Below are 70,237 nucleotides of genomic sequence, written 5' to 3' on the forward strand. Positions count from 1 at the left end.
TTTGATTCGTTCTTGAATTGTCTGGGATTTGTTGCGCATTCTTTCGCGCTGTAACAATGTTTGCAAAATGTTTTCCTATACTAACTTCTTTGCCTGCCAATTTCTCTGCGCTGTTGAGTTGAGTTCTCTTGTGCGAATTTGTTGCACTCTTCAATACTTTTCCTGCGTTATAGATAACATATATTTCTCCCACATAATCACTAGGTGCGTATTTCTTCGCTCCTAGTTCATATTTCCTGAATATTTGACCGCATCATTCTTTTATCTTGGCAGAATCTGGATCCGTTTACTTTCGCACTGGAATTGTTGTGATGATTTCTTCTCGTTGTTCTCTTCTTTTCCCTGAATTTTCCTGCCTTACACGATAATTTCGCTCTTAACAACAGATCGATTTCAGTTAGCAATACACAATAAGGAGATGGAAAATAGCTGGCAATTCATAAACTTCGCTCTTTGGAAAAATCCCCATATCGATTGAGAATTTTGACATTTTCGTACTTCTGAAATCTGATGATTGAGTTTGTAAAACAAGTTTTGTTGTTTGTAAATCTGTAGATAAACTGGTTTTAGATCCAAATCTTTGTTAGGCAGGATCAATTTTAATTAAGAAAAGGTTATGGGTTTTGAAAAGTTGTTTTTCTAAAGTTTTGTATAAATCATCAGATTAAAAGATTTCACAGGTAAGATTGAAAGAATTAGAAGATGATTTTTCCTTTGAGTATCGATATAGACTCCTTTAATTTTTGCTTCTGCGTCGTTCTTCAAAACCTGCCGTTGGTGCTACCTTAACATCATTGTGTGTGCCCTATTTTTGTTTCCTTGAATTGTAGGTGCTCTTTGGTATCTAAAGAGAGAAAATAACCGTCTAAATTATATATTGACCTTGAAGCTTGTACATCCAGTGACTCCAACTCTAACAATAGCTAATTTCTTTGAATCTTCTTCAATCTAGCAAGTAGCAAGTAGTGTTTCTAGCGCTGAAATGTAGTTGCAGGAATTCTCATAAGTAACACCCCTTCATATTTTCCATAAATCTAAACATATTTATCATAAAAAAAAAGGTAAAATGGCTAAAATTGTAAAGATGGACACAAGGATTTTTTACATGGTTCGATCATTGTGATCTACATCCATTATTCTTCACTATGATTATTGGAATTACATCAATATTATATTTAGAATCTCCATTAATAGGGTTTTGATAGAGCTCTAGATCTAGTTTTTGGGGAAGAAGATGATAAAAAAAATAAAGTCTCCTCTTGTAAAATGTGTCTCTCCTTTCTCTCTCATACCTTTCTTTTTATATAGGTGTTTACATAGTGGATGACAGCTAACATGTAGTGGAGTACAGCTAATGAAGCCCCTATTTTCGGATCTGTCATATTGGATCTTCTCGCACGTGCTCATGATACATCTTCTCACGCTCGTGCTACGTCTTCTTGGTGGGCCCGACAATGTGTGAAAATTAAGCGTAATAAAAGCGGGCCTACAGTAATACCGCAAGTGCACGGTCGTCAGTTGTAGCTCGTGCAAGTACGGGTCGATCCATAGAGACTAGGTGTGTTTTGTAGTGTTTAGCTATTTTGGGCTCTAAAATGCTATTGGGCCTTGAAATGGACTATGGTCTTAAGGTTGAGAACATGAAAATATGGTTTATTGGTCTCAAAACCTTATGTTGGGCTTATGAACTCTTAGCCTAACCCAAGAAGTAAATGTGGACTGGGTCCTTAACCTACTAAACTTTTAAACAATAAACTGGGCTTGGGCCTCAGTTAATAGAACTCTAGCTGGACCTCAGACTTGGAGTTGGGCTTGACTAGGCTTGGACTGAACTGGGCCTCAGAGGCTTTTGGGAGCTAGGCCTCAGTTATGTACACAGCAGACTGCGCTTAACTTCACCCAATGATGAAATGGGCTTCAACTTTTGGTTCTAACCTGGGCTTGGTATTGAACTGAGCCTCAGAGGCTTTTGGGAGCTAAGCTAACTGTTTGGAGCAGCAGCAGTAGCAAGAAAAAAGAAAGCAGCAGCAGCAGCAAGAGGAAGGAAAGCAGCAGCAGCAGCAGTACTGCACAGCAGGGGAAAGAAAGCAGTGCACAGCAGCAGCACAAGCAATGCACAGCAGCAGCAGAACAAGGAGTAGTTGAAGTAGCATGAGCAAAGACAATGCAATAAATAAAATGTAAAGAAGCAAAGACAATGAAGTAAAGAAGACTAACAAAATAGCAAAGAAAACAAAAAAAAGAACATCAATGACAGTGGAGGAAAACAAAAGTAACAAGGAAACAATGGAGGAAATGGAACAAACCAAGGCTGTTTTAGCCAAGGGCAGGGGAGATGGTGAAGGTGAGATGGTGAGGGTGAGCCTAGGCATACTACTAGAGTGGGAAGAGAACTAGTTTGCTCACAGGCACTAGTGAGCACTAGTTTCTCCCCACTGCTCAATCAATCCAATGCTTCAAGGCTTCTAGCCTAACATTCCATCAATTCACAAAACATGTATCACATGACAGGTACATTAACATTACATGGAACACAAACATCAACAGGAACATGCACTAGGAAAATTGAAGAAACTAAACATCACAGTGAACAACAAGATAGACGGCAACAGAACAATACATGAACATTTAAACATTAACAACACACATTAACAGGAACAACACATAACAACATCACAGTGACATAAAATGGAGAAAATCAAAACATTAAAATGGATAAACAGTGAACAGCAAAATGAACATTTAACAGAACTAAGTTCTGGACACTGGCTATTCCAGCATAAGTTTTGCAACACACAACACCCAGCTCTATTTATAGCTTACAGACAATCCCCAAATTCCCCAAAAATTAGGGTTTTCCAAAATCACAGAAATTCCCAAATTAAACAGTAATTGGGTTTAATTAGCTACCCTATTTCACCCACTCTCTCTTCTCTATACTCTTCTCAACAATAATCAGGGTTTTTATGATTTTCCCCAAATTGACTGTGAACTAGGTTTTAGGATTTTTACCTCACCAACTGTGATGAGACAATTCCATCTTCGACCCATACTTCTTCTGCTTCCCTTGCGTAATTCCCATGCTTCAATTTCATCTCTAGGTCACCTACTTCATCAACCTCTCACGCTTAGGGTTTCAGGGAAGAAACGTGAGAGATTGAGGGAATAGGGGGCTAGATAGTTAGGGGGTGATGATGGGTTGGTAGTTTAGGGATGATGTGAGACGGGTATAGGTGGTGATGGAGTCAGAGCAGGTGGAGAAGGTGGTGGTGGTTCTGCAGAGGGATGGAGAAGAAGGAGGAGGTCGATAGAATGGGAAGAAGGGGCTGTTTGGCGATGGGGTATAGGTATTGGGTACTCGGGTGTTGAGCGGATTCATCAAATTTTGATGTTCTGTGACTCTGAGCTGCGGGATGCGAAGATGGTTGGTAGATCTAACGGTGAGATGAGAGATGAATCGATGCAACCGTTGGATTTTGAAACACAACGAAGTCAACGGTGTTAGATGATGTTAGGTACTGTAGTGTAGATCGGGAGTATCTAGTTTTGATGCACAGGCCTAGAAGCGATCATTGGATTCAACTACAATCTAATCTGAAGGCTTGGAATTTAGGCGCTGTGGTGTTTGGCAGAGACTTCAGATTTTGATGCTCTATGAATGAGCGACCGTAGGATGATGAGTTGGATCCAATCTGACGGCTGAGAATGGAGGCGGATATGGATATAGAAAATGGGTTTGGGTAAGGGTTTTGGGCCTTGTGTATGACAAGCCCATATCTTCTTTAAGAACAATTCTTCCTTCTTGAGCCCATTCCTAGCTTTTTTGAACGTGCGCTCCATTCTTTTCGGCTTCCTTGCGTAATTCCTCCCGGCTTTTCACTACTTTTCTGCTCCGCAAATCATCCAGACTTTATTTGGTACCTAAAAATGCAAAATTAATTAAAAAAAAATATTTATTCTTGAAAACAAGGAAAATACAGAATATGGGATAAAATGTAGAATTAATGCACAAAAGATGAGTTAAAATGCCAACAAAAAGGGATAAATATATACAATATTTGGCATTCATCAAATACCCCCAAACCTGAATTTTACTCGTCTTCAAGTAAAACAAAACTAAGGAAATCCTAACTATACCACTGTCGCTGGTCTCTCGAATGCATTTAGCGTATGCACTAAGCCTTTTAAACCACTAAGTGTCCCTAGTGGACGAGTTGAAGTCTCGTGAAGGTTTTCTTAGAACGTACCTACAAAGTTCTAGGTCAAAATATAAGCTCAGATTCCATCAAATGTGACATGTGCAAGTCAGTTAAGCTCACAGCAAAATGGAGATGTCAATCTAGCTATCGAAGGCACAATCCTAGCACTGATAACAAAAAAAGACATGTGATAAGAGTGTAAAGTGTATCTACACATGTGTAAAGAAAGATCTGAAGTTATGACTACTAATCACCAAGAGATAGTTTCTCAGGCTAAGAACCAAGGTCGAAATCTAGCTAGCTGTCCGGACTTTACGAGAATTGTGAATGAGTTGGAGGTATTTCACAATTACTCGCGTTGTACATCAATGGCATACACCCTCCTTGCTTATTACAATGAAACAACAAAATGACTATTTACATGACTCTTATTTACATTGACTATTCTCTTTTTATTTTTGGAACAAGAGATGATGGAATTGATAAGTACTTGATTTTTTTGTATTTTTCTGATATATATATATATATTTTTTTTTTTTTTTGAAAAAGGAAACACTTTTGATATATATACAAAAGGAAACAAAAATTACATGACACTTTGCAAGAGGTAGCCCTTTTTGATGCACCCAGTTAAATTCGATGGTTGTTTTTCTTAATGTAACCTCCACCTTCTATCCCAACCAACCAAAGAACAAGCTAGTCAAGTTTCGTTCAGTATTCTAAAGTGATTGGCAATCGTAACTTCCTATCAAACACCTTGAAGATCGAGGCCATACATGTATTGGTAGATCGTGCGCGTGCAAACTTCTTATCACTATGTGAATTGTGCTAGAATCAGGGTGCCTAAATATCTAGACTAAGACTCCTAATAATTACATATTTGCACAAGAGTCAACATTTCAAGGTAAATGAGCTCCATTTTTATGATTTTTTAATTTTTTACTTTTTTTATTTTGATTTTTCAATTTTTTTTTGGAATTTTTCAATTTTTTCAAAAAGAAGAAGGAGTTCGTTTTCAATTATGGCAAATTATCATGGTATCTACTCTATACCCCCAAACCTAAACTAAACATTGTCCTCAATGTTTCAAATATGGAAAGAATTAAAATGCAACATATGGAAAGGGACATGCTGAGTAGAGTAAAAGGAGAGAGAATACCCGATTTCGGCGAAAGCAGAATTAAAACTCCGTTATTCAAGGCAAAAAATCCAACATATTTCAGCCGAGATCATATTGGATTAGCAAAATATATACAAAAGGAACAAAAGGGTTTTTAAGAAATTTTATCTACTGGATTATATACAAAAAATTCACCATACACCAAAAGTCTAAAGAGTTGAGGATCAACCCAAAAGAAAAAGTGTAGAGACATAGAAAGTTTCAAAATACTAAAATTGGACTTAAATGGGAGTGAGAGTGAAAAACCGAATGAATCACCCCTAAACCAAAATTTTTCAACAGGTTCACTTTTAAGCACAAAATCTAACAATTTTAGGGGTGCAGGATTCACAAGGTCTAACTGAAAATGGACTTTGTTCGGGATGGGCAAAGAAATGCATTCCAATTGTGGCTCTTTAAAAGTGTTATATTTTGAAACAAAATAGTCCAAGAGGACTTGGGATGCACACAGTTCCAATCCTAGATTAGGAATTTTCAGAAAAATCGGTTTGACAATATGGGTACAAACCAAATCTAGGTTGGGTGGAAGGCCATCAGATTGTGACTTAGGTAGAAGAATAGGCATATCATTATCAATCAAATCAAAATCTCCTAACTCATCTACACATGTCACATCATGCTCACAATCATCAATCAAATTGGCAAGATCACAATCAGAATCCTCAACATCATCAACAGATTGATTCTCGTGTATCGGCACATCAGGGGGAAACATCACATGGAATACTAGAAGAAATATCATGCATTAAGGTCGGGGCAGAGAAGCCTAATGTATTTGAACCCAAAGGTTCCATAACATTTTCAGTATAGACATGTTCTTCTAACATAACATCATAATCATCATCATCATCATGATAGGGATTTTGCAATCTAGGATAATTTTCAATCCTAAGGTCGGAGCTATTACAAGAATAAAACTCTAATTCATGGGGGTGACTCATATCATGTGGTGTTGTTCCTGTTTCCCTAACGGATTCCCATTGATGGGTTTTCTCTGCAATCTCGGCTAAAAAATTCCATGCATCATCCAAGATTTATCAATAAACTCACCATTACACATAGACTCAACCATGGTTCGAGATTTAAAGTCTAGTCCCTCATAGAGGATGACGACAAGTCTCCACTTCTCAAATCCATGGTGCGGACATTCGCTCAACAAATCATTAAAACGTTCAAAATAGTGAAAAACAGTTTCCTCATCCAATTGGAAAAACAATTGATACTTTGATGAATAGCGATGGTCCTATGATGTGGAAAGAATTTTTTGAAAAATAGATCTGTGAGTTGGTCCCAAGTGTTGATTGATTGTGGTCTCAAACCGTAAAACCATGTTTGGCCCTTTCCTTTAGAGAAAATGTAAACAAACGCAATTTCAGGAGTCTTCGGACATATGATCAGGTTGCATAGTCCGACAAATTTGTTCAAACTCTCTTACATGAGTATAGGGGTTCTCAGAATCGAACCCTCGAAATATAGGAAGTATTTGTATCATGCTTGCATTTATTTTAAAAGGGTTATTGGTTTGAGGTAATACAATACATGATAATGGAATTTTTATTGACGGATACATGTATTCATGGAGAGCACGAGGTCGGCCCATTTTGAAAAGACACAAAGCCCACTATTTGGTTTTAATGGGTTTTCAAAAAATTGGTTTTTTATGGGAAAATTTTGGTTTTGATGGGATATATTTGAAAAAGAAAATTTGGTTTAAAAATGGGAGCAAAGTAGAAATTTGGTTTTAAAATTGGGAGCAAAAGAAAATTTTGGTTTTTTTGGTTTAAAATTGGGCTTTGGAAATTTTTTTTGAACTAAACCTAGCATAAATTAGCACAACTCATAAAAGAAAATAAAAACAATAATAATAATTAAGACAAGCCCATAAAAGAAAAAGAAAAAAAATAAAAGAAAAATAAAAAAAACAAAAAAAATAATTACAGTCCCAAATATAAAAAAAAAGAAAAAGAAAATAAATAAAAATTATTACAATCCCAAATAAATAATTAAATTAATTATTACAAGCCCGAATTTGAATTTAAATGAGGCCCAAGTGGGTTAACTCATGGGTTAGGCTTACTTGTTTTTTGGAGGGAAGCCCAAAAATAGGCTTTTAGTCCCCTTTTAGTTGCACAGCCCAGTTGGGCTTTAGGATCATCCTAAGCAGCTCACGCTCAAGCCCAGAAGCAATTGAAGTGACTCAGCAACACAGGCCCAGCAAAATCTGCAGCGAAGCCCAGCAGAAAAGGCAAGCCCAGGAGCAGAAGTTGCAAGCCCAGCGAAATTGAGGTTACTAAGCCCAGCTTAGTTGGTTCAAGCCCAGCACCAGCACCTTTGGCAGGAGCAGCAACACAGCACAGCTTGGCAGAGAAGGCACCAGCAGAAGCAGCACAGCCAAGGTGGTACCTGCAATGATCACAGAGTGCAAAGATAGTCAGGCCAACCCTGCAATGATTACAGTGCAATCATTGCAGTGCAATGATTGCAGGCAAGTATGCAATGATCTGCTGCAATGATTGCAAGCAGAGGGTTGCAATGATAGTGAAGCAGGCCTGCAATGATTGCAAGGCAGAGATGCTAATGGAACTCAGCAGTGGCAACACCACTCCCCGGCAGCGGCGCCAAAAACTTGGTGGGCCCGGCAATGTGTGAAAATTAAGCGTAATAAAAACGGGCCTACAGTAATACCGCAAGTGCACGGTCGTCAGTTGTAGCTCGTGCAAGTACGGGTCGATCCACAGAGACTGGGTGTGTTTTGTAGTGTTTAGCTATTTTGGGCTCTAAAATGCTATTGGGCCTTGAAATGGACTATGGTCTTAAGGTTGAGAACATGAAAATATGATCTATTGGTCTCAAAACCTTATGTTGGGCTTATGAACTCTTAGCCTAACCCAAGAAGTAAATGTGGACTGGGCCCTTAACCTACTAAACTTTTAAACAATAAACTGGGCTTGGGCCTCAGTTAATAGAACTCTAGCTGGACCTCAGACTTGGAGTTGGGCTTGACTAGGCTTGGACTGAACTGGGCCTCAGAGGCTTTTGGGAGCTAGGCCTCAGTTATGTACACAGTAGACTGCGCTTAACTTCACCCAATGATGAAATGGGCTTCAACTTTTGGTTCTAACCTGGGCTTGGTATTGAACTGAGCCTCAGAGGCTTTTGGGAGCTAAGCTAACTGATTGGAGAAGCAGCAGTAGCAAGAGAAAAGAAAGCAGCAGCAGCAGCAAGAGGAAGGAAAGCAGCAGCAGCAGCAGTACTGCACAACAGGGGAAAGAAAGCAGTGCACAGCAGCAGCACAAGCAATGCACAGCAGCAGCAGAACAAGGAGTAGTTGAAGTAGCAGGAGCAAAGACAATGCAATAAATAAAATGTAAAGAAGCAAAGACAATGAAGTAAAGAAGATTAACAAAATATCAAAGAAAACAAAACAAAGAACATCAATGACAGTGGAGGAAAACAAAAGTAACAAGGAAACAATGGAGGAAATGGAACAAACCAAGGCTGTTTTAGCCAAGGGCAGGGGAGATGGTGAAGGTGAGATGGTGAGGGTGAGCCTAGGCATACTACTAGAGTGGGAAGAGAACTAGTTTGCTCACAGTCACTAGTGAGCACTAGTTTCTCCCCACTGCTCAATCAATCCAATGCTTCAAGGCTTCTAGCCTAACATTCCATCACTTCACAAAACATGTATCACATGACAGGTACATTAACATTACATGGAACACAAACATCAACAGGAACATGCACTAGGAAAATTGAAGAAACTAAACATCACAGTGAACAACAAGATAGACGGCAATAGAACAATACATGAACATTTAAACATTAACATCACACATTAACAGGAACAACACATAACAACATCACAGTGACATAAAATGGAGAAAATCAAAACATTAAAATGGATAAACAGTGAACAGCAAAATGAACATTTAACAGAACTAAGTTCTGGACACTGGCTATTCCAGCATAAGTTTTGCAACACACAACACCCAGCTCTATTTATAGCTTACAGACAATCCCCAAATTCCCCAAAAATTAGGGTTTTCCAAAATCACAGAAATTCCCAAATTAAACAGTAATTGGGTTTAATTAGCTACCCTATTTCACCCACTCTCTCTTCTCTATACTCTTCTCAACAATAATCAGGGTTTTTATGATTTTCCCCAAATTGACTGTGAACTAGGTTTTAGGATTTTTACCTCACCAACTGTGATGAGACAATTCCATCTTCGACCCATACTTCTTCTGCTTCCCTTGCGTAATTCCCATGCTTCAATTTCATCTCTAGGTCACCTACTTCATCAACCTCTCACGCTTAGGGTTTCAGGGAAGAAACGTGAGAGATTGAGGGAATAGGGGGCTAGATAGTTAGGGGGTGATGATGGGTTGGTAGTTTAGGGATGATGTGAGACGGGTAGAGGTGGTGATGGAGTCAGAGCAGGTGGAGAAGGTGGTGGTGGTTCTGCAGAGGGATGGAGAAGAAGGAGGAGGTCGATAGAATGGGAAGAAGGGGCTGTTTGGCGATGGGGTATATGTATTGGGTACTCGGGTGTTGAGCGGCTTCATCAAATTTTGATGTTCTGTGACTCTGAGCTGCGGGATGCGAAGATGGTGGGTAGATCTAACGGTGAGATGAGAGATGAATCGATGCAACCGTTGGATTTTGAAACACAACGAAGTCAACGGTGTTAGATGATGTTAGGTACTGTAGTGTAGATCGGGAGTATCTAGTTTTGATGCACAGGCCTAGAAGCGATCGTTGGATTCAACTACAATCTAATCTGAAGGCTTGGAATTTAGGCGCTGTGGTGTTTGGCAGAGACTTCAGATTTTGATGCTCTATGAATGAGCGACCGTAGGATGATGAGTTGGATCCAATCTGACGGCTGAGAATGGAGGCGGGTATGGATATAGAAAATGGGTTTGGGTAAGGGTTTTGGGCCTTGGGTATGCCAAGCCCATATCTTCTTTAAGAACAATTCTTCCTTTTTGAGCCCATTCCTAGCTTTTTTGAACGTGCGCTCCATTCTTTTCGGCTTCCTTGCGTAATTCCTCCCGGCTTTTCACTACTTTTCTGCTCCGCAAATCATCCAGACTTTATTTGGTACCTAAAAATGCAAAATTAATTAAAAAAAAATATTTATTCTTGAAAACAAAGAAAATACAGAATATGGGATAAAATGTAGAATTAATGCACAAAAGATGAGTTAAAATGCCAACAAAAAGGGATAAATATATACAATATTTGGCACTCATCACTTCTCACACTCGTGCTACGTTCTCTCGCGCTCTTAATTTTGCTGTGCTCTTTTATGGATTGTGCGATATTTTGCCCCTACACTACAAATCGACTCGATCGTGCATGAACTAATGATTTGTACTGTTGAGTTAAAAGAAATTGTTTTGACCCAGCAGATACGAGGTAAAATAGTCTTCCCTCAGGGGTACGTATGTCATACTTAGATTGTTTCTAGGAATTACATGATCCGGGCATTCTCTGTAGCTAGCAACTACTCAAGCATAGAGTTCATTTCTGCAAGATCTCCTATAACAGTCTTTTTGATCACGTTTCTGTTCATCTGTTTTAACTTGCTAAGAACCATCATTACTACAGGTATTCAGATTAAGATTTGATCTACGGAGCTTTTATAACCGTCGAAGAAATCCTACTACTACCAGTTTTTAGGCTGATCCCTGTAGATATTCACTCATGAAATGTTAGAAGAAGTGATGGCTCGAGTAAGGAAAGCAAAAAACTACGGAAAACAAATCATTTCCACGTTTGTGGATCACTTGTTTTCTACCCTTAATTTGCATTCAAGTCTTGTTATCCAGTTTCCACCCTTCAATTCCTTGGAGATGGTTTTGCTAGAAAAATGAAATGGCGTATACCAAAATACGCCTATAACGGTTCTACTAGAAACCCTAAATAGTTGTAGCTCTCGGTCATCTTCCATTCTTCAGTTTACTCCTTGTTTTCTTATTGGTTAAAGCTGATTAAACAAAGGCTTCCTAATTAAGGTTCTGCAGCTTCTACCTCTTGGAGTCTAAGTTCGACTACTAAAATACACGTGGATATATAATTATTATCAGGCGGTGGTGCACCGCCGTACATAGGTGGTGGATTATACTTGAACGGATTTCCCTTTCTTAAGGCTCAAGTTTAATTTATAAAGCTTATTCCTACTATAGCACCTACTTGAATTCTTATAAATAAACATACAAGCTCTCCAATTCTGTGATACAAAGATATATAGAGAGCGAGAGAGATAGAACTTGAGAAATCAAAGTTAAATTGTGGATCGTTCGAGAGAAAAAATAGAGGCGAAGATGGTGTTAAATAAAGGAGTATTACCTCCAGGTTATAAGTTTATGCCAAGCGACAAACAAATAATTAAAGATTATCTGGTTAGAAAGGTCCAAAACACTCTCCCGGATGTTAGTTGGTTTATCTTGGAGAAAGACATCTACAAGTATTCAAATCCGTTCCTCCTGTTTCAAGAGATCCAGAGAAACCAAGGATACTTTTTCACTCCCATAACCAAAGTGAGTTCATGTGGTAAGAATGTGAATCGAAAAACCGGAGATGGAACATGGAGTGGACAAAAACCAACAACCCTAAAAGATGATGATAAAAAACCAATTGGAACGAAAAGAATGTACAACTTCGAATGGAATGTTCCCAAGGAAAAGAAACGTGAAGTTGAACGTGAGAAGGGTCACTGGATCATGCATGAATATTCGTTGCTCCCCGATTATTACACAAACAACAATATAAAGGTATGTATATATGTTTTAACACCTCTAGATCATAATCTAGCTAACGATATTAATACGTATCTTGGATTCTATATATATATAATTAATTAATATTTATCTTGTAAAAACAGGCGGATCCCGAGTATGTTTTGTGTGAGATTAGATGCAAAATACCGATATTCGACGTCCATGGAGTACGACAAAAACAACCACAATCTCAACCTGTAGCAAAGAGGCAACGAACATCTCCCTCAACGGATGCAGTGCCTGCTGTAGAGCCACCAGCTAACAATAGATCTTCAATATCATGGGTTCCATCACCACTGCCAGCAGAAACATCTACATCAAAATTTGTGGATTTAGAAGCAGCACCAGTTTTCAATAACGTAGAATCATCATCAGATTGGGTTGCATCATCACCACCAGTTTTCAATAACGTAGAATCCCATTTAAACAACGGAAAATTATCAGAAGCATCTGCACCAGTTTTCAGTAACGCAGAATTATCAGAATGGGTTCCATCACAACCACCGGCAATGAAGACAACGGATCCTTATGTGCCTGTGCCAGTACCACCTGCACCAACAAGTATGCTTTCAGCCTCGATGCCTGACTTTGATGAATTTCTCAATGATGATGGATGGGAGGAGTTCTTTTCCTTCGATAATAATGGTTTACCAGCTGTTAAAGATAGCCTTAACACTACTACTCCAGATAATAATGAGTGGGAAAATCTGGATGATCTGTTACCAACTTCTGAAGATAAACTTAATAGTAGTACTCCGCGGGATAACAGCTATACCTACTACGACTCGAGAAAGGTATTAAAAGCAAGTGATTCTGAAGCAGTGAAGATTTCCAAGCTTGGATGGGATCCTGTTGCTTATAAAGCATATTTCCCCAATTTTGAACCCATGTACTAAACGATCGATAAAGATGTTATAATTCTACTGGTCAAACTATCAAACAGTTGTAATAGAATAGAACTACGTTGGGCTTGATCCCATAATGGGTACGTAGGCAGCCGTGCACGGTGCAGTTCCATAAATATATAAAAAACTATTTTCTCCAATTTTATAAATGTAGTATATTGTTCAGTTATTTCAATTCTTCTTAGCTTTACATTTTATTATATATTTTGCGAGGCTGCACTTTGCACTAGTTCTGTAATTTGAAAGGTATTCTTCTCGAGGACTGCACTTCGTATTTGAGTTTCAGGTTGCGGAGTTTGCAAAGCTTATGCTTGGCAATACTAGCTTGGAGTGGTTCAGAAGCCATACATACCCCTTGTTTAGTCTGTATGTCTTCTTAATGTGATGTGTCCACAAACATGTTTAGCTAATGGTTATCCACAAATATAACTCTGTGGAATCCGTAGTCTTTTCAAAATTAACCCATTAGCTTCTTATCAGAGTTGGAAACTGATTCCGAGGAATGGAAATTTCTAAATGAATATATTCTCTTTCGTGTTGAAAATTAAGAACTCCGAGGCCCCAATCGTTCACTATAAGTTCATGGGAATTAAAAGAACAGTTACAATAAATTGAGTATCAATTATTTTCTCCTTAACTCACTGTCCGTCCACTGTTTTCTCCTTGGTTTAGTAGACTGCCTAAGCTACATAGGGATCACTTGTGGACCGAAAAGAATCCCCAAACAAAAAGAAAGAATCAAACGTCGGGTGCAAGGACACTGAAATTAATTAATCGATAACTACTCATTCAAACTATGGTGAAGTTTCTCACATAGTCATTTGCTCCGGCTGCCATATTTATGAAAGATGTATCACTTATCCTGATCCAGAAAGTATTTAAACTTAGATCAATTGCTCAAATTCAAGGATGTATACAAACTTCCATTTTGAGGATTTACAAACTTACTATACAAAGACTAGTGTTGCTCGTAATGCACTAGTGCTGCTCTTTTACTCCACAACAAATGCCTATTCATCTGGTGCATTGAGATAAACACAATAGATATTCCTAACATAAACTTTATCGTGAGTCTATGCTCAATTAATGCAGCAGATGCAAATCCTGTAAAAAACGTCGAAACATAAGAGAATTATTTCTTTAGAATTGAGTCTGTGAAAATCAATGTAAGCCCTTGTTAAGAGTGAATGTAAACAGCATAACACTGGGATTAACAGTTACACGGGGTATAAAGTTCATCACAGGCCTTCATTTTTTCCTATTGGTTCAAAAAGAGTTATTAAAATGTAAAAATTTAAAATATGGTTAAAAAAATGACGTGGAGGTCATTGCGAAGGTCTAAATAAGCTTCAAGACCTTCATATTTATTTTGGCACCCTTCCTATTTAATAGGACCCACTGTTAGAGATGGATTTAATGTAAATAAGGGCCTAAAATCCGATGTGTCAAAAAAAAATAAGACCTTCACCCTCTATTGGAGAAGCTCTAAGCATTTGCACATGCACCATAATAAATTGTTGTATTTAGTGCCTTAGATACAAGTGTTAGTCTGGTATGGGCCTGATCCCTTTAAAGCCCATGTAATAAACTTTTGTTGCACCAAAATTTGGGCATCATGAGAATAACAAGAAAACCTATTTTCTTTTGTTGGCAAGAAAAACTCATGTAATAGAGAGAGAAAGGGACGTACCAAAAGGGGGATAGAGTTCTTGAGAGGGGATTAAGAGAAATACCTTATAACCTTATTTAATTGTAGTGGAATCATTTCGTTGTCTTCGCAAGTGGATGTAGATCATCTTGATCGACCACTATAAATCCATGTGTTATGTGTGCTTGATTTTACTCTGATTTCATTTCCATTTTCAATTCTTGATTGATTGTGCTAGATTGTGCCATTTGTTATAACAAATTGGTATCAGAGCTCCAGGTGGGAGCGGTCTAGGACGACGACAGAGTATGAGATTGAGAAATTTGATAGAAAGCATGATTTCAATTTATGGAGGCTAAAGATGAGGGATGTTTTGGTACAACAAGTTTGGTGAAAACTTTGAGGGAAAAACGGGTCTAGGAAAAACATTGAAGGATGAGGAAAATGATATATGAACTCATGGAGAACGCACATGGATTCATTTTATTGTATTTGAGCAATGAGGTCTTGAGAGAAGTGGCGACAAAAATGACTCCGGATGGGCTATGGAACAAATTGGATAAAAGGTGTATGACTAAACCCGTAACTAATCGTTTATATCTTAAGAAGAAATTACATACTCTTAGAATGCATGAAGAAATGTCTAGTATAGATCATATTGATGAGTATAATAAAATTCTCTTAGATTTGGCAAATATTGATGTCAAAATTGAATATGAAGAACAAGCATTTGGTTTGATTTGTTCCTAACCACCATCTTATGATAATTATATTGATATCCCGTAATTTATGGAAAAACCACAATTTCCATGGAAGACGTTAAAGAGGCTTTGAACTCTAAAGAGTTAAAGAAGACGGGTATTGATGGTAAATATAATTCGGGAGATGAGTTTCTTCTAATAGGAAGAGGAAACTAAAAGTGTGGATTCGATAGGCGTAGATCAAAGTCAGGGTCTAAATCTAAATCCGGTAAATTCTATTGCTTTCATTGTAAGGAACAAGGTAACTTCAAGAAGGATTGTCCAAAAAGGAAGAATGTTGAGAAGAATACTAATCTAGGCACCACAACAAATATTGAAGTAGAAAGTGATGATGGAACGCTTCTCACGATTAATACCGAAAGCTCAAAAAATGGGTGGATTCTTGATTTGGGGTGTACTTTTCATATGTGTCCTCAAAGAGAGTGGTTTACGACTTATCAAGCTATAAAAGGTGGTAAAGTTCTTATGGGAAACAATGTCACTTGTAAAGTGGTGGGTGTAGGCAAAATTCAAATTAAGATATAGGACGGTATGGTGAACACTTTAACTAAGGTTAGGCATGTTCCGGACGTGAGAACAAATCTGATTTCTTTGGTACACTTGTGCTACTCAGGGAGTTACTTCTAACTCCATCTTTGTTAATTTATTCTTAGGTTGTTTACAATCAGCTGATGTGTTGAGGTAGATTAAACGTTTTGAGGTAGCTCATGCGTGCAAGAACCAAGGAACGAATCAGCTGATTTGAGAATATGAAATGAAGACTCCATTTCTATACCATTAGCCTCCACTAAGTGTTAGACTATCTAGAAGGAGAAGTGCTTTTGAACATAAAGAGTCCTCTCCATCCTAGTTAGCTCTGGCTATCATGAGACACTATACTTATCGGCATCCTCTCCAACTCACATCTAATCCAATTCTTAAAGTGGATATCTTGCAACAAAAAAACAAAAAAACATAGAACTTAAACTGAAAACCAATTTCGATTCACGGATTATAAGTTTATTTATGAAAAATTTACCGAAATACCCCTCATCTCGGCTGACTCGTATCGGCTTGATCTCGGCCGATTCAAGTGATATTTCCGTCACCTTTCCGACTCGAAGAAATTAGCTGTTTCGTTATATCATGGGATGAAAACAGAATTTTCGACGAAATCTCGATCATCTTGGCTAGAATGACTACATTGATCCGGACCCGATCCTTGATATGTTGGATTTCAAAATTCGCATCCACGTCCAACTTATTAGAAAACTTTCCAGGCACTTACCCGCAAAAAATACGGAGGATCCCGAATAAATCCGCAGAGTCCGTGCCAGATACTCACCCCTAAGTTATAGGATCAAGAATTTTTGCCCCAAAATTATTGGCCCATTTACTTTGTTTGCAAAATCTAAACAAGAAGCATGTTTTGGAGCCCACTACGAGCGTATGAAAAAGCAATTTCATTCTAGACTTCCAGTATTTCACCTTTACTCTTTTGGTAGCGGAAAAAAAACCCAATTTCATCTCTGTTTGTTAAGGATCGAGCAAGAGAGAGGAGAGCATAAACGCGGAAGCATAAACGCGGAAGCATAAAAGACTACATTGATAATAATTCGGTGTATCTTTCTTATTAATTCTCTAGCTATTTATACAATCACAAGACTTGACTCTCAAGATAATTCCCAATATAACTCTCACAATCTAAATACATATCTCCTAAATATAGACTCTCATATATTATTTCCTAATAATTGCTCACAGGACTGTGTTAAGAGGATCAAAGATGACGAAAGTGGCCAAAACAATACTTCATTACTGACAAATACTAGTCAAAGAGAGCTTGCTTCTGAGGCATCATCTTTCTGTTCATGGTCATGTTGATTCAAAATGTTTGGTAGTCCGAAATCCATCAAGGTTACCAAGTCTGGGTCTAGTTGGATCAATATTATCTTATACAATTATGATGAATCTCAATATTGGTGAGAATTGATTTTAATGAATTTTGTAGAATGGTTTCATAGTAACTTCACAATAAAAAGTGGGTTCTTCTCTTTGTACATTTTCCAGCTATAGGTCTATTTTTTTCCAGGCTACCCCAAATTAAAAGGTGCTAAAAACTACTTTCATATTAGACATGGCAGGAAATTCAGTTTCCTTATTCTGAATTAGATCTTACTTCTTCCTGGTAGATTAATGCTCGATGACTTCTTGCTGGGGGATACAGGTACTAAAACCTTTTAGTAGTTTAGATTTTAGATGGTTTATACTTTAGCCGCCTAAGGTAATTTGTCCCAAATCGTGCAGATAAGATATTGAAGTTCCATATGTAATCTCCAAAACTGGAACCAGTGCCACAAAATATGATTGAACTTTGGGCCATATATATAGGTACGTAGGCAGCCCTACAAAACGGAGGGTGCAGTCCCAAAAAAGATTTGTCTTATATTATATGGGTACGTTGGCAGCCGAACACACGTAAGGTGCAGTCCCAATTTTTTAATTTTTTTCTTCAATGCATGCGATGACTCGCACTTTGGGCTAGAGTTTCAGGTTGCGCAGTTTGTAAAGTTTAAACTTAACCCTGTTGGTCTTAATTTGTACGTCCTAGTTGGATTTCCAGTGCAGCATCTTTCAAAGAAAGATGGGAAATTATCTCCCCCGTAGTGAATATATTTTCTGCCACTGGTAAGTTTCGCCATTGATAATGGAGAAAAAGCCGCACGATTGATAAAACATAAGGAACGTTCTTAGGAACATGATGTTTTTAGTTGAACCAATTGACGCATGTTTGTGATAAGCGTCACGTCAGTCAATCGAAGGTGTAACAAAGATTTTTAGTAGTGAGGAGCAATATAAGCCGGAGGTTGTGGTGATGCCTAAACATATTTAGGGGTATATTCAATGTAGTCAGTATCGGCCGATATATCTGGGATATTTCGGATATCGGCCCAGAACGATACGAAAAGAAGGATATCGGGGATACGATATTCGCCCGATAATATCGGCCGTATCGGTCGAATATCGGCCGTTTCGGTCAAATATCGTCCGTATCGGTCGATACGAAGTTTTCCTACATTTCCAGATATGAGACGGTATTGGTCGTTTTCTATAAAGTTTAAGGGTAATTTTGGCGAAGAAAGTCTTCCGGGTGGTAGTAGAGGTGCATGTAGCTCTCGAAGCAAGTCTACTAAAGTTACTCTTGTTTTTTTGATAAAATTGATGTTATCTATTATATCTTATCCGAAAATGTGTGGACAAATGTTTAATATAAAATTATAGTCTCTAAATCTAAAACCGATATTTCAACGATAATATCCCCGATATAAAATCGTACCAGTGTATCGGTCCCGGCCGAGATGAACCGATATCCGATATTAACTACATTGGGTATATTGATGTGATGATTATTTAGAGATAAATGACATATACGACGGCTACATCAATCCTCCTAAACAGATGTTTCTTCATTGTGTTAGGAAATAGAAATTCCAAGCGTGTAAACGCTATGTGTGACTGATCAGTGTGTGAAATGTGTGTGTGTAACTGTCAGGTGTCAGTTTGTAGTTGGTGTGTGATAGGCTGTGTTGGATTGGTTACATGCTTAACCAGTCATTCATTTCAGGGGTTTCTATTGTGTGAATTCCTAGAAAGTCTGTAAGAGAAAATCAATTGAATAGAAATCAAAATTATCTTGAACCTGTAGAGATTGTCTAACGACATTTACTCTCTCAACATGGTATCAGATACTGAATCACAACTCTAATTTCATTCTTCCTTTTTCAAATTTGTTCTCAATGACAATATCTGATAAACACATCCTCTCACCATCAAACCCCCATCCAAATTATCTGCAACCAACTATACTTTATAAAAATCTCAACTGCCACTAGTGGAAAAGAGGCTATTTGAGTCATAATGTAACGACATAAAAACCTAATGTCTCAAAACCACCATACTCCGAACGCGTCGTTGTCTAAAGTCAAGTCGTCGTTATAGTTTGACTTTAGTTGACTTCTAGAACGACACAAATGATTTTGTTGCTGAATAAAGTCAAGTCATCATAGTGATTTGACTTTAGTTGACTTTTACAACGACTGTTGGTTTTGTTTCACTGCTAGATACATTTTTGGCGCGAAGATTTCCGCCATTTTGTGCGGTTAAATATAATTTTTTTGTTGGAACGGCTAAGATGAAACAAGTGTCCCTCGTTATTACCGAGTCCTGCTAATGGGAGAGAAAGAATGGATTTGAGGAGGGAAGGATTTTGGGAAGGAAATCCTTACTTTTAGGGGAGGGATTGGCTTTCTAAAACATGGGTGAAATGTCTAAAATATCCTAGTTTAATTTCACTAACCAAACAGGTACCTAACTATTTAATCAAAAACACACTAGAGCAGTTCGTGGATGAGTATCGCAACCACATGTTCGTGCGAGAATTACCATCACAGAACGCGAAAAAATATGAACACGAAAGGCATAAACCAACAAACACTAAACATCCTAACCCACCATTTGAAATAAGATGATCCAAAACTTATAGTTAAAGTTCTATCTTAATTGATCTCATAAATTTGTGATACATACAGTAATAGAAGATCAAAAATAAGCAACAGTTAACAAACGGACTAATAAAACCTTTATTCTTTTTTGAAGTTCCAAAACTTTGTTGTTGTTGATCATAAGTTTTTTGATGGGACGATTTTTTCTCTGTGTACTTGGTGTTGGAGTAGTTGAGATAATATTGAACTTGCGTGAGAATCATGTTGTTTGAGATTGAGGATTGGTTGTTGATATTTTAAAGACTTGGAGCTTTGATGGGCTTGGTACATTGGAGATTTTTTTTGAGCTTGAGTGTCTTTGGTCTTGTAAAGATGATGCTTCGTGGATTGTTGACGTTGGAGATGTAATGAACTATCGTGTGTGGTTTCTAAAAGATAACTTCCATTTCGCGTACTCCATTGTTGTTGAGGATTCTTGTTATTCATGGGTGAGCGTCTTTTTTGAAAATGATTTTGACCTAGAAGATAAAGAACATGAAATATTTTTTTGATAATCCATAGTTGTCTCTGTTCTTTACTAGTGTGGTTGAATCCTTGAGAAAGCATTGGATGTTCGAGTTGTTTCTTCAAGTCTTTCTTCTTTGTTAGCTTTGATAGTAACCGTTGGTGCTGATTATTTTCTTTCAAGTTCCATGTTCTTCGTTTGTGTATGAGGTTGATTCCAATTCATGCGATATGATGGCTCTGCCTCTGTCCTTCATTCTTATGTTGCCTCTGCCTCATCTTTTCTTCTCATGCGGTGGTATAATTGCTCCAAGTTGTGGATGCAAAATAATTAAGCAAAATAGTCGCATACTCCTTTGGTTATGTCATCCTATTTATCCTGCCTCGGCTTCCTGCATAGTATTGATTCTTTCGTGTTTTACCATGTGATACTATTCTATACTTACAAAAATTCGGAAAATGCTTGGGAAATTATAACGTTTATGTGATGGTTATGACATGAAATGTGTATGCGATGCTTATGCCATGAAATTCTTTATGCAATGCTTTCATGATGAGAGTGTGATGCTTATATGATGAGAATACTTATCTATTATTTATGGATTGTGTAGATAATGTTTGTGTTACTTAGCTTATTTTGCCGCGCTAATGTAGATGTTACTTCAAATTTCTTCCATTCTTCATTTCTTTGGCTATGTCTTTAGTATATGTGTTCCTCTTCGCGCACTCATTGTTCCTCGCATGCTCATTGGATTGTGCTTCATATTCCGCACCTTTGTTATTTTTCCATCTTTAGTTCATTGTATCGTATTGTATTAGTTCCTCTCTTCCTTATTCCTTCACTATTAGTATCGCATAATAATATTATAATCACAATATGTAGGTCTTTCTGTTTCTTGTGTGGTCTTATTTCGCCTCCCTATATAGAGGTCTTATTTTTCCTCTATTTGGTTTGGCGGAAAAATCGCAGGAGGTCTTTACATTTTCATGTAATGACCCATTGATATTGCCTTATCATCTTCTTGTATCATTTCCTCTGCAGGTTTTATTGATGTGCAAATACGACAAGCCTTGATACTCCCGTGAGTAAAAAACCTCGTGATATTTACGTCTTTGACACAATTCATCTCCCTAATGGAGGGTTCCGTCCTTTATATTCCCCCTAACTGTCCCTTCAAGTAAGCTTACCCCTACCGGGTTAAGGTGGGCTCCTTCCATCCAGGGATGCAACAATCAGTTGTTTTCGCGGCCTTTTATCCCTCCAACGATATGGTTTATGGTTACAAGACCACACCCTTAGTGGGGTTTCTTTGGACTGAGTGCATCATAGTAAAGACTTGTCAAGAGCGTCCAGATTCCCCAAAAATCTTGACTCAGGATTCAGGTCTGTGTAGCTCTCACCTGAGTCATGCTAATAGGTTTCCCCAAAAATATGATACAACATTTTTCTTTCTTTTGGGATATCACCTACTTCATCTTCTCAGCATCGGGAAATTCACTTTTACCTTCATCTTCGCATTAATTTGGTGTTATTCTTCTCCTTTGGTGCGGTTTTCCTAGTGAGTTTATAATGAAATCCATTATTGATTCCTTATGGTTGCTTTTATGCGATGTACTTTTCTTTGAAACTTCCATTGATGTTGCTTTATCACCGCTCTCCTTTTTTCTGTTCTTCTTTGAACGACTATTTGTATATAAATTGACTGCTCCATTGTAGTTTCCTTTATACCCTTACATTTTTGCTATTGTCTCTTTTTTCTTTGTTGGACTGCTCATTCTCCATGACTTATTTTGGTTTTGCCGAGTGTTCTGTTATCTCTTTATCCATTTTTATCTTTTACCAATGATTCGATCTCCTTTTTCTCTAAATCCTCTTCATGCTGGGTGGTTGCATCTCGATATGGACTTTATTGGTTGATGCTTGGTTCTGTCTGTAGCTGCCTCAGGTATGCTGGTTCGTTCTCGACCATGTGCATCTTTATTTATTTTGGGACATCATCTCCTTCTTCTATCCTTCGTGACAGTTGCTTACAATGAAAGCTAAGATAGCTTAGTAACAAAGAATTCAATATTCACCGTTAGATGAAATCCTGATTTAAGATTCAAGCTATGTCTGCTTAGTAATAAAGCAATCAATCTCCACCGTAGATGGTCTTAGCTTGTTACACACGAATAAAATATACCTTCATTTAGATATGGGTAACCGTACCTAAACGTGTATATTGAGTTGTTTCAATAACAGTTAACCGAAGTTCGCTATCCTAACACTTTTGTCTTATCCATATTCGTCTAACAGTTCCAGATCAAATATGATGATCAATCAATCATGAAAGATAATCAAATGAATCTAATTGTGTTTCAATAGAGTTGTTCAATTTTTCACAATCTCATAAAATATATATGAACAAACTAAAACAAAATCGGATGATTCTTAATTGTACAAAGTACTTATACAAGAATCAATTCAATGAACATTAAGCCACGGTTTGCAAAGATTGCATTCCTTAATTCATAAATGTTTTAGTTCATGAGTATGAAAATCGTACTTAACCGATTTTAGAACTTAACCACTGTATTCACAAACCAGGTATGTAAACAACAGCTCTAGACCTTCGTCTTGTCCATCCATTCGCAAACCAGGTATGCAAACAGTGGTCCGGACCTAACCAGGTGAAACCGTTCACATACTATGTATGGAAACAAGGTTCCCAGACCTTTACATATAAAACCGTTCGCATACTATGTACGCAAATAAGGTTCCCGGACCTGAATTATAACAATACAGTTCGCATACTAGGTTATGATATCTCTTGACTGGCACTTTGGTTTAAATCAGGTGAGTTGCCTTCATTTTGCTATTTACAGTCCCCTGAATTCTATCACGTCCATGAATATTCTTCTTCATTTGTTTTCTTCCTTCTCGTCCGATAGTCTTTCCATCACTTTGGTCCTTATATGTACTTATGCTGTGCTAGCTGCAAACAACAGATCAACAGCAATGATTATATAGACCCCTATAATGGAGCCTTTCATATTCCTTCCTTTCTGGTTTCTGTCGAGTACTTTCTGCTGCTTTTTACAGGCTCTTTTTACACTTTTCTTGTGAATTTCATCTTGTATTCATCTTTGCTAGTAGCATCATTTCTTTAGCTATTAGGTATTGAACTCCATGCCTCTTTGCATTCGTTGCTTTGCTGGAGGTCCAGTTTTGTGGCTTCGACGTCACCTCATGTCTATAAGTTAACGTCGCGTTTCATTGATATATTCCCTTACACACTGCATCACATTGGTACATCGCCCTACAGTTTGTCTTTGTGCTGTTGGTTTTCGACATCTAAGGTTGTTTAAGCTTCGTGCGTTATTTCGTCTTTGGCTTTCTTTCTTCTTTGCATATTTTTCTTCGCGTTGGAGCTTTTGATTCGTTCTTGAATTGTCTGGGATTTGTTGCGGATTCTTTCGCGCTGTAACAATATTTTTTCTTTCACCCGCAAAATGTTTTCTTATACTAACTTCTTTGCCTGCCAATTTCTCCGCGCTGTTGAGTTGAGTTCTCTTGTGCGAATTTGTTGCACTCTTCAATACTTTTCCTGCGTTATAGATAACATATATTTCTCCCACATAATCACTAGGTGCGTATTTCTTCGCTCCTAGTTCATATTTCCTGAATATTTGACCGCATCATTCTTTTATCTTGGCAGAATCTGGAGCCGTTTACTTTCGCACTGGAATTGTTGTGATGATTTCTTCTCGTTGTTCTCTTCTTTTCCCTGAATTTTCCTGCCTTACACGATAATTTCGCTCTTAACAACAGATCGATTTCAGTTAGCAATACACAATAAGGAGATGGAATATAGCTGGCAGTTCATAAACTTCGCTCTTTGGAAAAACCCCAAATCGATTGAGAATTTTGACATTTTCAATACTTTTGAAATCTGATGATTGAGTTTGTAAAACAAGTTTTGTTGTTTGTAAATCTGTAGATAAACTGGTTTTAGATCCAAATCTTTGTAAGGCAGGATCAATTTTAATTAAGAAAAGGTTATGGGTTTTGAAAAGTTCTTTTTCTAAGGTTTTGTATAAATCATCAGATTAAAAGATTTCACAGGTAAGATTAAAAGAATTAGAAGATGATTTTTCCTTTGAGTATCGATATAGACTCCTTTAATTTTTGCTTCTGCGTCGTTCTTCAAAACCTGCCGTTGGTGCTACCTTAACATCATTGTGTGTGCCCTATTTTTGTTTCCTTGAATTGTAGGTGCTGTTTGGTATCTGAAGAGAGAAAATAACCGTCTAAATTATATATTGACCTTGAAGCTTGTACATCCAGTGACTCCAACTCTAACAATAGCTAATTTCTTTGAATCTTCTTCAATCTAGCAAGTAGCAAGTAGTGTTTCTAGCGCTGAAATGTAGTTGCAGGAATTCTCATAAGTAACACCCCTTCATATTTTCCATAATCTAAACATATTTATCATAAAAAAAAGGTAAAATGGCTAAAATTGTAAAGATGGACACAAGGATTTTTTACATGGTTCGATCATTGTGATCTACATCCATTATTCTTTGACCCAGCAGATACGAGGTAAAATAGTCTTCCCTCAGGGGTACGTATGTCATACTTAGATAGATTGTTTCTAGGAATTACATGATCCGGGCATTCTCTGTAGCTAGCAACTACTCAAGCATAGAGTTCATTTCTGCAAGATCTCCTATAACAGTCTTTTTGATCACGTTTCTGTTCATCTGTTTTAACTTGCTAAGAACCATCATTACTACAGGTATTCAGATTAAGATTTGATCTACGGAGCTTTTATAACCGTCGAAGAAATCCTACTACTACCAGTTTTTAGGCTGATCCCTGTAGATATTCACTCATGAAATGTTAGAAGAAGTGATGGCTCGAGTAAGGAAAGCAAAAAACTACGGAAAACAAATCATTTCCACGTTTGTGGATCACTTGTTTTCTACCCTTAATTTGCATTCAAGTCTTGTTATCCAGTTTCCACCCTTCAATTCCTTGGAGATGGTTTTGCTAGAAAAATGAAATGGCGTATACCAAAATACGCCTATAACGGTTCTACTAGAAACCCTAAATAGTTGTAGCTCTCGGTCATCTTCCATTCTTCAGTTTACTCCTTGTTTTCTTATTGGTTAAAGCTGATTAAACAAAGGCTTCCTAATTAAGGTTCTGCAGCTTCTACCTCTTGGAGTCTAAGTTGGATTACTAAAATACACGTGGATATATAATTATTATCAGGCGGTGGTGCACCGCCGTACATAGGTGGTGGATTATACTTGAACGGATTTCCCTTTCTTAAGGCTCAAGTTTAATTTATAAAGCTTATTCCTACTATAGCACCTACTTGAATTCTTATAAATAAACATACAAGCTCTCCAATTCTGTGATACAAAGATATATAGAGAGCGAGAGAGATAGAACTTGAGAAATCAAAGTTAAATTGTGGATCGTTCGAGAGAAAAAATAGAGGCGAAGATGGTGTTAAATAAAGGAGTATTACCTCCAGGTTATAAGTTTATGCCAAGCGACAAACAAATAATTAAAGATTATCTGGTTAGAAAGGTCCAAAACACTCTCCCGGATGTTAGTTGGTTTATCTTGGAGAAAGACATCTACAGGTATTCAAATCCGTTCCTCCTGTTTCAAGAGATCCAGAGAAACCAAGGATACTTTTTCACTCCCATAACCAAAGTGAGTTCATGTGGTAAGAATGTGAATCGAAAAACCGGAGATGGAACATGGAGTGGACAAAAACCAACAACCCTAAAAGATGATGATAAAAAACCAATTGGAACGAAAAGAATGTACAACTTCGAATGGAATGTTCCCAAGGAAAAGAAACGTGAAGTTGAACGTGAGAAGGGTCACTGGATCATGCATGAATATTCGTTGCTCCCCGATTATTACACAAACAACAATATAAAGGTATGTATATATGTTTTAACACCTCTAGATCATAATCTAGCTAACGATATTAATACGTATCTTGGATTCTATATATATATAATTAATTAATATTTATCTTGTAAAAACAGGCGGATCCCGAGTATGTTTTGTGTGAGATTAGATGCAAAATACCGATATTCGACGTCCATGGAGTACGACAAAAACAACCACAATCTCAACCTGTAGCAAAGAGGCAACGAACATCTCCCTCAACGGATGCAGTGCCTGCTGTAGAGCCACCAGCTAACAATAGATCTTCAATATCATGGGTTCCATCACCACTGCCAGCAGAAACATCTACATCAAAATTTGTGGATTTAGAGGCAGCACCAGTTTTCAATAACGTAGAATCATCATCAGATTGGGTTGCATCATCACCACCAGTTTTCAATAACGTAGAATCCCATTTAAACAACGGAAAATTATCAGAAGCATCTGCACCAGTTTTCAGTAACGCAGAATTATCAGAATGGGTTCCATCACAACCACCGGCAATGAAGACAACGGATCCTTATGTGCCTGTGCCAGTACCACCTGCACCAACAAGTATGCTTTCAGCCTCGATGCCTGACTTTGATGAATTTCTCAATGATGATGGATGGGAGGAGTTCTTTTCCTTCGATAATAATGGTTTACCAGCTGTTAAAGATAGCCTTAACACTACTACTCCAGATAATAATGAGTGGGAAAATCTGGATGATCTGTTACCAACTTCTGAAGATAAACTTAATAGTAGTACTCCGCGGGATAACAGCTATACCTACTACGACTCGAGAAAGGTATTAAAAGCAAGTGATTCTGAAGCAGTGAAGATTTCCAAGCTTGGATGGGATCCTGTTGCTTATAAAGCATATTTCCCCAATTTTGAACCCATGTACTAAACGATCGATAAAGATGTTATAATTCTACTGGTCAAACTATCAAACAGTTGTAATAGAATAGAACTACGTTGGGCTTGATCCCATAATGGGTACGTAGGCAGCCGTGCACGGTGCAGTTCCATAAATATATAAAAAACTATTTTCTCCAATTTTATAAATGTAGTATATTGTTCAGTTATTTCAATTCTTCTTAGCTTTACATTTTATTATATATTTTGCGAGGCTGCACTTTGCACTAGTTCTGTAATTTGAAAGGTATTCTTCTCGAGGACTGCACTTCGTATTTGAGTTTCAGGTTGCGGAGTTTGCAAAGCTTATGCTTGGCAATACTAGCTTGGAGTGGTTCAGAAGCCATACATACCCCTTGTTTAGTCTGTATGTCTTCTTAATGTGATGTGTCCACAAACATGTTTAGCTAATGGTTATCCACAAATATAACTCTGTGGAATCCGTAGTCTTTTCAAAATTAACCCATTAGCTTCTTATCAGAGTTGGAAACTGATTCCGAGGAATGGAAATTTCTAAATGAATATATTCTCTTTCGTGTTGAAAATTAAGAACTCCGAGGCCCCAATCGTTCACTATAAGTTCATGGGAATTAAAAGAACAGTTACAATAAATTGAGTATCAATTATTTTCTCCTTAACTCACTGTCCGTCCACTGTTTTCTCCTTGGTTTAGTAGACTGCCTAAGCTACATAGGGATCACTTGTGGACCGAAAAGAATCCCCAAACAAAAAGAAAGAATCAAACGTCGGGTGCAAGGACACTGAAATTAATTAATCGATAACTACTCATTCAAACTATGGTGAAGTTTCTCACATAGTCATTTGCTCCGGCTGCCATATTTATGAAAGATGTATCACTTATCCTGATCCAGAAAGTATTTAAACTTAGATCAATTGCTCAAATTCAAGGATGTATACAAACTTCCATTTTGAGGATTTACAAACTTACTATACAAAGACTAGTGTTGCTCGTAATGCACTAGTGCTGCTCTTTTACTCCACAACAAATGCCTATTCATCTGGTGCATTGAGATAAACACAATAGATATTCCTAACATAAACTTTATCGTGAGTCTATGCTCAATTAATGCAGCAGATGCAAATCCTGTAAAAAACGTCGAAACATAAGAGAATTATTTCTTTAGAATTGAGTCTGTGAAAATCAATGTAAGCCCTTGTTAAGAGTGAATGTAAACAGCATAACACTGGGATTAACAGTTACACGGGGTATAAAGTTCATCACAGGCCTTCATTTTTTCCTATTGGTTCAAAAAGAGTTATTAAAATGTAAAAATTTAAAATATGGTTAAAAAAATGACGTGGAGGTCATTGCGAAGGTCTAAATAAGCTTCAAGACCTTCATATTTATTTTGGCACCCTTCCTATTTAATAGGACCCACTGTTAGAGATGGATTTAATGTAAATAAGGGCCTAAAATCCGATGTGTCATAAAAAAAAATAAGACCTTCACCCTCTATTGGAGAAGCTCTAAGCATTTGCACATGCACCATAATAAATTGTTGTATTTAGTGCCTTAGATACAAGTGTTAGTCTGGTATGGGCCTGATCCCTTTAAAGCCCATGTAATAAACTTTTGTTGCACCAAAATTTGGGCATCATGAGAATAACAAGAAAACCTATTTTCTTTTGTTGGCAAGAAAAACTCATGTAATAGAGAGAGAAAGGGACGTACCAAAAGGGGGATAGAGTTCTTGAGAGGGGATTAAGAGAAATACCTTATAACCTTATTTAATTGTAGTGGAATCATTTCGTTGTCTTCGCAAGTGGATGTAGATCATCTTGATCGAGCCACTATAAATCCATGTGTTATGTGTGCTTGATTTTACTCTGATTTCATTTCCATTTTCAATTCTTGATTGATTGTGCTAGATTGTGCCATTTGTTATAACAAATTGGTATCAGAGCTCCAGGTGGGAGCGGTCTAGGACGACGACAGAGTATGAGATTGAGAAATTTGATAGAAAGCATGATTTCAATTTATGGAGGCTAAAGATGAGGGATGTTTTGGTACAACAAGTTTGGTGAAAACTTTGAGGGAAAAACGGGTCTAGGAAAAACATTGAAGGATGAGGAAAATGATATATGAACTCATGGAGAACGCACATGGATTCATTTTATTGTATTTGAGCAATGAGGTCTTGAGAGAAGTGGCGACAAAAATGACTCCGGATGGGCTATGGAACAAATTGGATAAAAGGTGTATGACTAAACCCGTAACTAATCGTTTATATCTTAAGAAGAAATTACATACTCTTAGAATGCATGAAGAAATGTCTAGTATAGATCATATTGATGATTATAATAAAATTCTCTTAGATTTGGCAAATATTGATGTCAAAATTGAATATGAAGAACAAGCATTTGGTTTGATTTGTTCCTAACCACCATCTTATGATAATTATATTGATATCCCGTAATTTATGGAAAAACCACAGTTTCCATGGAAGACGTTAAAGAGGCTTTGAACTCTAAAGAGTTAAAGAAGACGGGTATTGATGGTAAATATAATTCGGGAGATGAGTTGCTTCTAATAGGAAGAGGAAACTAAAAGTGTGGATTCGATAGGCGTAGATCAAAGTCAGGGTCTAAATCTAAATCCGGTAAATTCTATTGCTTTCATTGTAAGGAACAAGGTAACTTCAAGAAGGATTGTCCAAAAAGGAAGAATGTTGAGAAGAATACTAATCTAGGAACCACAACAAATATTGAAGTAGAAAGTGATGATGGAACGCTTCTCACGATTAATACCGAAAGCTCAAAAAATGGGTGGATTCTTGATTTGGGGTGTACTTTTCATATGTGTCCTCAAAGAGAGTGGTTTCCGACTTATCAAGCTATAAAAGGTGGTAAAGTTCTTATGGGAAACAATGTCACTTGTAAAGTGGTGGGTGTAGGCAAAATTCAAATTAAGATATAGGACGGTATGGTGAACACTTTAACTAAGGTTAGGCATGTTCCGGACGTGAGAACAAATCTGATTTCTTTGGTACACTTGTGCTACTCAGGGAGTTACTTCTAACTCCATCTTTGTTAATTTATTCTTAGGTTGTTTACAATCAGCTGATGTGTTGAGGTAGATTAAACGTTTTGAGGTAGCTCATGCGTGCAAGAACCAAGGAACGAATCAGCTGATTTGAGAATATGAAATGAAGACTCCATTTCTATACCATTAGCCTCCACTAAGTGTTAGACTATCTAGAAGGAGAAGTGCTTTTGAACATAAAGAGTCCTCTCCATCCTAGTTAGCTCTGGCTATCATGAGACACTATACTTATCGGCATCCTCGCCAACTCACATCTAATCCAATTCTTAAAATAGATATCTTGCAACAAAAAAAAAAAAACATCGAACTTAAACTGAAAACCAATTTCGATTCACGGATTATAAGTTTATTTATGAAAAATTTACCGAAATACCCCTCATCTCGGCTGACTCGTATCGGCTTGATCTCGGCCGATTCAAGTGATATTTCCGTCACCTTTCCGACTCGGAGAAATTAGCTGTTTCGTTATATCATGGGATGAAAACAGAATTTTCGACGAAATCTCGATCATCTTGGCTAGAATGACTACACTGATCCAGACCCGATCCTTGATATGTTGGATTTCAAAATTCGCATCCACGTCCAACTTATTAGAAAACTTTCCAGGCACTTACCCGCAAAAAATACGGAGGATCCCGAATAAATCTGCAGAGTCCGTGCCAGATACTCACCCCTAAGTTATGGGATCAAGAATTTTTGCCCCAAAATTATTGGCCCATTTACTTTGTTTGCAAAATCTAAACAAGAAGCATGTTTTGGAGCCCACTACGAGCGTATGAAAAAGCAATTTCATTCTAGACTTCCAGTATTTCACCTTTACTCTTTTGGTAGCGGAAAAAAAACCCAATTTCATCTCTGTTTGTTAAGGATCGAGCAAGAGAGAGGAGAGCATAAACGCGGAAGCATAAAAGACTACATTGATAATAATTCGGTGTATCTTTCTTATTAATTCTCTAGCTATTTATACAATCACAAGACTTGACTCTCAAGATAATTCCCAATATAACTCTCACAATCTAAATACATATCTCCTAAATATAGACTCTCATATATTATTTCCTAATAATTGCTCACAGGAATGTGTTAAGAGGATCAAAGATGACGAAAGTGGCCAAAACAGTACTTCATTACTGACAAATACTAGTCAAAGAGAGCTTGCTTCTGAGGCATCATCTTTCTGTTCATGGTCATGTTGATTCAAAATGTTTGGTAGTCCGAAATCCATCAAGGTTACCAAGTCTGGGTCTAGTTGGATCAATATTATCTTATACAATTATGATGAATCTTAATATTGGTGAGAATTGATTTTAATGAATTTTGTAGAATGGTTTCATAGTAACTTCACAATAAAAAGTGGGTTCTTCTCTTTGTACATTTTCCAGCTATAGGTCTATTTTTTTCCAGGCTACCCCAAATTAAAAGGTGCTAAAAACTACTTTCATATTAGACATGGCAGGAAATTCAGTTTCCTTATTCTGAATTAGATCTTACTTCTTCCTGGTAGATTAATGCTCGATGACTTCTTGCTGGGGGATACAGGTACTAAAACCTTTTAGTAGTTTAGATTTTAGATGGTTTATACTTTAGCCGCCTAAGGTAATTTGTCCCAAATCGTGCAGATAAGATATTGAAGTTCCATATGTAATCTCCAAAACTGGAACCAGTGCCACAAAATATGATTGAACTTTGGGCCATATATATAGGTACGTAGGCAGCCCTACAAAACGGAGGGTGCAGTCCCAAAAAAGATTTGTCTTATATTATATGGGTACGTTGGCAGCCGAACACACGTAAGGTGCAGTCCCAATTTTTTAATTTTTTTCTTCAATGCATGCGATGACTCGCACTTTGGGCTAGAGTTTCAGGTTGCGCAGTTTGTAAAGTTTAAACTTAACCCTGTTGGTCTTAATTTGTACGTCCTAGTTGGATTTCCAGTGCAGCATCTTTCAAAGAAAGATGGGAAATTATCTCCCCCGTAGTGAATATATTTTCTGCCACTGGTAAGTTTCGCCATTGATAATGGAGAAAAAGCCGCACGATTGATAAAACATAAGGAACGTTCTTAGGAACATGATGTTTTTAGTTGAACCAATTGACGCATGTTTGTGATAAGCGTCACGTCAGTCAATCGAAGGTGTAACAAAGATTTTTAGTAGTGAGGAGCAATATAAGCCGGAGGTTGTGGTGATGCCTAAACATATTTAGGGGTATATTCAATGTAGTCAGTATCGGCCGATATATCTGGGATATTTCGGATATCGGCCCAGAACGATACGAAAAGAAGGATATCGGGGATACGATATTCGCCCGATAATATCGGCCGTATCGGTCGAATATCGGCCGTTTCGGTCAAATATCGTCCGTATCGGTCGATACGAAGTTTTCCTACATTTCCAGATATGAGACGGTATTGGTCGTTTTCTATAAAGTTTAAGGGTAATTTTGGCGAAGAAAGTCTTCCGGATGGTAGTAGAGGTGCATGTAGCTCTCGAAGCAAGTCTACTAAAGTTACTCTTGTTTTTTTGATAAAATTGATGTTATCTATTATATCTTATCCGAAAATGTGTGGACAAATGTTTAATATAAAATTATAGTCTCTAAATCTAAAACCGATATTTCAACGATAATATCCCCGATATAAAATCGTACCAGTGTATCGGTCCCGGCCGAGATGAACCGATAACCGATATTAACTACATTGGGTATATTGATGTGATGATTATTTAGAGATAAATGACATATACGACGGCTACATCAATCCTCCTAAACAGATGTTTCTTCATTGTGTTAGGAAATAGAAATTCCAAGCGTGTAAACGCTATGTGTGACTGATCAGTGTGTGAAATGTGTGTGTGTAACTGTCAGGTGTCAGTTTGTAGTTGGTGTGTGATAGGCTGTGTTGGATTGGTTACATGCTTAACCAATCATTCATTTCAGGGGTTTCTATTGTGTGAATTCCTAGAAAGTCTGTAAGAGAAAATCAATTGAATAGAAATCAAAATTATCTTGAACCTGTAGAGATTGTCTAACGACATTTACTCTCTCAACATGGTATCAGATACTGAATCACAACTCTAATTTCATTCTTTTTTTTTCAAATTTGTTCTCAATGACAATATCTGATAAACACATCCTCTCACCATCAAACCCCCATCCAAATTATCTGCAACCAACTATACTTTATAAAAATCTCAGCTGCCACTAGTGGAAAAGAGGCTATTTGAGTCATAATGTAACGACATAAAAACCTAATGTCTCAAAACCACCATACTCCGAACGCGTCGTTGTCTAAAGTCAAGTCGTCGTTATAGTTTGACTTTAGTTGACTTCTAGAACGACACAAATGATTTTGTTGCTGAATAAAGTCAAGTCATCATAGTGATTTGACTTTAGTTGACTTTTACAACGACTGTTGGTTTTGTTTCACTGCTAGATACATTTTTGGCGCGAAGATTTCCGTCATTTTGTGCGGTTAAATATAATTTTTTTGTTGGAACGGCTAAGATGAAACAAGTGTCCCTCGTTATTACCGAGTCCTGCTAATGGGAGAGAAAGAATGGATTTGAGGAGGGAAGGATTTTGGGAAGGAAATCCTTACTTTTAGGGGAGGGATTGACTTTCTAAAACATGGGTGAAATGTCTAAAATATCCTAGTTAATTTCACTAACCAAACAGGTACCTAACTATTTAATCAAAAACACACTAGAGCAGTTCGTGGATGAGTATCGCAACCACATGTTCGTGTGAGAATTACCATCACAGAACGCGAAAAAATATGAACACGAAAGGCATAAACCAACAAACACTAAACATCCTAACCCACCATTGAAATAAGATGATCCAAAACTTATAGTTAAAGTTCTCTCTTAATTGATCTCATAAATTTGTGATACATACAGTAATAGAAGATCAAAAATAAGCAACAATTAACAAACGGACTAATAAAACCTTTATTCTTTTTTGAAGTTCCGAAACTTTTTTGTTGTTGATCATAAGTTTTTTGATGGGACGATTTTTTCTCTGTGTACTTGGTGTTGGAGTAGTTGAGATGATATTGAACTTGCGTGAGAATCATGTTGTTTGAGATTGAGGATTGGTTGTTGATATTTGAAAGACTTGGAGCTTTGATGGGCTTGGTACATTGGAGATTTTTTTTGAGCTTGAGTGTCTTTCGTCTTGTAAAGATGATGCTTCGTGGATTGTTGACGTTGGAGATGTAATGAACTATCGTGTGTGGTTTCTAAAAGATAACTTCCATTTCGCGTACTCCATTGTTGTTGAGGATTCTTGTTATTCATGAGTGAGCGTCTTTTTTAAAAATGATTTTGACCTAGAAGATAAAGAACATGAAATATTTTTTTGGTAATCCATAGTTGTCTCTGTTCTTTACTAGTGTGGTTGAATCCTTGAGAAAGCATTGGATGTTCGAGTTGTTTCTTCAAGTCTTTCTTCTTTGTTAGCTTTGATAGTAACCGTTGGTGCTGATTATTTTCTTCCAAGTTCCATGTTCTTCGTTTGTGTATGAGGTTGATTCCAATTCATGCGATATGATGGCTTTGCCTCTGTCCTTCATTCTTATGTTGCCTCTGCCTCATCTTTTCTTCTCATGCGGTGGTATAATTGCTCCAAGTTGTGGATGCAAAATAATTAAGCGAAATAATCGCATACTCCTTTGGTTATGTCATCCTATTTATCCTGCCTCGGCTTCCTGCATAGTATTGATTCTTTCGTGTTTTACCATGTGATACTATTCTATACTTACAAAAATTCGGAAAATGCTTGGGAAATTATAACGTTTATGTGATGGTTATGCCATGAAATGTGTATGCGATGCTTATGCCATGAAATTCTTTATGCAATGCTTTCATGATGAGAGTGTGATGCTTATATGATGAGAATACTTATCTATTATTTATGGATTGTGTAGATAATGTTTGTGTTACTTAGCTTATTTTGCCGCGCTAATGTAGATGTTACTTCAAATTTCTTCCATTCTTCATTTCTTTGGCTATGTCTTTAGTATATGTGTTCCTCTTCGCGCACTTATTGTTCCTCGCATGCTCATTGGATTGTTCTTCATATTCCGCACCTTTGTTATTTTTCCATCTTTAGTTCATTGTATCGTATTGTATTAGTGCCTCTCTTCCTTATTCTTGCACTATTAGTATCGCATAATAATATTATAATCACAATATGTAGGTCTTTCTGTTTCTTGTGTGGTCTTATTTCGCCTCCCTATATAGAGGTCTTATTTTTCCTCTATTTGGTTTGGCGGAAAAATCGCAGGAGGTCTTTACATTTTCATGTAATGACCCATTGATATTGCCTTATCATCTTCTTGTATCATTTCCTCTGCAGGTTTTATTGATGTGCAAATACGACAAGCCTGGTACTCCCGTGAGTAAAAAACCTCGTGATATTTACGTCTTTGACACAATTCATCTCCCTAATGGAGGGTTCCGTCCTTTATATTCCCCCTAACTGTCCCTTCAAGTAAGCTTACCCCTACCGGGTTAAGGTGGGCTCCTTCCATCCAGGGATGCAACAATCAGTTGTTTTCGCGGCCTTTTATCCCTCCAACGATATGGTTTATGGTTACAAGACCACACCCTTAGTGGGGTTTCTTTGGACTGAGTGCATCATAGTAAAGACTTGTCAAGAGCGTCCAGATTCCCCAGGAAATCTTGACTCAGGATTCAGGGTCTGTGTAGCTTTCACCTGAGTCATGCTAATAGGTTTTCCCCAAAAATATGATACAACATTTTTCTTTCTTTTGGGATATCACCTACTTCATCTTCTCAGCATCGGGCAATTCACTTTTACCTTCATCTTCGCATTAATTTGGTGTTATTCTTCTCCTTTGGTGCGGTTTTCCTAGTGAGTTTATAATGAAATCCATTATTGATTCCTTATGGTTGCTTTTATGCGATGTACTTTTCTTTGAAACTTCCATTGATGTTGCTTTATCACCGCTCTCCTTTTTCTGTTCTTCTTTGAACGACTATTTGTATATAAATTGACTGCTCCATTGTAGTTTCCTTTATACCCTTCCATTTTTGCTATTGTCTCTTTTTTCTTTGTTGGACTGCTCATTCTCCATGACTTATTTTGGTTTTGCCGAGTGTTCTGTTATCTCTTTATCCATTTTTATCTTTTACCAATGATTCGATCTCCTTTTTCTCTAAATCCTCTTCATGCTGGGTGGTTGCATCTCAATATGGACTTTATTGGTTGATGCTTGGTTCTGTCTGTAGCTGCCTCAAGTATGCTGGTTCGTTCTCGACCATGTGCATCTTTATTTCTTTTGGGACATCATCTCCTTCTATCCTTCGTGACAATTGCTTACAATGAAAGCTAAGATAGCTTAGTAACAAAGAATTCAATATTCACCGTTAGATGAAATCCTGATTTAAGATTCAAGCTATGTCTGCTTAGTAATAAAGCAATCAATCTCCACCGTAGATGGTCTTAGCTTGTTACACACGAATAAAATATACCTTCATTTAGATATGGGTAACCGTACCTAAACGTGTATATTGAGTTGTTTCAATAACAGTTAACCGAAGTTCGCTATCCTAACACTTTTGTCTTATCCATATTCATCTAACAGTTCCAGATCAAATATGATGATCAATCAATCATGAAAGATAATCAAATGAATCTAATTGTGTTTCAAATAGAGTTGTTCAATTTTTCACAATCTCATTAAAATATATATGAACAAACTAAAACAAAATCGGATTGATTCTTAATTGTACAAAGTACTTATACAAGAATCAATTCAATGAACATTAAGCCACGGTTTGCAAAGATTGCATTCCTTAATTCATAAATGTTTTAGTTCATGAGTATGAAAATCGTACTTAACCGATTTTAGAACTTAACCACTGTATTCGCAAACCAGGTATGTAAACAACAGCTCTGGACCTTCGTCTTGTCCATCCATTCGCAAACCAGGTATGCAAACAGTGGTCCGGACCTAACCAGGTGAAACCGTTCACATACTATGTATGGAAACAAGGTTCCCAGACCTTTACATATAAAACCGTTCGCATACTATGTACGCAAATAAGGTTCCCGGACCTGAATTATAACAATACAGTTCGCATACTAGATTATGATATCTCTTGACTGTCACTTTGGTTTAAATCAGGTGAGTTGCCTTCATTTTCCTATTTACAGTCCCCTGAATTCTATCACGTCCATGAATATTCTTCTTCATTTGTTTTCTTCCTTCTCGTCCGATAGTCTTTCCCATCACTTTGGTCCTTATATGTACTTATGCTGTGCTAGCTGCAAACAACAGATCAACAAGCAATGATTATATAGACCCCTATAATGGAGCCTTTCATAATCCTTCCTTTCTGGTTTCTGTCGAGTACTTTCTGCTGCTTTTTACAGGCTTTTCTTTTGAATTTCATCTTGTATTCATCTTTGCTAGTAGCATCATTTCTTTAGCTATTAGGTATTGAACTCCATGCCTCTTTGCATTCGTTGCTTTGCTGGAGGTCCAGTTTTGTGGCTTCGACGTCACCTCATGTCTATAAGTTAACGTCGCGTTTCATTGATATATTCCCTTACACACTGCATCACATTGGTACATCGCCCTACAGTTTGTCTTTGTGCTGTTGGTTTTCGACATCTAAGGTTGTTTAAGCTTCGTGCGTTATTTCGTCTTTGGCTTTCTTTCTTCTTTGCATATTTTTCTTCGCGTTGGAGCTTTTGATTCGTTCTTGAATTGTCTGGGATTTGTTGCGGATTCTTTCGCGCTGTAACAATATTTTTTCTTTCACCCGCAAAATGTTTTCCTATACTAACTTCTTTGCCTGCCAATTTCTCCGCGCTGTTGAGTTGAGTTCTCTTGTGCGAATTTGTTGCACTCTTCAATACTTTTCCTGCGTTATAGATAACATATATTTCTCCCACATAATCACTAGGTGCGTATTTCTTCGCTCCTAGTTCATATTTCCTGAATATTTGACCGCATCATTCTTTTATCTTGGCAGAATCTGGAGCCGTTTACTTTCGCACTGGAATTGTTGTGATGATTTCTTCTCGTTGTTCTCTTCTTTTCCCTGAATTTTCCTGCCTTACACGATAATTTCGCTCTTAACAACAGATCGATTTCAGTTAGCAATACACAATAAGGAGATGGAATATAGCTGGCAGTTCATAAACTTCGCTCTTTGGAAAAATCCCCAAATCGATTGAGAATTTTGACATTTTCAATACTTTTGAAATCTGATGATTGAGTTTGTAAAACAAGTTTTGTTGTTTGTAAATCTGTAGATAAACTGGTTTTAGATCCAAATCTTTGTTAGGAAGGATCAATTTTAATTAAGAAAAGGTTATGGGTTTTGAAAAGTTCTTTTTCTAAAGTTTTGTATAAATCATCAGATTAAAAGATTTCACAGGTAAGATTGAAAGAATTAGAAGATGATTTTTCCTTTGAGTATCGATATAGACTCCTTTAATTTTTGCTTCTGCGTCGTTCTTCAAAACCTGCCGTTGGTGCTACCTTAACATCATTGTGTGTGCCCTATTTTTGTTTCCTTGAATTGTAGGTGCTGTTTGGTATCTGAAGAGAGAAAATAACCGTCTAAATTATATATTGACCTTGAAGCTTGTACATCCAGTGACTCCAACTCTAACAATAGCTAATTTCTTTGAATCTTCTTCAATCTAGCAAGTAGCAAGTAGTGTTTCTAGCGCTGAAATGTAGTTGCAGGAATTCTCATAAGTAACACCCCTTCATATTTTCCATAAATCTAAACATATTTATCATAAAAAAAAGGTAAAATGGCTAAAATTGTAAAGATGGACACAAGGATTTTTTACATGGTTCGATCATTGTGATCTACATCCATTATTCTTCACTATGATTATTGGAATTACATCAATATTATATTTAGAATCTCCATTAATAGGTTTCTGATAGAGCTCCAGAACTAGTTTTTGGGGAAGAAGATGATAAAGAAAATAAAGTCTCCTCTTGTAAAATGTGTCTCTGCTTTCTCTCTCCTACCTTTCTCTTTATATAGGTGTTTACGTAGTGGATGACAGCTAACATGTAGTGGAGTACAGCTAATGAAGTCTCTATTTTCGATTCTGGCATGCGTTATTCTCGCACACTCATATTGGATCTTCTCGCACATGCTCATGATACGTCTTCTCACGCTCGTGCTACGTCTTCTCACACTCGTGTTACGTTCTCTCGCGCTCTTAATTTTGCTGTGCTCTTTTATGGATTGTGCGATATTTTGCCCCTACACTACAAATCGACTCGATCGTGCGTGAGATAATGATTTGTATTGTTGAGTTAAAAGAAAATGTTTTGACCCAGCAGATACGAGGTAAAATAGTCTTCCCTCAGGGGTACGTATGTCATACTTATATAGATAGATTGTTTCTAGGAATTACATGATCCGGGCATTCTCTGTAGCTAGCAACTACTCAAGCATAGAGTTCATTTCTGCAAGATCTCCTATAACAGTCTTTTTGATCACGTTTCTTTTCATCTGTTTTAACTTGCTAAGAACCATCATTACTACAGGTATTCAGATTAAGATTTGATCTACGGAGCTTTTATAACCGTCGAAGAAATCCTACTACTACCAGTTTTTAGGCTGATCCCTGTAGATATTCACTCATGAAATGTTAGAAGAAGTGATGGCTCGAGTAAGGAAAGCAAAAAACTACGGAAAACAAATCATTTCCACGTTTGTGGATCACTTGTTTTCTACCCTTAATTTGCATTCAAGTCTTGTTATCCAGTTTCCACCCTTCAATTCCCTGGAGATGGTTTTGCTAGAAAAATGAAATGGCGTATACACTACAAGAAAACTTGGTTTAAGCTACCAAAATCTTAGCAAGCTCTCAAAATTTTGGTCGCTTTAATAGTTAAGCAACCATGTTTGCAATTACCAAAAACTTTGGCTGCTATTAACATGCCCCCATCAAATCGTAGCTACTAATTAAATTTATGGGTTGCTCCAGCCTTTTTCTCAGTACTACATAGCGGGTGGAATAGTAGGTTAGTAGCTATTTACTTCAAGCTACCGTGTGTCAGCAATTCAAAATATGTTTGGCTACTAAAAACCTGTCTCAGCAACTAAGGTATAGCGACCACCAATTCAGAAAAGGAAAGTGGATGATTCTAATAATGGAAAGGGAAGCGATCACCAATCTAGTGTTTGATGTTTGATATTGAGATGTTTAATTTTGATTTGTAGAAATTTTACGAGGTGGGTTTCTAATAGAAGTTCTACAGTAATTTTACGAGGTGGGTTTCCATTCTTTCTCATTTTGCTAATCATTTTCATTCAATTGATTTATACACATTCGTATTATTCAATCCAAAATATATATGTTCTACATATTTTCTACGATAATAATTCACTTGTTCATTCCGTACATTTCTAATACAATACTCGAAATTTTATCTAATTGAAAACCGAAGGTAATTACCGAATTTGTTTCCAATCATTACCTAGCTCTTGGATTTCTATTGGCCAGATAAATTTGAAAAATCGTATTCCTTGTTCGTTTTGTAATTAGAACAATTTTATATGATCTAAAATACTCTTTATATCCTAATTGCGTGATTAAAAAAAATTGGGACAGAAAAAAGAAAGAATCGGAAAAATCTGATTCCTATGAGTCAACATGAAATTGTTTTAGGTGTTTTATCAAAACCTTGAAAATTTAAAAATTATATCATTAATTCCTTTTTTTTCAAAAAATCGGTGGAACTTGGTCAATTTTCCCGATTTATTGTCAGTAGTTCCCATCCTCGGTGAACTAATGATGGACATTCATTTAAAATAATGAATAACTGGATAAACCAATTTATGTAAGAGAATTGAGTAAGGTCGAGCGAATTGGATAACATTGATAGATAAAGGGTGAACTACACAAAGGTCGATGGACATTCAGTTAAAATAATGGATAACTAGATAAACCAATCTATTTAAGAGAAACTGAGTGAGGTCCAACGATATTGGGTAAGATTGATGGATAACAAGTTAAATTAAGTCAAAGCGAAGGAAATTTAGTTTATTTGATCGATAACCATATAAACTCATTGAATCTAAGAAAAATTGAGTGAGATCCAGTAATATTGGACAAGATTGATAAATAATGTCTTTAATTAATTAAGGTCGATGAACATTCAATTAAAATGATAGATAACTAAAGAACCTTATGATTTTTGGGAAAATCTGAGTGAGGCCGATTGACATTGGGTAAGATTGACAAATAACAAGTGAAATTAAGTGAAGCCACGAACATTCGGTTTATTTGATAGATAACTATGTGGCGAAATTGACTAAGGTCGATCGATTGAGATGCACTTGTATAAACCAAACAGTAGGTTTCGGATAACAAGGCCGGTCTAATTTATAATCAGGAATCTATTTTTAATGACAAAGCTGGTTCAAGTAGTGATAGTGTGTTATACCGAAACGGACATTGAGCTTCATATTTAATGATTTCGATGATGTATCATGCTAAGTTTCAAGTCAGAACTCTTCTGAAGCTTCGTGGTTCATAGTTTGTATGCCATTTTACCACATTTAAAGTACGAATCGACATTGAGATTCATATTTATCTATTTTGATGATGTATCCTTCTAAGTTTGAAGTCAGAACCTTCCTAGAGCTTCTTGGTTCATAGTTTCGTTGTCGTTATGCCGAATTTGAAGTTCGAGTTGGCATTGAGCTTCATATTTATCGATTTTGATGATGTATCATGCTAAGTTTGAAGTCAGAACCCTCCTGAAGCTTCGTTGTTCATAGTTTCTATGTCGTTATACCGAATTTGAAGTTCGAATCGACACTGAGCTTCATATTATCAATAAATATGATGTATCATGCTAAGTTTGAAGCCAGAACCCTCCCGGAGCTTCGTGGTTCATAGTTTCTATGCCGTTATACCAAATTTGAAGTTCAAATCCATACCGATCTTCATATTTATCTATAATGAATAGTAGAAATTACTTCATGACCTACATGACTAGTAGAAATTACTTCATGACCTATGCGGCTAGTCGAAATTCAAACCGGAAACACACAAAGAAAGCACAAAAACACAAAGAAACACACCAATTATCGATTTAATTTTCCATTTTCCCGATTTATTCTTATGTATTTTTTGGATTTTTTTTATATCATAATGTCGATAACAATGTCCTAAATTTATTAATATTTTTTTTGGATTTTTTTTCGTGTCAAATGTTGATAACAAAACCGGATACATGAGTACGTATTAGCACAAACAGAAAAACACTTACTTCTCAATCCGCATGAACATCCCAAATATAATATCAACCGTCAAGATCTTTTTCTTGATTCGTATGAGTGGATCAAACGAAATGTGGTCCGTCGATAATTTTAGTTTTCATTTTGGTTGTATCATCAACTACTCGAACTCTAATTCCTTTTGGTTCTCTCTTTCTTTCTTCCTCTCCTCCGAAGCACACCGTCGGCGCTGCATCACCACCGCTGCTCTTCTCTCAATCCCTCTTATTCATCTCCATTTCTTGATAGAATCGACCCATCTTAATTCTCATATGCAATTTCTGGTGAAAATCATCACAACCTCAGTCACAGAAACTCATCAATTGAATACCTCAGATCCACCTTCTACAAACCCTAAATCAAACGAAACCCGATTTCAATTCGTAATCTGCTACTGATTTTTTCTTTCACCGATTCAATCTCAGAACCCCTTTCAATTCTTCATTCAACATCTAACCTAGCCATAAGAATCATATCTCTCCATACCTGAACATCGAATCAATAACAGAAAATTCATTATCTCTTCCATCTCTGATTAAAGTTTTTTAATCATGGGTTCGATTTGTGGAATTGGTGTTGCTGCTGCTAGAAATCAAGATGGATGGTGAATTACAGTTAGGGTTTGAACAAGAAATTTGAGATGAAGATTTTAACTGAACTGTAGATGGAATTGATTACAGAAAAGAATGAATTGAAATCAAGATGGATGGTTAATTACAGTTAAACCCCATCATTTCTAATGTTTATAATTTTGTTTTCGTGGCCATACAGACACTGAAGTTCGGTCTTACAAAGATCTTGAAAGTAAAATGATTAAGAAACTAAAGAAATCAATGTTTTTAGGGATTTTTTTTCTCTGATTGTGTGACTTTTTATGGGATCCCATTTTATGAAAATGTAGTTTCAGATGTAATTAGGATTTTAGAGGGGTTTTTTGTTTGGTAATACTTGTCTGAGGGTTTAAGCATCTCATTTTGATTGTTTGATAAACATTTTGTTCCATGCTTATTATGTGTTTGTTAATATTCCTCTGAGAAATAATTATTTTGAAGTGATTTATAGTGTGATTCATTCAGTAACTTGAAGGAAGTTCTTTGATAATATAGTTGGATTATAGTAGCCTTTGATAATATGGTTGATTATAGTAGGTCATTCTTTGTATTGTTAGCATGGGAGATGAGGGTAAAGTTGTTAAAGTTTTGGTGAATTGAATATGGTTTAGTCTTTCATTCGTAGTCACTTATTCATTTTTGTTTCTTTCATAGTGTTTACATTGGGATGAGCTAGAACGGGATTATCACAAAGTCTTGGCGAGGTGATCCCTTGCACTATTCTCTACCAGGTAGAAGTGTTATTGCAATTCTGGCGAGTTGAAATTTAAGTCACTTGACTTCTTACATTTTCTCAATTACCTTGTGTTGGTTTGCTAATTTATGCAAGTGGTTAATTGCAGGAACAGGGCAAATTAGTTCTATTTGGTAATACTTGCAAGACGATGTTCGAATCAATCATATTTTTGTTTGTCATGCACCCCTTTGATGTTGGAGATCGATGTGAAATTGATGGAGTTCAGGTAATTTTTTTTTTACCGAGTATTATCTTTCTTTTTTGGAAATGGCCTTGTTGAATGTTTTCTCAAGAAACTCGTTTTCATTGAAATTTCAGATGGTAGTTGAGAAGATGAATATTCTGACCACTGTGTCTCTAAGGTTCGACAATCAAAAGCTAATCTATATGTAGGTAGGACATTTGTGTCCACCTTCATTACATTTTTGGATCATACTAGGTGGTTCAAACTACCTGCAATGAACCCCATTTGCTAAAATATCTGCACAAGCATTTCCCTATTTGTGGATATATGATTCGTACTGTTCAGTTGATTGATAGTTGCATTTTCTGTAGGAATTGATGCAGAGGTCAAGGACATGTGATCCATTATGTTCAGTTGATGATGTGAGCTCCCAAGATTTTGAAGCGTGTTACCAGCCAAAGACTGATTTCTTGAAAGCGTTTGCAATCGTTGGAGCAGCTGTGGGTTGCTGCCAATCAGGTCCATTCCCCATGTTTTGTTTGCCTGAATCGTCATTTGAATTGTGCTTTCTTTGATTGCTTATGAGTAGAACCATTGCATATAGCCATATAGGTTAAGTTTCTCTTTAACACTGTTCGTTGTTTATCTCCATTGAAGTGCCTAGACATGCAAAAGAACTTGCTGACACTGGTTTAACTGGAAGTTGTATCATGGTACAGGACATAGCCATGGCATTGGTATTCGGATTAGGATATGCATGGATTATCTTTGAGGAATCTTTAGCATTCAATAAAAGTGGAGTTGGATTATTGATGGCAGTTAGTTTATGGGTTATCAGAAGCATCGGGGTAAGATTCATTTCAATTTCTTGAGATTTCAGCTTAATGGGAAAAGTATATAGAAACATGATACTGGCTATTTTCTTTTTCGAAATAATCAGATGCTCCTTTCATTTCTAACCTCTCTTATCTGGAGGTTTTCATGTTTGTTTCTTTCCCCTATTAAGTTCTTATTTGTTTGGTTGTGACAATTTGTTGTCTTTTCTGGTACAGGCTCCCTCGACTGATATAGCTGTGAATGAGCTCAGTCATACATGTGCAGAAGTTAGTGAAATAGAATTTTTTTTTGCTTGGTGCAATGACCATAATAGAGATAGCTGATGCTCATCAAGGATTTAAACTGGTTACTGATAATATAACTACTCGGAAGCCACAGACTCTTCTTTGGGTGGTGAGTGGTCGCTACTCCTCATTGACTGATTCTTCTGATTCCATTTCCATATTATGACATGGTGTATTGGTGTTACCTCTGTTGTTTCTATTGAGCCATTTGCTCCAAAAGCATATAAGTAAAGTTTTATGCACTTTTTACTATCAGATGCCTACATATGTATTATACAGCCAAACTAATCCTTGAAGTGTTTGTTCACACTATTGTAAAACGCATTCTCAGCAGAAACATGTATATCTGTTTTTCATTCTAAAAATCTGCAAGGACAGAGAATCACTGCCATATTTTGATGGCTCATGTTATGAAGTTCTGGTGGCTTCCGATTATCCCATCCATGTCTAAGCTGAAATATTGAAGTACATTAGATATAGATTTGCCTAAGAGTATAGTCATGAAAATATATTCTTGATGTAAGTATACGTTAGATGCTTTTTGATATCTTCATGTGATTGAAATGCATGACGTTGCTGTGATAACACCATGGTTTCTTGCTGTACATTTCAAGTTGGAATTGTCACTTTCTTTCTAAGCTCAGTCCTTGACAACCTAACATCCACCATTGTGATGGTCTCGTTATTGAGGAAACTAGTGCCTCTATCGGAATACCGAAAGTATGTCCCAATCATGTCCTTTGTTTAAGATGTTCCTGGCTAATAATGACATTCTTCATTAGATCATTTCTAAAATTTATATCATGAATATCATTATCTTTGATTTGACATGTTCGTGTTTTGTATAATCTGAATTAGTAACATTGTGGCAAAAAGCAGACTACAAGTTGTGGAGATTCAGGATTTGCTGGTTTCTTTACACTTGAATGATGAATGATCAGATAGGAACTTAAACACAAGAATGATGGAAGTATGAATCTCTTATTATGAGCTTGGTGCTACAAAGTCGAAGGAGTGTTCATCTTTAGTTTCAAAATTAAGGAAATTGTAATCAGCATTTTTTAAAGAAATGATTAGTTTGTATTTTTGATCTTTTTGTTCCTCTAAAGATTGTCTTTTTTTTAAGAAATGATGTAAATTGATCTATGTGATATAATAAAACATGATTCAGTTTTTAATTTGGTTCATAATTTGTTTTAGTATCAATTTTAATTGTAATTTCAATTGAGGATTATCTAAATCGAAATAGGCCAGATACGTTCGGCATCAGAACAATAGATGTAGCGGGCAAAAAGATTGATAGCTCAAAAATGTAAGCAACCAACTTTAGGGCAAAAAGTTTGGTAGCACAAAAATGTAAGCAACCAACTTCGGTAGCTCAAAAACGCAAGCAACCAACTTCAGGGCAAAACATTTGGTAGCTCAAAAATGTAAGCAACCAACTTCAGGTATTTCACTTGCTCTATTATGGTTGGTCTATCTATGAAGTGATCAACGTTTTACTTGTTGTATTTTGGTTGGTCTAGCTTTAAAGCGATCACTATTTTGCTTGCTCTAGGGAGGTCGGTTTAGTCATGAAGCAATTAAGAAAAAAGACGCTACATGATAGTTGCTTGATTACTAAAGCGATTGCCTAGCTGCTCTAGACTTGTAGAAATCCCACCTTTTGCAACTCGAGAGCGAGAGCCAAATTAAGTCGCTTTAAGGGTTAGAGCGACTCAATATGGGCTTTTGCAACCAAAAATGCATGGTCGCTTAATCCAACTTTTCTTGTAGTGATACCAAAATACGCCTATAACGGTTCTACTAGAAACCCTAAATAGTTGTAGCTCTCGGTCATCTTCCATTCTTCAGTTTACTCCTTGTTTTCTCAATGGTTAAAGCTGATTAAACAAAGGCTTCCTAATTAAGGTTCTGCAGCTTCTACCTCTCGGAGTCTAAGTTGGATTACTAAAATACACGTGGACATATAATTATTATCAGGCGGTGGTGCACCGCCGTACGTAGGTGGTGGATTATACTTGAACGGATTTCCCTTTCTTAAGGCTCAAGTTTAATTTATAAAGCTTATTCCTACTATAGCACCTACTTGAATTCTTATAAATAAACATACAAGCTCTCCAATTCTGTGATACAAAGATATATAGAGAGCGAGAGAGATAGAACTTGAGAAATCAAAGTTAATTTGTGGATCGTTCGAGAGAAAAAATAGAGGCGAAGATGGTGTTAAATAAAGGAGTATTACCTCCAGGTTATAAGTTTATGCCAAGCGAAAAACAAATAATTAAAGATTATCTGGTTAGAAAGGTCCAAAACACTCTCCCGGATGTTAGTTGGTTTATCTTGGAGAAAGACATCTACAGGTATTCAAATCCGTTCCTCCTGTTTCAAGAGATCCAGAGAAACCAAGGATACTTTTTCACTCCCATAACCAAAGTGAGTTCATGTGGTAAGAATGTGAATCGAAAAACCGGAGATGGAACATGGAGTGGACAAAAACCAACAACCCTAAAAGATGATGATAAAAAACCAATTGGAACGAAAAGAATGTACAACTTCGAATGGAATGTTCCCAAGGAAAAGAAACGTGAAGTTGAACGTGAGAAGGGTCACTGGATCATGCATGAATATTCGTTGCTCCCCGATTATTACACAAACAACAATATAAAGGTATGTATATATGTTTTAACACCTCTAGATCATAATCTAGCTAACGATATTAATACGTATCTTGGATTCTATATATATATAATTAATTAATATTTATCTTGTAAAAACAGGCGGATCCCGAGTATGTTTTGTGTGAGATTAGATGCAAAATACCGATATTCGACGTCCATGGAGTACGACAAAAACAACCACAATCTCAACCTGTAGCAAAGAGGCAACGAACATCTCCCTCAACGGATGCAGTGCCTGCTGTAGAGCCACCAGCTAACAATAGATCTTCAATATCATGGGTTCCATCACCACTGCCAGCAGAAACATCTACATCAAAATTTGTGGATTTAGAGGCAGCACCAGTTTTCAATAACGTAGAATCATCATCAGATTGGGTTGCATCATCACCACCAGTTTTCAATAACGTAGAATCCCATTTAAACAACGGAAAATTATCAGAAGCATCTGCACCAGTTTTCAGTAACGCAGAATTATCAGAATGGGTTCCATCACAACCACCGGCAATGAAGACAACGGATCCTTATGTGCCTGTGCCAGTACCACCTGCACCAACAAGTATGCTTTCAGCCTCGATGCCTGACTTTGATGAATTTCTCAATGATGATGGATGGGAGGAGTTCTTTTCCTTCGATAATAATGGTTTACCAGCTGTTAAAGATAGCCTTAACACTACTACTCCAGATAATAATGAGTGGGAAAATCTGGATGATCTGTTACCAACTTCTGAAGATAAACTTAATAGTAGTACTCCGCGGGATAACAGCTATACCTACTACGACTCGAGAAAGGTATTAAAAGCAAGTGATTCTGAAGCAGTGAAGATTTCCAAGCTTGGATGGGATCCTGTTGCTTATAAAGCATATTTCCCCAATTTTGAACCCATGTACTAAACGATCGATAAAGATGTTATAATTCTACTGGTCAAACTATCAAACAGTTGTAATAGAATAGAACTACGTTGGGCTTGATCCCATAATGGGTACGTAGGCAGCCGTGCACGGTGCAGTTCCATAAATATATAAAAAACTATTTTCTCCAATTTTATAAATGTAGTATATTGTTCAGTTATTTCAATTCTTCTTAGCTTTACATTTTATTATATATTTTGCGAGGCTGCACTTTGCACTAGTTCTGTAATTTGAAAGGTATTCTTCTCGAGGACTGCACTTCGTATTTGAGTTTCAGGTTGCGGAGTTTGCAAAGCTTATGCTTGGCAATACTAGCTTGGAGTGGTTCAGAAGCCATACATACCCCTTGTTTAGTCTGTATGTCTTCTTAATGTGATGTGTCCACAAACATGTTTAGCTAATGGTTATCCACAAATATAACTCTGTGGAATCCGTAGTCTTTTCAAAATTAACCCATTAGCTTCTTATCAGAGTTGGAAACTGATTCCGAGGAATGGAAATTTCTAAATGAATATATTCTCTTTCGTGTTGAAAATTAAGAACTCCGAGGCCCCAATCGTTCACTATAAGTTCATGGGAATTAAAAGAACAGTTACAATAAATTGAGTATCAATTATTTTCTCCTTAACTCACTGTCCGTCCACTGTTTTCTCCTTGGTTTAGTAGACTGCCTAAGCTACATAGGGATCACTTGTGGACCGAAAAGAATCCCCAAACAAAAAGAAAGAATCAAACGTCGGGTGCAAGGACACTGAAATTAATTAATCGATAACTACTCATTCAAACTATGGTGAAGTTTCTCACATAGTCATTTGCTCCGGCTGCCATATTTATGAAAGATGTATCACTTATCCTGATCCAGAAAGTATTTAAACTTAGATCAATTGCTCAAATTCAAGGATGTATACAAACTTCCATTTTGAGGATTTACAAACTTACTATACAAAGACTAGTGTTGCTCGTAATACTACTGTGCATCGTAATGCACTAGTGCTGCTCTTTTTCTCCACAACAAATGCCTATTCATCTGGTGCATTGAGATAAACACAATAGATATTCCTAACATAAACTTTATCGTGAGTCTATGCTCAATTAATGCAGCAGATGCAAATCCTGTAAAAAACGTCGAAACATAAGAGAATTATTTCTTTAGTATTGAGTCTGTGAAAATCAATGTAAGCCCTTGTTAAGAGTGAATGAAAACAGCATAACACTGGGATTAACAGTTACACGGGGTATAAAGTTCATCACAGGCCTTCAGTTTTTCCTATTGGTTCAAAAAGAGTTATTAAAATGTAAAAATTTAAAATATGGTTAAAAAAATGACGTGGAGGTCATTGCGAAGGTCTAAATAAGCTTCAAGACCTTCATATTTATTTTGGCACCCTTCCTATTTAATAGGACCCACTGTTAGAGATGGATTTAATGTAAATAAGGGCCTAAAATCCTATGTGTCATAAAAAAAATAAGACCTTCACCCTCTATTGGAGAAGCTCTAAGCATTTGCACATGCACCATAATAAATTGTTGTATTTAGTGCCTTAGATACAAGTGTTAGTCTGGTATGGGCCTGATCCCTTTAAAGCCCATGTAATAAACTTTTGTTGCACCAAAATTTGGGCATCATGAGAATAACAAGAAAACCTATTTTCTTTTGTTGGCAAGAAAAACTCATGTAATAGAGAGAGAAAGGGACGTACCAAAAGGGGGATAGAGTTCTTGAGAGGGGATTAAGAGAAATACCTTATAACCTTATTTAATTGTAGTGGAATCATTTCGTTGTCTTCGCAAGTGGATGTAGATCATCTTGATCGAACCACTATAAATCCATGTGTTATGTGTGCTTGATTTTACTCTGATTTCATTTCCATTTTCAATTGTTGATTGATTGTGCTAGATTGTGCCATTTGTTATAACAAATTGGTATCAGAGCTCCAGGTGGGAGCGGTCTAGGACGGCGGCAGAGTATGAGATTGAGAAATTTGATAGAAAGCATGATTTCAATTTATGGAGGCTAAAGATGAGGGATGTTTTGGTACAACAAGTTTGGTGAAAACTTTGAGGGAAAAACGGGTCTAGGAAAAACATTGAAGGATGAGGAAAATGATATATGAACTCATGGAGAACGCACATGGATTCATTTTATTGTATTTGAGCAATGAGGTCTTGAGAGAAGTGGCGACAAAAATGATTCCGGATGGGCCATGGAACAAATTGGATAAAAGGTGTATGACTAAACCCGTAACTAATCGTTTATATCTTAAGAAGAAATTACATACTCTTAGAATGCATGAAGAAATGTCTAGTATAGATCATATTGATGATTATAATAAAATTCTCTTAGATTTGGCAAATATTGATGCAAAATTGAATATGAAGAACAAGCATTTGGTTTGATTTGTTCCTAACCACCATCTTATGATAATTATATTGATATCCCGTAATTTATGGAAAAACCACAGTTTCCATGGAAGACGTTAAAGAGGCTTTGAACTCTAAAGAGTTAAAGAAGACGGGTATTGATGGTAAATATAATTCGGGAGATGAGTTGCTTCTAATAGGAAGAGGAAACTAAAAGTGTGGATTCGATAGGCGTAGATCAAAGTCAGGGTCTAAATCTAAATCCGGTAAATTCTATTGCTTTCATTGTAAGGAACAAGGTAACTTCAAGAAGGATTGTCCAAAAAGGAAGAATGTTGAGAAGAATACTAATCTAGGCACCACAACAAATATTGAAGTAGAAAGTGATGATGGAACGCTTCTCACGATTAATACCGAAAGCTCAAAAAATGGGTGGATTCTTGATTTGGGGTGTACTTTTCATATGTGTCCTCAAAGAGAGTGGTTTACGACTTATCAAGCTATAAAAGGTGGTAAAGTTCTTATGGGAAACAATGTCACTTGTAAAGTGGTGGGTGTAGGCAAAATTCAAATTAAGATATAGGACGGTATGGTGAACACTTTAACTAAGGTTAGGCATGTTCCGGACGTGAGAACAAATCTGATTTCTTTGGTACACTTGTGCTACTCAGGGAGTTACTTCTAACTCCATCTTTGTTAATTTATTCTTAGGTTGTTTACAATCAGCTGATGTGTTGAGGTAGATTAAACGTTTTGAGGTAGCTCATGCGTGCAAGAACCAAGGAACGAATCAGCTGATTTGAGAATATGAAATGAAGACTCCATTTCTATACCATTAGCTTCCACTAAGTGTTAGACTATCTAGAAGGAGAAGTGCTTTTGAACATAAAGAGTCCTCTCCATCCTAGTTAGCTCTGGCTATCATGAGACACTATACTTATCGGCATCCTCGCCAACTCACATCTAATCCAATTCTTAAAGTAGATATCTTGCAACAAAAAAAAAAACATCGAACTTAAACTGAAAACCAATTTCGATTCACGGATTATAAGTTTATTTATGAAAAATTTACCGAAATACCCCTCATCTCGGCTGACTCGTATCGGCTTGATCTCGGCCGATTCAAGTGATATTTCCGTCACCTTTCCGACTCGGAGAAATTAGCTGTTTCGTTATATCATGGGATGAAAACAGAATTTTCGACGAAATCTCGATCATCTTGGCTAGAATGACTACACTGATCCAGACCCGATCCTTGATATGTTGGATTTCAAAATTCGCATCCACGTCCAACTTATTAGAAAACTTTCCAGGCACTTACCCGCAAAAAATACGGAGGATCCCGAATAAATCCGCAGAGTCCGTGCCAGATACTCACCCCTAAGTTATAGGATCAAGAATTTTTGCCCCAAAATTATTGGCCCATTTACTTTGTTTGCAAAATCTAAACAAGAAGCATGTTTTGGAGCCCACTACGAGCGTATGAAAAAGCAATTTCATTCTAGACTTCCAGTATTTCACCTTTACTCTTTTGGTAGCGGAAAAAAAACCCAATTTCATCTCTGTTTGTTAAGGATCGAGCAAGAGAGAGGAGAGCATAAACGCGGAAGCATAAACGCGGAAGCATAAAAGACTACATTGATAATAATTCGGTGTATCTTTCTTATTAATTCTCTAGCTATTTATACAATCACAAGACTTGACTCTCAAGATAATTCCCAATATAACTCTCACAATCTAAATACATATCTCCTAAATATAGACTCTCATATATTATTTCCTAATAATTGCTCACAGGAATGTGTTAAGAGGATCAAAGATGACGAAAGTGGCCAAAACAGTACTTCATTACTGACAAATACTAGTCAAAGAGAGCTTGCTTCTGAGGCATCATCTTTCTGTTCATGGTCATGTTGATTCAAAATGTTTGGTAGTCCGAAATCCATCAAGGTTACCAAGTCTGGGTCTAGTTGGATCAATATTATCTTATACAATTATGATGAATCTTAATATTGGTGAGAATTGATTTTAATGAATTTTGTAGAATGGTTTCATAGTAACTTCACAATAAAAAGTGGGTTCTTCTCTTTGTACATTTTCCAGCTATAGGTCTATTTTTTTCCAGGCTACCCCAAATTAAAAGGTGCTAAAAACTACTTTCATATTAGACATGGCAGGAAATTCAGTTTCCTTATTCTGAATTAGATCTTACTTCTTCCTGGTAGATTAATGCTCGATGACTTCTTGCTGGGGGATACAGGTACTAAAACCTTTTAGTAGTTTAGATTTTAGATGGTTTATACTTTAGCCGCCTAAGGTAATTTGTCCCAAATCGTGCAGATAAGATATTGAAGTTCCATATGTAATCTCCAAAACTGGAACCAGTGCCACAAAATATGATTGAACTTTGGGCCATATATATAGGTACGTAGGCAGCCCTACAAAACGGAGGGTGCAGTCCCAAAAAAGATTTGTCTTATATTATATGGGTACGTTGGCAGCCGAACACACGTAAGGTGCAGTCCCAATTTTTTAATTTTTTTCTTCAATGCATGCGATGACTCGCACTTTGGGCTAGAGTTTCAGGTTGCGCAGTTTGTAAAGTTTAAACTTAACCCTGTTGGTCTTAATTTGTACGTCCTAGTTGGATTTCCAGTGCAGCATCTTTCAAAGAAAGATGGGAAATTATCTCCCCCGTAGTGAATATATTTTCTGCCACTGGTAAGTTTCGCCATTGATAATGGAGAAAAAGCCGCACGATTGATAAAACATAAGGAACGTTCTTAGGAACATGATGTTTTTAGTTGAACCAATTGACGCATGTTTGTGATAAGCGTCACGTCAGTCAATCGAAGGTGTAACAAAGATTTTTAGTAGTGAGGAGCAATATAAGCCGGAGGTTGTGGTGATGCCTAAACATATTTAGGGGTATATTCAATGTAGTCAGTATCGGCCGATATATCTGGGATATTTCGGATATCGGCCCAGAACGATACGAAAAGAAGGATATCGGGGATACGATATTCGCCCGATAATATCGGCCGTATCGGTCGAATATCGGCCGTTTCGGTCAAATATCGTCCGTATCGGTCGATACGAAGTTTTCCTACATTTCCAGATATGAGACGGTATTGGTCGTTTTCTATAAAGTTTAAGGGTAATTTTGGCGAAGAAAGTCTTCCGGGTGGTAGTAGAGGTGCATGTAGCTCTCGAAGCAAGTCTACTAAAGTTACTCTTGTTTTTTTGATAAAATTGATGTTATCTATTATATCTTATCCGAAAATGTGTGGACAAATGTTTAATATAAAATTATAGTCTCTAAATCTAAAACCGATATTTCAACGATAATATCCCCGATATAAAATCGTACCAGTGTATCGGTCCCGGCCGAGATGAACCGATATCCGATATTAACTACATTGGGTATATTGATGTGATGATTATTTAGAGATAAATGACATATACGACGGCTACATCAATCCTCCTAAACAGATGTTTCTTCATTGTGTTAGGAAATAGAAATTCCAAGCGTGTAAACGCTATGTGTGACTGATCAGTGTGTGAAATGTGTGTGTGTAACTGTCAGGTGTCAGTTTGTAGTTGGTGTGTGATAGGCTGTGTTGGATTGGTTACATGCTTAACCAGTCATTCATTTCAGGGGTTTCTATTGTGTGAATTCCTAGAAAGTCTGTAAGAGAAAATCAATTGAATAGAAATCAAAATTATCTTGAACCTGTAGAGATTGTCTAACGACATTTACTCTCTCAACATGGTATCAGATACTGAATCACAACTCTAATTTCATTCTTCCTTTTTCAAATTTGTTCTCAATGACAATATCTGATAAACACATCCTCTCACCATCAAACCCCCATCCAAATTATCTGCAACCAACTATACTTTATAAAAATCTCAACTGCCACTAGTGGAAAAGAGGCTATTTGAGTCATAATGTAACGACATAAAAACCTAATGTCTCAAAACCACCATACTCCGAACGCGTCGTTGTCTAAAGTCAAGTCGTCGTTATAGTTTGACTTTAGTTGACTTCTAGAACGACACAAATGATTTTGTTGCTGAATAAAGTCAAGTCATCATAGTGATTTGACTTTAGTTGACTTTTACAACGACTGTTGGTTTTGTTTCACTGCTAGATACATTTTTGGCGCGAAGATTTCCGCCATTTTGTGCGGTTAAATATAATTTTTTTGTTGGAACGGCTAAGATGAAACAAGTGTCCCTCGTTATTACCGAGTCCTGCTAATGGGAGAGAAAGAATGGATTTGAGGAGGGAAGGATTTTGGGAAGGAAATCCTTACTTTTAGGGGAGGGATTGACTTTCTAAAACATGGGTGAAATGTCTAAAATATCCTAGTTAATTTCACTAACCAAACATGTACCTAACTATTTAATCAAAAACACACTAGAGCAGTTCGTGGATGAGTATCGCAACCACATGTTCGTGTGAGAATTACCATCACAGAACGCGAAAAAATATGAACACGAAAGGCATAAACCAACAAACACTAAACATCCTAACCCACCATTGAAATAAGATGATCCAAAACTTATAGTTAAAGTTCTCTCTTAATTGATCTCATAAACTTGTGATACATACAGTAATAGAAGATCAAAAATAAGCAACAATTAACAAACGGACTAATAAAACCTTTATTCTTTTTTGAAGTTCCGAAACTTTGTTGTTGTTGATCATAAGTTTTTTGATGGGACGATTTTTTCTCTGTGTACTTGGTGTTGGAGTAGTTGAGATGATATTGAACTTGCGTGAGAATCATGTTGTTTGAGATTGAGGATTGGTTGTTGATATTTGAAAGACTTGGAGCTTTGATGGGCTTGGTACATTGGAGATTTTTTTTGAGCTTGAGTGTCTTTCGTCTTGTAAAGATGATGCTTCGTGGATTGTTGACGTTGGAGATGTAATGAACTATCGTGTGTGGTTTCTAAAAGATAACTTCCATTTCGCGTACTCCATTGTTGTTGAGGATTCTTGTTATTCATGAGTGAGCGTCTTTTTTAAAAATGATTTTGACCTAGAAGATAAAGAACATGAAATATTTTTTTGGTAATCCATAGTTGTCTCTGTTCTTTACTAGTGTGGTTGAATCCTTGAGAAAGCATTGGATGTTCGAGTTGTTTCTTCAAGTCTTTCTTCTTTGTTAGCTTTGATAGTAACCGTTGGTGCTGATTATTTTCTTCCAAGTTCCATGTTCTTCGTTTGTGTATGAGGTTGATTCCAATTCATGCGATATGATGGCTTTGCCTCTGTCCTTCATTCTTATGTTGCCTCTGCCTCATCTTTTCTTCTCATGCGGTGGTATAATTGCTCCAAGTTGTGGATGCAAAATAATTAAGCGAAATAATCGCATACTCCTTTGGTTATGTCATCCTATTTATCCTGCCTCGGCTTCCTGCATAGTATTGATTCTTTCGTGTTTTACCATGTGATACTATTCTATACTTACAAAAATTCGGAAAATGCTTGGGAAATTATAACGTTTATGTGATGGTTATGCCATGAAATGTGTATGCGATGCTTATGCCATGAAATTCTTTATGCAATGCTTTCATGATGAGAGTGTGATGCTTATATGATGAGAATACTTATCTATTATTTATGGATTGTGTAGATAATGTTTGTGTTACTTAGCTTATTTTGCCGCGCTAATGTAGATGTTACTTCAAATTTCTTCCATTCTTCATTTCTTTGGCTATGTCTTTAGTATATGTGTTCCTCTTCGCGCACTTATTGTTCCTCGCATGCTCATTGGATTGTTCTTCATATTCCGCACCTTTGTTATTTTTCCATCTTTAGTTCATTGTATCGTATTGTATTAGTGCCTCTCTTCCTTATTCTTGCACTATTAGTATCGCATAATAATATTATAATCACAATATGTAGGTCTTTCTGTTTCTTGTGTGGTCTTATTTCGCCTCCCTATATAGAGGTCTTATTTTTCCTCTATTTGGTTTGGCGGAAAAATCGCAGGAGGTCTTTACATTTTCATGTAATGACCCATTGATATTGCCTTATCATCTTCTTGTATCATTTCCTCTGCAGGTTTTATTGATGTGCAAATACGACAAGCCTGGTACTCCCGTGAGTAAAAAACCTCGTGATATTTACGTCTTTGACACAATTCATCTCCCTAATGGAGGGTTCCGTCCTTTATATTCCCCCTAACTGTCCCTTCAAGTAAGCTTACCCCTACCGGGTTAAGGTGGGCTCCTTCCATCCAGGGATGCAACAATCAGTTGTTTTCGCGGCCTTTTATCCCTCCAACGATATGGTTTATGGTTACAAGACCACACCCTTAGTGGGGTTTCTTTGGACTGAGTGCATCATAGTAAAGACTTGTCAAGAGCGTCCAGATTCCCCAGGAAATCTTGACTCAAGATTCAGGGTCTGTGTAGCTTTCACCTGAGTCATGCTAATAGGTTTTCCCCAAAAATATGATACAACATTTTTCTTTCTTTTGGGATATCACCTACTTCATCTTCTCAGCATCGGGCAATTCACTTTTACCTTCATCTTCGCATTAATTTGGTGTTATTCTTCTCCTTTGGTGCGGTTTTCCTAGTGAGTTTATAATGAAATCCATTATTGATTCCTTATGGTTGCTTTTATGCGATGTACTTTTCTTTGAAACTTCCATTGATGTTGCTTTATCACCGCTCTCCTTTTTCTGTTCTTCTTTGAACGACTATTTGTATATAAATTGACTGCTCCATTGTAGTTTCCTTTATACCCTTCCATTTTTGCTATTGTCTCTTTTTTCTTTGTTGGACTGCTCATTCTCCATGACTTATTTTGGTTTTGCCGAGTGTTCTGTTATCTCTTTATCCATTTTTATCTTTTACCAATGATTCGATCTCCTTTTTCTCTAAATCCTCTTCATGCTGGGTGGTTGCATCTCAATATGGACTTTATTGGTTGATGCTTGGTTCTGTCTGTAGCTGCCTCAAGTATGCTGGTTCGTTCTCGACCATGTGCATCTTTATTTCTTTTGGGACATCATCTCCTTCTTCTATCCTTCGTGACAGTTGCTTACAATGAAAGCTAAGATAGCTTAGTAACAAAGAATTCAATATTCACCGTTAGATGAAATCCTGATTTAAGATTCAAGCTATGTCTGCTTAGTAATAAAGCAATCAATCTCCACCGTAGATGCTCTTAGCTTGTTACACACGAATAAAATATACCTTCATTTAGATATGGGTAACCGTACCTAAACGTGTATATTGAGTTGTTTCAATAACAGTTAACCGAAGTTCGCTATCCTAACACTTTTGTCTTATCCATATTCATCTAACAGTTCCAGATCAAATATGATGATCAATCAATCATGAAAGATAATCAAATGAATCTAATTGTGTTTCAAATAGAGTTGTTCAATTTTTCACAATCTCATTAAAATATATATGAACAAACTAAAACAAAATCGGATTGATTCTTAATTGTACAAAGTACTTATACAAGAATCAATTCAATGAACATTAAGCCACGGTTTGCAAAGATTGCATTCCTTAATTCATAAATGTTTTAGTTCATGAGTATGAAAATCGTACTTAACCGATTTTAGAACTTAACCACTGTATTCGCAAACCAGGTATGTAAACAACAGCTCTGGACCTTCGTCTTGTCCATCCATTCGCAAACCAGGTATGCAAACAGTGGTCCGGACCTAACCAGGTGAAACCGTTCACATACTATGTATGGAAACAAGGTTCCCATACCTTTACATATAAAACCGTTCGCATACTATGTACGCAAATAAGGTTCCCGGACCTGAATTATAACAATACAGTTCGCATACTAGGTTATGATATCTCTTGACTGGCACTTTGGTTTAAATCAGGTGAGTTGCCTTCATTTTGCTATTTACAGTCCCCTGAATTCTATCACGTCCATGAATATTCTTCTTCATTTGTTTTCTTCCTTCTCGTCCGATAGTCTTTCCCATCACTTTGGTCCTTATATGTACTTATGCTGTGCTAGCTGCAAACAACAGATCAACAAGCAATGATTATATAGACCCCTATAATGGAGCCTTTCATATTCCTTCCTTTCTGGTTTCTGTCGAGTACTTTCTGCTGCTTTTTACTGGCTTTTCTTTTGAATTTCATCTTGTATTCATCTTTGCTAGTAGCATCATTTCTTTAGCTATTAGGTATTGAACTCCATGCCTCTTTGCATTCGTTGCTTTGCTGGAGGTCCAGTTTTGTGGCTTCGACGTCACCTCATGTCTATAAGTTAACGTCGCGTTTCATTGATATATTCCCTTACACACTGCATCACATTGGTACATCGCCCTACAGTTTGTCTTTGTGCTGTTGGTTTTCGACATCTAAGGTTGTTTAAGCTTCGTGCGTTATTTCGTCTTTGGCTTTCTTTCTTCTTTGCATATTTTTCTTCGCGTTGGAGCTTTTGATTCGTTCTTGAATTGTCTGGGATTTGTTGCGGATTCTTTCGCGCTGTAACAATATTTTTTCTTTCACCCGCAAAATGTTTTCCTATACTAACTTCTTTGCCTGCCAATTTCTCCGCGCTGTTGAGTTGAGTTCTCTTGTGCGAATTTGTTGCACTCTTCAATACTTTTCCTGCGTTATAGATAACATATATTTCTCCCACATAATCACTAGGTGCGTATTTCTTCGCTCCTAGTTCATATTTCCTGAATATTTGACCGCATCATTCTTTTATCTTGGCAGAATCTGGAGCCGTTTACTTTCGCACTGGAATTGTTGTGATGATTTCTTCTCGTTGTTCTCTTCTTTTCCCTGAATTTTCCTGCCTTACACGATAATTTCGCTCTTAACAACAGATCGATTTCAGTTAGCAATACACAATAAGGAGATGGAATATAGCTGGCAGTTCATAAACTTCGCTCTTTGGAAAAATCCCCAAATCGATTGAGAATTTTGACATTTTCAATACTTTTGAAATCTGATGATTGAGTTTGTAAAACAAGTTTTGTTGTTTGTAAATCTGTAGATAAACTGGTTTTAGATCCAAATCTTTGTTAGGAAGGATCAATTTTAATTAAGAAAAGGTTATGGGTTTTGAAAAGTTCTTTTTCTAAAGTTTTGTATAAATCATCAGATTAAAAGATTTCACAGGTAAGATTGAAAGAATTAGAAGATGATTTTTCCTTTGAGTATCGATATAGACTCCTTTAATTTTTGCTTCTGCGTCGTTCTTCAAAACCTGCCGTTGGTGCTACCTTAACATCATTGTGTGTGCCCTATTTTTGTTTCCTTGAATTGTAGGTGCTGTTTGGTATCTGAAGAGAGAAAATAACCGTCTAAATTATATATTGACCTTGAAGCTTGTACATCCAGTGACTCCAACTCTAACAATAGCTAATTTCTTTGAATCTTCTTCAATCTAGCAAGTAGCAAGTAGTGTTTCTAGCGCTGAAATGTAGTTGCAGGAATTCTCATAAGTAACACCCCTTCATATTTTCCATAAATCTAAACATATTTATCATAAAAAAAAAGGTAAAATGGCTAAAATTGTAAAGATGGACACAAGGATTTTTTACATGGTTCGATCATTGTGATCTACATCCATTATTCTTCACTATGATTATTGGAATTACATCAATATTATATTTAGAATCTCCATTAATAGGTTTCTGATAGAGCTCCAGAACTAGTTTTTGGGGAAGAAGATGATAAAGAAAATAAAGTCTCCTCTTGTAAAATGTGTCTCTGCTTTCTCTCTCCTACCTTTCTCTTTATATAGGTGTTTACGTAGTGGATGACAGCTAACATGTAGTGGAGTACAGCTAATGAAGTCTCTATTTTCGATTCTGGCATGCGTTATTCTCGCACACTCATATTGGATCTTCTCGCACATGCTCATGATACGTCTTCTCACGCTCGTGCTACGTCTTCTCACACTCGTGTTACGTTCTCTCGCGCTCTTAATTTTGCTGTGCTCTTTTATGGATTGTGCGATATTTTGCCCCTACACTACAAATCGACTCGATCGTGCGTGAGATAATGATTTGTATTGTTGAGTTAAAAGAAAATGTTTTGACCCAGCAGATACGAGGTAAAATAGTCTTCCCTCAGGGGTACGTATGCCATACTTATATAGATAGATTGTTTCTAGGAATTACATGATCCGGGCATTCTCTGTAGCTAGCAACTACTCAAGCATAGAGTTCATTTCTGCAAGATCTCCTATAACAGTCTTTTTGATCACGTTTCTGTTCATCTGTTTTAACTTGCTAAGAACCATCATTACTACAGGTATTCAGATTAAGATTTGATCTACGGAGCTTTTATAACCGTCGAAGAAATCCTACTACTACCAGTTTTTAGGCTGATCCCTGTAGATATTCACTCATGAAATGTTAGAAGAAGTGATGGCTCGAGTAAGGAAAGCAAAAAACTACGGAAAACAAATCATTTCCACGTTTGTGGATCACTTGTTTTCTACCCTTAATTTGCATTCAAGTCTTGTTATCCAGTTTCCACCCTTCAATTCCCTGGAGATGGTTTTGCTAGAAAAATGAAATGGCGTATACACTACAAGAAAACTTGGTTTAAGCTACCAAAATCTTAGCAAGCTCTCAAAATTTTGGTCGCTTTAATAGTTAAGCAACCATGTTTGCAATTACCAAAAACTTTGGCTGCTATTAACATGCCCCCATCAAATCGTAGCTACTAATTAAATTTATGGGTTGCTCCAGCCTTTTTCTCAGTACTACATAGCGGGTGGAATAGTAGGTTAGTAGCTATTTACTTCAAGCTACCGTGTGTCAGCAATTCAAAATATGTTTGGCTACTAAAAACCTGTCTCAGCAACTAAGGTATAGCGACCACCAATTCAGAAAAGGAAAGTGGATGATTCTAATAATGGAAAGGGAAGCGATCACCAATCTAGTGTTTGATGTTTGATATTGAGATGTTTAATTTTGATTTGTAGAAATTTTACGAGGTGGGTTTCTAATAGAAGTTCTACAGTAATTTTACGAGGTGGGTTTCCATTCTTTCTCATTTTGCTAATCATTTTCATTCAATTGATTTATACACATTCGTATTATTCAATCCAAAATATATATGTTCTACATATTTTCTACGATAATAATTCACTTGTTCATTCCGTACATTTCTAATACAATACTCGAAATTTTATCTAATTGAAAACCGAAGGTAATTACCGAATTTGTTTCCAATCATTACCTAGCTCTTGGATTTCTATTGGCCAGATAAATTTGAAAAATCGTATTCCTTGTTCGTTTTGTAATTAGAACAATTTTATATGATCTAAAATACTCTTTATATCCTAATTGCGTGATTAAAAAAAATTGGGACAGAAAAAAGAAAGAATCGGAAAAATCTGATTCCTATGAGTCAACATGAAATTGTTTTAGGTGTTTTATCAAAACCTTGAAAATTTAAAAATTATATCATTAATTCCTTTTTTTTCAAAAAATCGGTGGAACTTGGTCAATTTTCCCGATTTATTGTCAGTAGTTCCCATCCTCGGTGAACTAATGATGGACATTCATTTAAAATAATGAATAACTGGATAAACCAATTTATGTAAGAGAATTGAGTAAGGTCGAGCGAATTGGATAACATTGATAGATAAAGGGTGAACTACACAAAGGTCGATGGACATTCAGTTAAAATAATGGATAACTAGATAAACCAATCTATTTAAGAGAAACTGAGTGAGGTCCAACGATATTGGGTAAGATTGATGGATAACAAGTTAAATTAAGTCAAAGCGAAGGAAATTTAGTTTATTTGATCGATAACCATATAAACTCATTGAATCTAAGAAAAATTGAGTGAGATCCAGTAATATTGGACAAGATTGATAAATAATGTCTTTAATTAATTAAGGTCGATGAACATTCAATTAAAATGATAGATAACTAAAGAACCTTATAATTTTTGGGAAAATATGAGTGAGGCCGATTGACATTGGGTAAGATTGACAAATAACAAGTGAAATTAAGTGAAGCCACGAACATTCGGTTTATTTGATAGATAACTATGTGGCGAAATTGACTAAGGTCGATCGATTGAGATGCACTTGTATAAACCAAACAGTAGGTTTCGGATAACAAGGCCGGTCTAATTTATAATCAGGAATCTATTTTTAATGACAAAGCTGGTTCAAGTAGTGATAGTGTGTTATACCGAATTTGAAGTTCGAACGGACATTGAGCTTCATATTTAATGATTTCGATGATGTATCATGCTAAGTTTCAAGTCAGAACTCTTCTGAAGCTTCGTGGTTCATAGTTTGTATGCCATTTTACCACATTTAAAGTACGAATCGACATTGAGATTCATACTTATCTATTTTGATGATGTATCCTTCTAAGTTTGAAGTCAGAACCCTCCTTGAGCTTCTTGGTTCATAGTTTCGTTGTCGTTATGCCGAATTTGAAGTTCGAGTTGGCATTGAGCTTCATATTTATCGATTTTGATGATGTATCAAGTTTGAAGTCAGAACCCTCCTGAAGCTTCGTTGTTCATAGTTTCTATGTCGTTATACCGAATTTGAAGTTCGAATCGACACTGAGCTTCATATTTATCGATAAATATGATGTATCATGCTAAGTTTGAAGCCAGAACCCTCCCGGAGCTTCGTGGTTCATAGTTTCTATGCCGTTATACCAAATTTGAAGTTCAAATCCATACCGATCTTCATATTTATCTATAATGAATAGTAGAAATTACTTCATGACCTACATGACTAGTAGAAATTACTTCATGACCTATGCGGCTAGTCGAAATTCAAACCGGAAACACACAAAGAAAGCACAAAAACACAAAGAAACACACCAATTATCGATTTAATTTTCCATTTTCCCGATTTATTCTTATGTATTTTTTGGATTTTTTTTATATCATAATGTCGATAACAATGTCCTAAATTTATTAATATTTTTTTTGGATTTTTTTTCGTGTCAAATGTTGATAACAAAACCGGATACATGAGTACGTATTAGCACAAACAGAAAAACACTTACTTCTCAATCCGCATGAACATCCCAAATATAATATCAACCGTCAAGATCTTTTTCTTGATTCGTATGAGTGGATCAAACGAAATGTGGTCCGTCGATAATTTTAGTTTTCATTTTGGTTGTATCATCAACTACTCGAACTCTAATTCCTTTTGGTTCTCTCTTTCTTTCTTCCTCTCCTCCGAAGCACACCGTCGGCGCTGCATCACCACCGCTGCTCTTCTCTCAATCCCTCTTATTCATCTCCATTTCTTGATAGAATCGACCCATCTTAATTCTCATATGCAATTTCTGGTGAAAATCATCACAACCTCAGTCACAGAAACTCATCAATTGAATACCTCAGATCCACCTTCTACAAACCCTAAATCAAACGAAACCCGATTTCAATTCGTAATCTGCTACTGATTTTTTCTTTCACCGATTCAATCTCAGAACCCCTTTCAATTCTTCATTCAACATCTAACCTAGCCATAAGAATCATATCTCTCCATACCTGAACATCGAATCAATAACAGAAAATTCATTATCTCTTCCATCTCTGATTAAAGTTTTTTAATCATGGGTTCGATTTGTGGAATTGGTGTTGCTGCTGCTAGAAATCAAGATGGATGGTGAATTACAGTTAGGGTTTGAACAAGAAATTTGAGATGAAGATTTTAACTGAACTGTAGATGGAATTGATTACAGAAAAGAATGAATTGAAATCAAGATGGATGGTTAATTACAGTTAAACCCCATCATTTCTAATGTTTATAATTTTGTTTTCGTGGCCATACAGACACTGAAGTTCGGTCTTACAAAGATCTTGAAAGTAAAATGATTAAGAAACTAAAGAAATCAATGTTTTTAGGGATTTTTTTTCTCTGATTGTGTGACTTTTTATGGGATCCCATTTTATGAAAATGTAGTTTCAGATGTAATTAGGATTTTAGAGGGGTTTTTTGTTTGGTAATACTTGTCTGAGGGTTTAAGCATCTCATTTTGATTGTTTGATAAACATTTTGTTCCATGCTTATTATGTGTTTGTTAATATTCCTCTGAGAAATAATTATTTTGAAGTGATTTATAGTGTGATTCATTCAGTAACTTGAAGGAAGTTCTTTGATAATATAGTTGGATTATAGTAGCCTTTGATAATATGGTTGATTATAGTAGGTCATTCTTTGTATTGTTAGCATGGGAGATGAGGGTAAAGTTGTTAAAGTTTTGGTGAATTGAATATGGTTTAGTCTTTCATTCGTAGTCACTTATTCATTTTTGTTTCTTTCATAGTGTTTACATTGGGATGAGCTAGAACGGGATTATCACAAAGTCTTGGCGAGGTGATCCCTTGCACTATTCTCTACCAGGTAGAAGTGTTATTGCAATTCTGGCGAGTTGAAATTTAAGTCACTTGACTTCTTACATTTTCTCAATTACCTTGTGTTGGTTTGCTAATTTATGCAAGTGGTTAATTGCAGGAACAGGGCAAATTAGTTCTATTTGGTAATACTTGCAAGACGATGTTCGAATCAATCATATTTTTGTTTGTCATGCACCCATTTGATGTTGGAGATCGATGTGAAATTGATGGAGTTCAGGAAATTTTTTTTTTACCGAGTATTATCTTTCTTTTTTGGAAATGGCCTTGTTGAATGTTTTCTCAAGAAACTCGTTTTCATTGAAATTTCAGATGGTAGTTGAGAAGATGAATATTCTGACCACTGTGTCTCTAAGGTTCGACAATCAAAAGCTAATCTATATGTAGGTAGGACATTTGTGTCCACCTTCATTACATTTTTGGATCATACTAGGTGGTTCAAACTACCTGCAATGAACCCCATTTGCTAAAATATCTGCACAAGCATTTCCCTATTTGTGGATATATGATTCGTACTGTTCAGTTGATTGATAGTTGCATTTTCTGTAGGAATTGATGCAGAGGTCAAGGACATGTGATCCATTATGTTCAGTTGATGATGTGATCTCCCAAGATTTTGAAGCGTGTTACCAGCCAAAGACTGATTTCTTGAAAGCGTTTGCAATCGTTGGAGCAGCTGTGGGTTGCTGCCAATCAGGTCCATTCCCCATGTTTTGTTTGCCTGAATCGTCATTTGAATTGTGTTTTCTTTGATTGCTTATGAGTAGAACCATTGCATATAGCCATATAGGTTAAGTTTCTCTTTAACACTGTTCGTTGTTTATCTCCATTGAAGTGCCTAGACATGCAAAAGAACTTGCTGACACTGGTTTAACTGGAAGTTGTATCATGGTACAGGACATAGCCATGGCATTGGTATTCGGATTAGGATATGCATGGATTATCTTTGAGGAATCTTTAGCATTCAATAAAAGTGGAGTTGGATTATTGATGGCAGTTAGTTTATGGGTTATCAGAAGCATCGGGGTAAGATTCATTTCAATTTCTTGAGATTTCAGCTTAATGGGAAAAGTATATAGAAACATGATACTGGCTATTTTCTTTTTCGAAATAATCAGATGCTCCTTTCATTTCTAACCTCTCTTATCTGGAGGTTTTCATGTTTGTTTCTTTCCCCTATTAAGTTCTTATTTGTTTGGTTGTGACAATTTGTTGTCTTTTCTGGTACAGGCTCCCTCGACTGATATAGCTGTGAATGAGCTCAGTCATACATGTGCAGAAGTTAGTGAAATAGAATTTTTTTTTGCTTGGTGCAATGACCATAATAGAGATAGCTGATGCTCATCAAGGATTTAAACTGGTTACTGATAATATAACTACTCGGAAGCCACAGACTCTTCTTTGGGTGGTGAGTGGTCGCTACTCCTCATTGACTGATTCTTCTGATTCCATTTCCATATTATGACATGGTGTATTGGTGTTACCTCTGTTGTTTCTATTGAGCCATTTGCTCCAAAAGCATATAAGTAAAGTTTTATGCACTTTTTACTATCAGATGCCTACATATGTATTATACAGCCAAACTAATCCTTGAAGTGTTTGTTCACACTATTGTAAAACGCATTCTCAGCAGAAACATGTATATCTGTTTTTCATTCTAAAAATCTGCAAGGACAGAGAATCACTGCCATATTTTGATGGCTCATGTTATGAAGTTCTGGTGGCTTCCGATTATCCCATCCATGTCTAAGCTGAAATATTGAAGTACATTAGATATAGATTTGCCTAAGAGTATAGTCATGAAAATATATTCTTGATGTAAGTATACGTTAGATGCTTTTTGATATCTTCATGTGATTGAAATGCATGACGTTGCTGTGATAACACCATGGTTTCTTGCTGTACATTTCAAGTTGGAATTGTCACTTTCTTTCTAAGCTCAGTCCTTGACAACCTAACATCCACCATTGTGATGGTCTCGTTATTGAGGAAACTAGTGCCTCTATCGGAATACCGAAAGTATGTCCCAATCATGTCCTTTGTTTAAGATGTTCCTGGCTAATAATGACATTCTTCATTAGATCATTTCTAAAATTTATATCATGAATATCATTATCTTTGATTTGACATGTTCGTGTTTTGTATAATCTGAATTAGTAACATTGTGGCAAAAAGCAGACTACAAGTTGTGGAGATTTAGGATTTGCTGGTTTCTTTACACTTGAATGATGAATGATCAGATAGGAACTTAAACACAAGAATGATGGAAGTATGAATCTCTTATTATGAGCTTGGTGCTACAAAGTCGAAGGAGTGTTCATCTTTAGTTTCAAAATTAAGGAAATTGTAATCAGCATTTTTTAAAGAAATGATTAGTTTGTATTTTTGATCTTTTTGTTCCTCTAAAGATTGTCTTTTTTTTAAGAAATGATGTAAATTGATCTATGTGATATAATAAAACATGATTCAGTTTTTAATTTGGTTCATAATTTGTTTTAGTATCAATTTTAATTGTAATTTCAATTGAGGATTATCTAAATCGAAATAGGCCAGATACGTTCGGCACCAGAACAATAGATGTAGCGGGCAAAAAGATTGATAGCTCAAAAATGTAAGCAACCAACTTTAGGGCAAAAAGTTTGGTAGCACAAAAATGTAAGCAACCAACTTCGGTAGCTCAAAAACGCAAGCAACCAACTTCAGGGCAAAACATTTGGTAGCTCAAAAATGTAAGCAACCAACTTCAGGTATTTCACTTGCTCTATTATGGTTGGTCTATCTATGAAGTGATCAACGTTTTACTTGTTGTATTTTGGTTGGTCTAGCTTTAAAGCGATCACTATTTTGCTTGCTCTAGGGAGGTCGGTTTAGTCATGAAGCAATTAAGAAAAAAGACGCTACATGATAGTTGCTTGATTACTAAAGCGATTGCCTAGCTGCTCTAGACTTGTAGAAATCCCACCTTTTGCAACTCGAGAGCGAGAGCCAAATTAAGTCGCTTTAAGGGTTAGAGCGACTCAATATGGGCTTTTGCAACCAAAAATGCATGGTCGCTTAATCCAATTTTTCTTGTAGTGATACCAAAATACGCCTATAACGGTTCTACTAGAAACCCTAAATAGTTGTAGCTCTCGGTCATCTTCCATTCTTCAGTTTACTCCTTGTTTTCTCAATGGTTAAAGCTGATTAAACAAAGGCTTCCTAATTAAGGTTCTGCAGCTTCTACCTCTCGGAGTCTAAGTTGGATTACTAAAATACACGTGGATATATAATTATTATCAGGCGGTGGTGCACCGCCGTACGTAGGTGGTGGATTATACTTGAACGGATTTCCCTTTCTTAAGGCTCAAGTTTAATTTATAAAGCTTATTCCTACTATAGCACCTACTTGAATTCTTATAAATAAACATACAAGCTCTCCAATTCTGTGATACAAAGATATATAGAGAGCGAGAGAGATAGAACTTGAGAAATCAAAGTTAATTTGTGGATCGTTCGAGAGAAAAAATAGAGGCGAAGATGGTGTTAAATAAAGGAGTATTACCTCCAGGTTATAAGTTTATGCCAAGCGACAAACAAATAATTAAAGATTATCTGGTTAGAAAGGTCCAAAACACTCTCCCGGATGTTAGTTGGTTTATCTTGGAGAAAGACATCTACAGGTATTCAAATCCGTTCCTCCTGTTTCAAGAGATCCAGAGAAACCAAGGATACTTTTTCACTCCCATAACCAAAGTGAGTTCATGTGGTAAGAATGTGAATCGAAAAACCGGAGATGGAACATGGAGTGGACAAAAACCAACAACCCTAAAAGATGATGATAAAAAACCAATTGGAACGAAAAGAATGTACAACTTCGAATGGAATGTTCCCAAGGAAAAGAAACGTGAAGTTGAACGTGAGAAGGGTCACTGGATCATGCATGAATATTCGTTGCTCCCCGATTATTACACAAACAACAATATAAAGGTATGTATATATGTTTTAACACCTCTAGATCATAATCTAGCTAACGATATTAATACGTATCTTGGATTCTATATATATATAATTAATTAATATTTATCTTGTAAAAACAGGCGGATCCCGAGTATGTTTTGTGTGAGATTAGATGCAAAATACCGATATTCGACGTCCATGGAGTACGACAAAAACAACCACAATCTCAACCTGTAGCAAAGAGGCAACGAACATCTCCCTCAACGGATGCAGTGCCTGCTGTAGAGCCACCAGCTAACAATAGATCTTCAATATCATGGGTTCCATCACCACTGCCAGCAGAAACATCTACATCAAAATTTGTGGATTTAGAGGCAGCACCAGTTTTCAATAACGTAGAATCATCATCAGATTGGGTTGCATCATCACCACCAGTTTTCAATAACGTAGAATCCCATTTAAACAACGGAAAATTATCAGAAGCATCTGCACCAGTTTTCAGTAACGCAGAATTATCAGAATGGGTTCCATCACAACCACCGGCAATGAAGACAACGGATCCTTATGTGCCTGTGCCAGTACCACCTGCACCAACAAGTATGCTTTCAGCCTCGATGCCTGACTTTGATGAATTT

General features: G+C 36.6%; 4 protein-coding genes and 2 pseudogenes across 4 annotated transcripts in view; all 6 read left to right on the forward strand.

Moving 5' to 3' along the window:
* Nucleotides 1-11,709: 11,709 nt before the first annotated feature.
* LOC113280378 (NAC domain-containing protein 2-like) lies at nt 11,710-13,061 on the forward strand. The gene is made up of 2 exons (XM_026529009.1): nt 11,710-12,159; nt 12,270-13,061. The coding sequence occupies exons 1-2, from the start codon at nt 11,710-11,712 to the stop codon at nt 13,059-13,061; spliced, it is 1,242 nt and encodes a 413-aa protein (XP_026384794.1).
* A 12,897-nt stretch (nt 13,062-25,958) lies between these two features.
* LOC113280379 (NAC domain-containing protein 2-like) lies at nt 25,959-27,310 on the forward strand. The gene is made up of 2 exons (XM_026529010.1): nt 25,959-26,408; nt 26,519-27,310. The coding sequence occupies exons 1-2, from the start codon at nt 25,959-25,961 to the stop codon at nt 27,308-27,310; spliced, it is 1,242 nt and encodes a 413-aa protein (XP_026384795.1).
* A 17,028-nt stretch (nt 27,311-44,338) lies between these two features.
* Nucleotides 44,339-45,369, forward strand: LOC113280380 (annotated as a pseudogene).
* A 2,181-nt stretch (nt 45,370-47,550) lies between these two features.
* On the forward strand, nt 47,551-48,902 carry LOC113280381 (NAC domain-containing protein 2-like). The gene is made up of 2 exons (XM_026529012.1): nt 47,551-48,000; nt 48,111-48,902. The coding sequence occupies exons 1-2, from the start codon at nt 47,551-47,553 to the stop codon at nt 48,900-48,902; spliced, it is 1,242 nt and encodes a 413-aa protein (XP_026384797.1).
* Nucleotides 48,903-65,970: 17,068 nt separating this feature from the next.
* On the forward strand, nt 65,971-67,001 carry LOC113280382 (annotated as a pseudogene).
* A 2,181-nt stretch (nt 67,002-69,182) lies between these two features.
* LOC113280383 (NAC domain-containing protein 2-like) overlaps nt 69,183-70,237 on the forward strand; it is a 2,629-nt gene continuing 1,574 nt past the window's right edge. Inside the window, exons 1-2 of the mRNA XM_026529013.1 lie at nt 69,183-69,632; nt 69,743-70,199. Coding sequence (XP_026384798.1) covers nt 69,183-69,632; nt 69,743-70,199 — 907 coding nt within the window. The remainder of the gene's footprint in view (nt 69,633-69,742; nt 70,200-70,237) is intronic.

This window comes from Papaver somniferum, chromosome 5 (assembly GCF_003573695.1).
Source record: "Papaver somniferum cultivar HN1 chromosome 5, ASM357369v1, whole genome shotgun sequence".
Classification (NCBI taxonomy): domain Eukaryota; kingdom Viridiplantae; phylum Streptophyta; class Magnoliopsida; order Ranunculales; family Papaveraceae; genus Papaver; species Papaver somniferum.

Bases quoted from the DNA above. Each gene is read 5' to 3' on its own strand.
- LOC113280378 (XM_026529009.1), top strand. From the start codon at position 11,710: ATGGTGTTAAATAAAGGAGTATTACCTCCAGGTTATAAGTTTATGCCA. The intron at 12,160-12,269 runs GTATGTATATAT...TTGTAAAAACAG, and splicing joins ACACAAACAACAATATAAAG to GCGGATCCCGAGTATGTTTT.
- LOC113280379 (XM_026529010.1), top strand. From the start codon at position 25,959: ATGGTGTTAAATAAAGGAGTATTACCTCCAGGTTATAAGTTTATGCCA. The intron at 26,409-26,518 runs GTATGTATATAT...TTGTAAAAACAG, and splicing joins ACACAAACAACAATATAAAG to GCGGATCCCGAGTATGTTTT.
- LOC113280381 (XM_026529012.1), top strand. From the start codon at position 47,551: ATGGTGTTAAATAAAGGAGTATTACCTCCAGGTTATAAGTTTATGCCA. The intron at 48,001-48,110 runs GTATGTATATAT...TTGTAAAAACAG, and splicing joins ACACAAACAACAATATAAAG to GCGGATCCCGAGTATGTTTT.